Source organism: Scyliorhinus canicula, chromosome 1, assembly GCF_902713615.1.
Source record: "Scyliorhinus canicula chromosome 1, sScyCan1.1, whole genome shotgun sequence".
NCBI classification, from domain to species: Eukaryota; Metazoa; Chordata; class Chondrichthyes; order Carcharhiniformes; family Scyliorhinidae; genus Scyliorhinus; species Scyliorhinus canicula.
Genome location: NC_052146.1, coordinates 170,848,348 through 170,920,436, shown reverse-complemented (window position 1 = coordinate 170,920,436; position 72,089 = coordinate 170,848,348). Strand labels below are relative to the sequence as shown.

The 72,089-nt window shown below is 46.6% G+C and overlaps 2 protein-coding genes across 13 annotated transcripts in view; both read right to left on the bottom strand.

The window, feature by feature from the left end:
- snx14 (sorting nexin 14) overlaps positions 1–9,213 on the bottom strand; it is a 202,198-nt gene extending 192,985 nt beyond the window's left edge. For 4 of the 6 annotated variants that reach the window (XM_038802712.1, XM_038802722.1, XM_038802742.1 and 1 more), the window contains exon 1: positions 8,834–9,213. In XM_038802712.1, coding sequence (XP_038658640.1) covers positions 8,834–8,970 — 137 coding nt within the window. In that variant the 5' untranslated portion in view covers positions 8,971–9,213. The remainder of the gene's footprint in view (positions 1–8,833) is intronic. The other 2 variants (XM_038802733.1, XM_038802751.1) reach the window with 1 other exon arrangement.
- Positions 9,214–26,870: 17,657 nt separating this feature from the next.
- Positions 26,871–52,194, bottom strand: LOC119969266 (heterogeneous nuclear ribonucleoprotein Q). Of its 7 annotated transcripts, none has more exons than XM_038802652.1 (12): positions 52,047–52,194; positions 50,184–50,346; positions 45,915–46,033; positions 45,115–45,222; positions 40,941–41,054; positions 40,485–40,661; positions 40,268–40,403; positions 35,964–36,169; positions 34,984–35,133; positions 34,111–34,232; positions 31,681–32,201; positions 26,871–29,689 (listed from the first exon to the last, which is right to left on the bottom strand). In XM_038802652.1, the coding sequence occupies exons 2-12, from the start codon at positions 50,344–50,346 to the stop codon at positions 29,661–29,663; spliced, it is 1,845 nt and encodes a 614-aa protein (XP_038658580.1). In that variant the 5' UTR covers positions 52,047–52,194; the 3' UTR covers positions 26,871–29,660. The 7 variants fall into 7 exon arrangements, with proteins under 7 accessions (XP_038658580.1, XP_038658590.1, XP_038658600.1 ...); XM_038802662.1 differs by having other exon boundaries at positions 26,871–29,686; XM_038802672.1 differs by having other exon boundaries at positions 31,696–32,201.
- Between the last annotated feature and the right edge of the window lie 19,895 nt (positions 52,195–72,089).

The window sequence follows — 72,089 nt, the reverse complement described above, 5'->3', positions numbered from 1 at the left end:
AGAGGGTGGTGGTTGATGGCAAACGTTCATCCTGGAGTTCAGTTACTAGTGGTGTACCGCAAGGATCTGCTTTGGGGCCACTGCTGTTTGTCATTTTTATAAATGACCTGGAAGAGGTTGTAGAAGGATGGATTAGTAAATTTGCAGATGACACGAAGGTCGGTGGAATTGTGGATAGCGCTGAAGGATGTTACAGGATACAGAGGGACATAGATAAGCTGCAGAGCTGGGCTGAGAGGTGGCAGATGGAGTTTAATGCGGAAAAGTGTGAGGTGGTTCACTTTGGAAGGAGTAACAGGAATGCAGAGTACTGGGCTAATGGCAAGATTCTTGGTAGTGTAGATGAACAAAAAGATCTCGGCATCCAGGTACATAAATCCCTGAAAGTTGCCACCCAGGTTAATAGGGCTGTTAAGAAGGCATATGGGGTGCTAGCCTTTATCAGTAGGGGGATTGAGTTTCGGAGCCACAAGGTCATGCTGCAGCTGTACATAACTCTGGTACGGCCGCTCCTGGAGTACTGCGTGCAGTTCTGGTCACCACATTATAGGAAGGATGTGGAAGCTTTGGAAAGGGTTCAGAGGAGACTTACTAGGATGTTGCCTGGTATGGAGGGAAGGTCTTACAAGGAAAGGCTCAGGGACTTGAGGTTGTTTTCGTTAGAGAGGAGAAGGCTGAGAGGTGACTTAATAGAGACATATAAGATAGTCAGAGGGTTAGATAGGGTGGACAGTGAGAGTCTCTTTCCTCGGATGGTGATGACCAACACGAGGGGACATAGCTTTAAATTGAGGGGTGGTAGATATAGGACAGATGTCAGAGGCAGTTTCTTTACTCGGAGAGTAGTAGGGGTGTAGAACGCCCTGCCTGCAACAGTAGTAGACTCGCCAACTTTAAGGGCATTTAAGTGGTCACTGGATAGACATATGGATGAAAATGGAATAGTGTAGGTCATATAGGCTTCAGATGGTTTCACAGGTCAGCGCAACATCGAGGGCCGAAGGGCCCGTACTGCGTTGTAATGTTCTATGTTCTATGTGGATGTAAGCAGCATGTCATAATGGTTAATCTCTACAAACATTCAAATAAATTGCATTTGGGGTACAATAAGTAGTTAAAAGGACATGTATGGTATAGATCCATTCAGACACTGACAATGAAAAGCAAATAAAAGATTATGAAGTTATTGGACAAAGATGTTTAGCATTATGTAGGGATGGGAGAGTAGGTTAAAGCAAAGGAGCAGCACGGTTGCACAGTGGTTAGCACTGCTGCCTCACATTGCCAGGGACCCAGGTTCGATTCCAGTCTTGGATGACTGTCTGTGCGGAGTTTGCACTTTCTCCCCTTGTCTGCGTGGGTTTCCTCTAGGTGCTCCAGTTTCCTCCCACAGTCCAAAGATTTCTTTATAAATTCAGAGCACCCAGTTCTTTTTTTTCCCCAATTAAGGGACAATATGGTGTGGCTAATCCACCCACCCTGCACAACTTTGGGTTGTGGGGGTAAAACCCACGCAGACACGGGGAGAATGTGCAAACTCCACACGGGCAGTGACCCAGGACCGAACCCAGGTCCTCGGCACAATGAGGCAACAGTGCTAACCACATACTGCCCCCACAGTCCAAAGATGTACAGGTTAGATGGATTGGCCATGGTAAATTGCCCCTTAGTACCCAAAGATGTGCAGATGAGATGGGCTTGTGGGGGTGCTCTTTCAGAGGGTCAGTGCAGACTCAATGGGCTGACTGGCCTCTTTCTGTAATGTAGGGATTCTATCATTCTATGAATGCATACCCTGTGATTAATGGAACATGCACAAAAGATTTAGCATAAGAAATTTAGAAGAAATATCAGAAGAGTCTTTGGTTTTACAGAGGCTTGAGAAGTGTGGGATGCACTGCTGAAGTTTGTGATTGAAGAATAGATTAAACAAATAGTTAAAGGAAAAATAATAAATGATGTGAACATGGCAGGCGTGCGGGCTTAGGAAAACACGTAAAGAGATTAAACAGCAACGTGGACTGATCGGGTTAAAGGGATCATCTGACTTCTTTCCTCTCCTGAAAAACGGCTTCTGAAACTCCACCCACCCTCCCCCTCACCCTGTCCCCTCCACCAAACTTGCGCTAAAGATCCCAGCTGCCCTAGCCTTGAACAGGCATCTTTTTCGAGTTTCTTTTCTTTTTTTTAAAAATGGTTTTATTGGGAGTTTTTAAATTTATAAACAGGCAAGTCATATCATCATACAGTTCTAATATACAGTTGAGTCAGTCAAACAGAGGCTATAAATAATTTACAACTTTTTACTATACATCTGTAAATAGTGTTTATATAACAAAACTGAAGGCAAAAGAAAAAATACAACAGAGATGTGGTCTATTTACATTGCAGTGACCAGCGTGTGTAGGTATAGTCTGAGCTGCCCCTTTGTATTCTGAAGTGGCGGATACCCACCGTGTACCACACTGCAGGAAGGAGAGAAATAGGAGATAGCTCTAGCACTGCGGTTACACCCTTTGTATGGCAGCATTGCTCTGTTGCCATATGTGGGCACCCGCACCCCTCGATGTGTTGCGCAGATTTCACCTTCGCCTCATTGTGGCATGGCTGTTCCACATCCCCCTCCCTTCTCTGGTTGTTTCTCCTTCCACCCCGCAACATCCCCCCCCCCCCGCCCCACCCCCCGGCCAGCTGCTGGTGACAAACAGGTTTTCAAAGAGGTTGATTAATGTTTTCCACATGTAGTGGAACCCTTCCTCTGATCCTCTGATGCCGAATTTTATTTTGTTTTTTCTAGTCTTAGAAACTCCGTTAGCCAGAGAGCCAATTGTGGGTGGTGCTGCCAACCTTCATCCAAGCAGAGGTCTTAGCTGGGCAATAAGGGAGGCGATGGCCAGGGTATCAGCCCCTCTCCCCACAAAGAGCTCCAGATGCTCCGATACCCAGGAGACTGCCACTGAAGGGCATGGCTCCATCTTCACCCCGACCACCTTGAATATCGCCTCGAAGAAGGTGGTCCAGAACCCGATGAGGTTGGGGCAGAAGCAGAACATGTGGCGGCGTTCTGTATCCCCATGTACCTGAACTTGGTTTGGGTCAGTTTGAACGGCCGCATCCCCAGCCCTGTTTCTCTTCCTTAACTTAAAACCTTTAACTCTTCCGGAGTCAGTATTTTAAAACTCTGCGATCAGCCTGAACGAGTACTCCACCACAGTAACTGATTTCATTAGTTAGTGTGCAGAAGACTGTGTGCCAAAGAAGCAAATCTGCATGTTTGCGGAAACCCTGGATGAACAGGGATATCCACTGCTTGTCGAAGTCTAGGTCTGAGGCGTTCATATCAGGCGACCCTAACCTCTACAAGAAAGCCAGATATGATTTGAGATCCATTAAAGATGCCAAATGTCAGTAGCCGACCAAGCTCAAGTCCCAGGCTGCCACATGGATTCCCGCCAACGATAGCAGGGTCTGCAAGACATAACGGGCTACAAGATGAAGGCCTGTAAAATCGGCGGCTCCAACACACCCCTCCCTGATGAGCTCAATGCATTCTATGCCCGCTTGAGCAAAACGTCCGGGAGAGCAAGCTCTCCCCCCAGAAGCCGCGGGTGAACTTGTATCTGAGATCACCACTGCAGACGTCAGAGCAGCCTTCTCGAAGGTCAACTCACGGAAAGCCACTGGCCCAAATGGGGTACCCGGATGAGCACTCGGATCTTGCGCGGATCAGCTAGCGGGTGTATTCGCAGACATCTTCAACCTCTCTTTACAACAATCTGAGGTCCCTATCTGCTTCAAGAAGACGGCTATCATCCCTGTACCAAAAAAGGCCAAGCAGCATGCCTTAATGACTATCGTCCAGTCGCTCTGACATCCATCATCATGAAGTGGCACGAATCAACTCCAGCCTCCCGGATTGCTTTGATCCACTACAGTTCGCCTACCGCTGCAACAAGTCCACAGCAGACGCCATCTCCCTGGCCCTGCCCTCAACCCCGGAATACCTAGATAACAATGTAGTATTCATTGACTACAGCTCAGCCTTCAACATCATTATTCCTACGAAACTCATCTCCAAACTCCATGGCATGGACCTTGGCTCCTCCATCTGCGACTGGATCTTGTACTTTCTAACCCACAGGCCACAATCAGTAAGTATAGGCAACAACACCTCCTCCACGATCATTCTCAACACTGGTGCCCCACAAGCTGTGTCCTCAGCCCCCTACTATATTCCTTATACACCTATGACTGACTGTATGGCCAAATTCCCCTCCAACTCAATTTTCAAATTTGCTGATGACATCACCATAGTGGGTCGGATCCTAAACAATGACGAGACAGAGTACAGGAATGTAATAGAGAATCTGGTGAACTGGTGCAACGACAATAATCTTTCCCTCAATGTCAACAAAACAAAAGGAGATTATCATGGACTTCAGGAAATGTAGTGGAGAACATGCCGCTGTCTACATCAACAGAAACGAAGTAGAAAGGGTCAAGAGCTTCAGGTTTTTAGGTATCCAGATCACCAGACCACCAACAACCTATTCTGGTCCCCCCATGCTGACCCTATAGTTAAGAAAGCCCACCAACTTTCTCAGAAGACTAAGGAAATTTGGCATGTCAGCTACGACTCACCAACTTTTACAGATGCACCATAGAAAGCATTCCTTCTGGTTGTATTACAGATTGGTACGGATCCTGCTCTGCCCAAGACTGCAGGAATCTACAAACGGTTGTGAATGTAGTCCAATCCATCACGCAAACCAGCCTCCCATCCATTGGCTCTGTCTGCAATTCCCGCTGCCTCGGAAAGGCAGCCAGCATAAGTAAGGACCCCACGCACCCTGAACATACTCTCTTCCATCTTCTTCCGTCAGGAAAGATATAAAAAGGTTTGAGGTCACGTACCAACCAACTCAAGAACAGCTTCTTCCCTGCTGCCATCAAACTTTTGAATGGACTCACCTCGTATTAAGTTGATCTTTTCTCTACACCCTAACATTACATTCTGCAGACTCGCCTTCCTTCCCCATGTACGGTATGCATTGTCTGTACAGCATGCAGGAAACAATACTTTTCACCGTATACTAATGCATGTGACGATAGTCCGTACCCCTCTATTCATGTATTTGTCAAGACGCCCGTTAAACATCTCTCATCATACCTGCTTCCACCACCTACTCTCGCAACAGGTTCCAGGCATCCACTACCCTCTGTGTAAAAAAACTTCCCTCACAGATAAGTGGCAGAAGGAACACGAGGAAATACTTTTTTTTTACGCAAGAGGGTAGTGGGAGTCCGGAATTCGCTGTCCGATTTGGTGGTGGAGGCAGAGACCCTAAACTTAAAGGTACCTGGATCTGCACCTCAAGTGCTCGAAGCTACAGCGCCATGGACCTGGTGCAGAAAGATGGGATTAGAAAGGGCACCCGAATGTCCTCAGGCCGGCATGGACAGGATGGGCAGAATGGCCTCCGTCTGTGCTGTAACTTTTCTATGATTCTATATCCTCTAAACTTTGCTCCTCGCACCTTAACTTATGTCTTCTAGTAATTGACTCTTCCACCCTGAGAAAAAGCTTCTGCGTATCCACGCCTCTCATCATTTTGTAGACTTCTGTCAGGTTGCCCCTCAACCTCCGTCGTTCCAGTGAGAACAAACCGAGATCAACCAACATCTTCTCATAGCTAATGCCCTACATACCAGGCATTATCCTGGTAAACCTCTTCTGTGCCCTCTCTAAAGCCTCCAGATCCCTCTGGTAGTGTGGTGACCGGAATTTTTTTATTTTTTTTTTTAATATAAATTTAGATTACCCAATTATTTTTTCCAATTAAGGGGCAATTTAGCGTGGCCAATCCACCTACTCTGCACATTTTTGGGTTGTGGGGGCGAAACCCACGCAGACACGGGGAGAATATGCAAACTCCACACAGACAGTGACCCAGAGCCGGGATCGAACCAGGGACCTCAGCGCCATGAGGCGGTTGTGCTAACCACTAGGCCACCGTGCCTGTGGTGACCAGAATTGAACATTATACTCGCAAGTGTGACCCAAGGTTCGATACAGCTGCAGCATGATTTGCCAATTTGTAAACTCAATGCCCTGGCCGATGAAGGCAAGCATGGCATATGCCTTCTTGACCAACCGCTTCACCTGTGTTGCCACTTTCCTGTAAACCTGTACAACCAGATCCCTCTGCCTGTCAATATTCTTAAAGGTTCTGACACATACTGTATATTTCCCACCTGTATTAGACCTTCCAAAATGCATTACCTCACATTTATCCGGATTAAACTCAGTCTGCCATTTCTCCGCCCAAGTCTCTAACCGATCTAAATCCTGCTGTATCCTCTGACCGCTATCCGCAATTCTGCCTACCTTTGTGTCGTCCGCAAACTTACGAATCAGACCAGCAGTGGCGACCACGAGCACCCTGCCTCTGTGCAGCTGGAAATATTCAGAGCTGGTGCTGTTTGTCCGTACGCTCAACATGGTAGCGACTTCTTTCCTAATGCACTCTGACCTCATCTTGTCATGCAACTCAACTCCTGTTCCTTCAACACTACCCAGCAGCCCACTCCCCCAAAATCCTTAAATGGTCTCTATCTTCTGGTGCTGTTCCTCTTTCCATTATGTCTCCCATCATCAGGGCAGCACGGCGGCGTAGTGGTTAGCACTGCTGTCTCACAGCACCGAGTTCCCAGGTTTGATCCCGGCTTTGGGGGTCACTGTTTTGTCCTGGATAGTAATACTACCAATAATAATCACTTATTGTCACAAGTAGGCTTCAATGAAGTTACTGTGAGGATATTGTCGGGCCCATAGCTTTTGCAGTATCCAGTGCCTTTGGCCATTTCTTGATATCATGTGGAGTGAATTGTATTGGCTGAAAACTGACACCCGTGATGCTGTGGATCTCCGGAGCAGCATGAGGAGATAGATCATCCACTCAGCACTTCTGGTTGAAGATTGTTGCGAATGCCTCAGCCTTGTCTTTGGTACATGTGTTGGGCTCCTCCATCATAGAGGTGGGGATATTTGTAGAGCTTCCTCCTCCAGTGTGTTGTTTAATTGTCCACCACCATTCATGGCCGGATGAGGCAGGACTGCAGAGCTTAGATCTGATGTGTTTGTTGTGCAATCGCTTAGCTCTGCCTATTACTTGATGCTTATTCAAGTTGCACACAAGTTGTAGTTGGAGCTTCATCGGGTCGACACCTCATTTTTCAGTATGCCTGATGTTGCTCCCGGCATGTTCTCCTGCACTCTTCATTGAACCAGGGTTTGTGGCACGTCAGTTAGCACTGCTGCCCCACAACGCCAGGGACCCGGGTTCAATTCAGACAAGGTGACTGTGTAAAGTTTGCATTTTCTCCCTGTCAGCGTGGGTTTCCTCCCACAGTTCAAAGATGTGCAGGTTAGGTGGATTGGCTATGCTAAATTGCTCTTAGATGGGGTTCCGGGGATAGGGTCGGAGATTGGGTCTAGGTAGGTGCTCTCTCAGAGCTTGGATACTCAATGGGCCAAATGGCCTCCTTCTGAACTGTAGGGATTCTATGATTCTATGATGCCCTGGCTTGGTGGTAATGATCGAGTAATCATAGAATTTACAGTGCAGAAGGAGGCCATTCAGCCCATCGAGTCTGCACCGGCTCTTGACAAGAGCACCCTACCCAAGGTCAACACCTCCACCCTATCCCCATAACCCAGTAACCCTACCCAACACTAAGGGCAATTATGGACACTAAGGGCAATTTTATCATGGCCAATCCACCTAACCTGCACATCTTTGGACTGTGGGAGGAAACCAGAGCACCCGGAGGAAACCCACGCATTCACGGGGAGGATGTGCAGACTCCACACAGACAGTGACCCAAGCCAGAATCGAACCTGGGACTCTGGAGCTGTGAAGCAATTGTACTATCCACAATGCTATCCAGGCCATAGGTTACAGATTGTGGTTGAATACAATTCTGCTGATGGCCCACAGTGCCTCATGGATGCCCAATCTTGAGTTGCTAGACCTATTCAAACTCTGTCCCACGGTGGTAGTGCCGCACAACAGGATGCAGGTATTCTTTGTGTGAAGACGGGACTTTGTCTCCACAAGGTGGTCACTTCTACAAATACTGTCATGGCCAGATGCATCTGCAGCAGGCAGGTTATGAAATGAGATCAAGTATGTTTTTCTCTCTTGTTGGTTCCCTCACCACCTGCTGCAGTCCCAGTCTAGCAACAATGTCCTTTAGGGCCCAGCCTGTGGTGGTACTACCGAGCCACTCTTGGTGATGGACATTCAAGTCCCCCACCCAGAGCAAATTCTGCTCCCTTGCCAACCTCAGTGCTTCCTCAAAGTGTGTGTTCAACACTTCTTCGCTGCCTTTGGACTGAGCGCTTGCGGCTGCTTCCATTCTTATCTAATCATAGCCAGAATATCATTTGTAATGGTCTCTCTTCCTGTTCCTGCACCACTACATCTGACGTACCTCCTTCCCCCTGAGGATCAGTCCCTGGCCCTCCCATATCTAATTTATACAGTGCCTGAAAAACATCATGTGAAAACTAATCTTGTACTGCCTATGTAGAGTTGCTGAGTTGTCACACTGCTTATCCAATATTGGGCGAGCAGGTATTTCCTCCAATTAAATGCTGGAAAGAATTAAACCCTGGTTTTTGGTCTTCACTCCAAAACTCTATTCACCAGCTGGGACTCCAGCCTCACCTTGGCAATAGTCTGAAACCCAGAACAGTAAATTCGCAATCTTGTTGTCAGATAATGCAGGGCCTCCTCCGGGGCCCTCCAGGCCCGGGATATCTATTTACCTGTTGAACAGCAGCGTGGAAAGGGTGAGCAGCACAATTATGAAGCAGAAGACAGGATATTGACGACCGATGTCCCGGACCAGGTGAAACCTTAGCCTCAGCCCCAGCTCCTGGAGCGCCCTCCTCACCGACACCATTTTCACCTCCTCCCAGGCCTCGACTTATCAGCGCCGCCGCATCGCTTCCTCACTCGGCAACACCGGCCGCCTGAGCGGCGCAGCCGTCGCCCCTCCGTCAGGCCGCTGGCTCCAGCCAAAGGCCAGGCCCGCTCCCGGTTCCGCTCTCCTGCCGGCGATTTTTCACCCCTATCAGGTTCTCAATGGGACAACTTTCACTGAGCTGCTTCGACCGTCTGTTAAATCCCAGTAGGACTGGGCCCGCCCCCCTCCGCTCAGCCCCGCCCCCCCCCTCCGCTCAGCCCCGCCCCCCCCCTCCGCTCAGCCCCGCCCCCCCCCTCCGCTCAGCCCCGCCCCCCCCTCCGCTCAGCCCCGCCCCCCTCCGCTCAGCCCCGCCCCCCTCCGCTCAGCCCCGCCCCCGTCCGCCCCGCCCCGCACCCCTCCGCTCAGCCCCGCCCCGCCCCCCTCCGCTCAGCCCCGCCCCCCTCCGCTCAGCCACGCCCCACTCCGCTCAGCCACGCCCCACTCCGCTCAGCCCCTTCTGCTCAGCCCCGCCCCCCCCGCCACGCCCCCCTCCGCTCAGCCCCGCCCCGCCCCCTCCGCTCAGCCCCGCCCTGCCCCCTTTCGCTCATCCCCGCCCCGCCCCCCTCCACTCAGCCCCGCCCCCACCGCACCGCCCCCCCGCTCAGCCCCGCCCCCCCTCCGCTCAGCCCCGCCCTCTCCTCTCACCCCCGCCCCCTTCTCTCACCCCCGCCCGCTCAGCCCCGCCCCCCCTCAGCACAGCCCCGCCCTCCCTCAGCACAGCCCCGCCCTCACCCGCACAGCTCCACCCACATCAGCTCAGCCCCATCTCCACTCAGCTCAACCCTGCCCCCACACAGCTCAGCCCCGCCCTCACACAACTCAGCCCCGCCCCCACCCGCGCAGCTCCCCCCACATCAGCACAGCCCCGCCCTCACTCAGCACAGCCCCGCCCCCACACACCTTCGCCCCGCCCCATCAGCTAACACCCTCCCCACACAGCTCAGATCCGCCCCATCAGCTCAGCCCCGCCCTCACAAGCTCAGATCCGCCCCATCAGCTCAGACCCGCCCTCACACAGCTCAGATCCGCCCCATCAGCTCAGACCCGTCCCCAAACAGCTCAGACCAGCCCCCATCAGCCCAGCCCCACTTCCACACAGCTGAGTTCACCCCGCCCCCTTCTCTCACCCCCGCCCTCGCTCAGCCCCGCCCCCCTCAGCACAGCCCCGCCCTCCCTCAGCACAGCCCGCCCTCACCCGCACAGCTCCACCCACATCAGCTCAGCCCCATCTCCACTCAGCTCAACCCTGCCCCCACACAGCTCAGCCCCGCCCTCACACAACTCAGCCCCGCCCCCACCCGCGCAGCTCCCCCCACATCAGCACAGCCCCGCCCTCACTCAGCACAGCCCCGCCCCCACACACCTTCGCCCCGCCCCATCAGCTAACACCCTCCCCCACACAGCTCAGATCCGCCCCATCAGCTCAGCCCCGCCCTCACACAGCTCAGATCCGCCCCATCAGCTCAGACCCGCCCTCACACAGCTCAGATCCGCCCCATCAGCTCAGACCCGTCCCCAAACAGCTCAGACCAGCCCCCATCAGCCCAGCCCCACTTCCACACAGCTGAGTTTGGCCCCCACACAGCTCAGCTCTGCCCCCACACAGCTCCACCCCTGCCCCCACACAGCTCAGACCCGCCCGCACTCGAACACGCCCCAACACAGCCCCGCCCCCACACACCTTAGCCCCACCCCTACACACCTTAGTCTCGCCCCCACACACCTCAGCCAGCCCCCACACTCAGCCCCGCCCCTCTCCCTGCAACTGCTATTGCAGGTTGCTTCTCGGCCTCTCCTGCACCAAATGTTTTGGTTTATGCAGTTCATGCTCTATTATTTACACCATCGTGTGGTTTATTTATGTATTGTCTCACTCGGCCTGTGGTCTCTTTGCCCCTTCGGTGCTTTGTTAGGCATGTTCTAGATTTTTTTTTACCTCAGCGCTCTTCACAATTTGTAGGTTAAAAATGTTTTTCAAAGACATTTCATCTCTCAGCAAATGTGGTTGAGGATTCATCCTTGTTTTAGCATTGTGTCATCCAGAAATATACCAAACAAGTACAAAAATGTTTTAACTTTTAATACAGAACAATACCGAGCAGAAGAGGCCCTTCAGCCCATTGGGTCTGCACAAAAACATGAAGAACACCTGATCTGCTGATCCTAGTCCCATTTCCCACCACTTGGCCCATAGCCTTGAATGTTAAGATGTGCCAAGTGCTCATCCAGGTACTTTTTAAAGGATGTGGGGCAACTCGCTTCTCCCACCCTCCAGGCAGTGCAGTCCAGAATGTCACCACCCTCTGGATAAAAATGTTTTTCTTGACATACCCTCAAACCTCCTGCCCCTCAACTTGAACTTGTGTCCCCTCGTAACACACCCTTCAACTAAGGGGAAGTGGCCAGCATGGTGGCACAGTGGTTAGCATTGCTGCCTACGGTGCTGAGTTCGAATCCTGGCCCTGGGTCACTGTCCGTGTGGAGTTTCCACATTCTCCCCGTGTCTGCGTGGGTTTCACCCTCACAACCCAAAGATGTGCAAGATAGAGTGGATTGGCCACGCTAAATTGCCCCTTACTGCGAGATGCACGGTATAATGGTGGTTAGCATAAATGCTTCACAGCTCCAGGGTCCCAGGTTCGATTCCCGGCTGGGTCACTGTCTGTGCGGAGTCTGCACGTCCTCCCCGTGTGTGGGTGGGTTTCCTCCGGGTGCTCCGGTTTCCTCCCACAGTCCAAAGATGTGCGGGTTAGGTGGATTGGCCATGCTAAATTGCCCGTAGTGTCCTTAAAAAAAGTAAGGTTAAGGGGGGGGTTGTTGGGTTACGAGTATAGGGTGGATACGTGGGTTTGAGTAGGGTGATCATTGCTCGGCACAACATCGAGGGCCGAAGGGCCTGTTCTATGCTGTACTGTTCTATGTTCTATGTTCTATGCAGCGTCATCTGAAGGGTACAACTCGGGGGAGCTGGTGGCCACCGTCGCCACTCCATGGGATAGGTCCGGGTTGGCATCCAGTGCCCCTCTTCCCCTTCGGTGTCCATAGGGCCCTGGGGTTCACCTGGCTCTGCCAGCCCTGGCGGCTCCCCAATCTCTGCACCATGGTGTCAATGCCCTCAGCAATGCTCCTTAGTGACTGGGACATGCTCTGCAGTGCCTCTGCCATTCCCATCTGAGAGCAGGACATGTCCCACACAGCACCTCATCAAGGTCAGCCTGGTACTGGGTCACTTCCCGTATCGATTTGGACAGTCTACCGAGGCCCTCAACCATGGCCATCACCAGCTGTGCCGTACCTTGAACACCTCCATTCATGCTGCCGACATCGTGCACCAGGCTCTGCGCTGTGGTTGCCACCCTAGCATTGCCGGCAACATCTCCTGTACCTGTACCCTCTGGGACTCCTCCAATCAGCTATGAACCTGCCGGAGTATTGCTGACATCTCCCTCTGAATGTCTCGGCCGCACCCTAATGTCTCCATCAGCTCCAGATAAACCTGTTCCAGAGGGGGCAGCATGTGCCACAGAGGTTAGCACTGTGACTGCGGCGCTCAGGACCCAGGTTCAATCCCGGCCCTGGGTCACTGTCCGTGTGGAGTTTGCACATTCTCCTCGTGTCTGCGTGGGCCTCACCCTCACAACTCAAAGATGTGCAGGGTAGGTGGATTGGCCACGCTAAATTGCCCCTTAATTGGAAAAAAAGAATTGGGTACTCCAAATTTTTTTTTTTAAGATATTGGGCTGAATGGCATTTGAATTTGTACCTAGTTTTAAGATGCGCCTTGCAGTTTTTAATTTGCACAATGGATCGGCAAAGGTTCTTGTATCACCATTCTCATTGATGATGAAAGAAAGGGAAGAAGTATTTGAAGAGAAGGCAGTATTTACAATATCAGCTGACAGGAGCAGCACGGTGGTGGTAATTTTGGGTAGAAGCATTTCATTTTTTCCAATTAAGGGGCAATTTAGTGTGGCCAATCCACAACTTTTGGGTTGTGGGGGGCGAAACCCACGCAAACACTGGGAGAATGTGCAAACTCCATACGTACAATGACCCAGAGCTGGGATCAAACCTGGGACCTCAGCGCCGTGAGGCAACAGGGCTAACCCACTGCGCCCTCATATGGGACACACCTGAGGATTCTGATGGAAGTGAGGGTGAAAATTGCAGAGGTACTGGCCAGAATCCTTTGATCCTCTTTCAACACAGGTGTGGTGGCAGAGGACAGATTGTAAATGTTGTGCCCTTGTTCAGAAAAAGATGCAATGATAAACTCGTAAGTTGCAGACCAATCAGTTTAACATGTATTGTTGAAAAGCTTTTCGAAACAATAATCAGGGACAAATTGTTTTTTTATAGATTTAGAGTACCCGATTCATTTTTTCCAATTGAGGGGCAATTTAGCGTGGCCAACCCACCTACCCTGCACATCTTTGGGTTGTGGGGGCGAAACCCACGCAAACACGGGGAGAATGTGTAAACTCCGCACGAACAGTGGCCCAGAGCCAGGATCGAACCTGGGACCTTGATGCCGTGAGGCAGCCGTGCCAACCACTGGCTTGAACAGTCGCTTGAACAAGTGTAGACATATTCTGGAAAGACAGTACAAATTTGTTAACAGCAAATCATGAAGGGAATAGATAGGATAGATGCGGGCAGGTTGTTTCCACTGGCGGGTGAAAGCAGTTTTTTGAAGAATAAAGGGATTAAGGGTTATGGTGTTCGTGCCGGAAAGTGGAGCTGGGTCCACAAAAGATCAGCCATGAACTCATTGAATGGCGGAGCAGGCTCGAGGGGCCATATGGCCTAGTTCTTATGTTCTTATCACCGGTCTGCCAGAGGGGAATGAAGGGTCGGATGCTGGTGAGGAAGATGCTAGAGAAGCTGATAGGGGAAGCTGATGGGGGACCGTCCCACCGATGGTGGTCGGATGGGCGTGTTGCTCTGGGGAGGGGATTTGTTTGGTGGTGTAGGTTTGTCAAGGAGGGTGGAGGTTGGGTTGGCAGTGCAGAGTGGGGGGGTTATGTGACTGATAGTCAGTGGGGATGAGCATTGAGTAGTCAGTTGGGATGGGGGTCAGGAGGGTCCCGTGGAGAGTTTGGAGAAATCCTATGGGGGGGGGGGTCAAGGCTGTGCAAACTCCATACGGACAGTGACCCAGAGCCGGGATTGAACCTGAGACCTCGGCGCCGTAGGCAGCAGTGCTACTCACTGCGCCACCGTGCTGCCAGATTATAGCTTTTTAAGACTATAACTATTGCAGTGTATTTTAGATGCAGACAATTTGTGCTCTACCAACATATGCTACTGAGCAATGCAGTAGCAATTTATGGAATACAGTTTACAACGGCATTACTACTTTAAGGATGAATGAGTTGTTGCAAAAACAAATGTGAATGAGGTGATGATGCATTAGTTTCATTATGAAGTGCTGTATCTACTTTCATACTAAGCATGTGACAATTATTTCCTCCCTGCCCCACCATTTTGCTTATTGATGAAGAATATCGAATAAGATGATTGACACACAAGCAACAATAGTTCACCACTTCAAATAGCCTGGCCAACTGCAGCATGTTACTTAAAATGGTATGAAATATGTTTACTCTTCAGGAGGCAACAAGCACCAATTGTGTTCTTCCCCTTCCTGAGTTATACCAAACCACGTAACTTCAGTGCCTCTTTTTTCCTTGTTGTTGATTCTCATGCCTATTCTCAGAAGAGCATTTTGTCCTGACAGAGCACTTGGCCAATTTGTCTTCTCAGTTCAACAGTCTTAAACTTTTCATTGTTACTTATGCCACCGACCATCTGTTGCCTTTTTGTAGTTTAGATGGATGATTTAGACTCAAATGTAGGGTTACGAGTAAAGAGTTAGAATTGAAAAAAGGATGGATGTGTTGTTGAGGAGGAGGAGGAGGGAAACTTTTGACTGCAGGAAAATGTAAGTACTCTGCTCAATTGGGCGGAAATATGGAATTCAATCCGCAGAGGTGGAAACTATAGCATTTGTGGAGGTGTAATGAGGCAAGGGAGTACACAATAATGGAATGATAATGAATAGTGTGGAGGAACAGAGTGGCCTTGCATGTACGCAGATCGATTAAGTGGTTAAAAGACACATGGTATTCTTTCCGTTATTAGCCAAAGCACACAATATGCTGGAACTGTATACATATACAGCTCTAGTTGGGCCACAGCTTGAGTACTACATATAATTATAGTCATCACTTTTAACAGAAACAATATCTCTACACTGATGGGGATGCAGAGGAGTTTTACGACGATGTTACCAGGACTATAAAATATGAGTTATGAGAAAAGACTGGATAGACTGGGATACTTTTAGCCCTGTGGTTAGCACTATTGCTTCACAGAGGCAGGGACCCTGGTTCTATTTCCAGGTTGGGTCACTGCCTGTGCGGAGTCTGCACGTTCTCCCCCTGTTCGCACGGGTTTCCTCCCACCGTCCAAAGATGTGCAGGTTAGGTGAATTGGACATTCTGAATTCTCCCTCAGTGTACCCAAACAGGCGCCGTATTGTGGCAATGAGGGGATTTTCGCAGTAACCTCATTGCAGTGTTAATGTAAGCCTACTTGTGACACTAATAAAGATTATTATTATTATTAAATATAGGGGACTGTGGAGTGATCTAATTGAGTTGCGTAAAATTGAGAAGTCCCAATGTTTTCCTTAGCAGAGGGGTCAAAAAGTAGAGGGCAAAGATTTAAAGTAACTGGTAGAAGGATTAGAGCGGAACCGAGGAAGCATTTCTTCAGCCAGAGGTTGGTAGGAACTCAAGCACCATCTCAAAGGATGGCTGAAGCAAAAGCTCTTATTGTATTTTTAAAATATTTAGCTGTCTACTTGAAGAGCCATGACCTGCAGAACTATGGATCTAGTGGAGGAAAGTGGGGTTAGTCAAGGTAATTTTGTGTTAACTGATACAATGTTTGTCATTTTCTATATCGTACATTTTCTATGACTTGTATAATGTACAACTTAATAAACCTGCTTTTAAGTTTACTCAAATGGATGCAATTTCTTGGACTACTTACGTGTCTGACCAAACACATTTGGAACTTGTTCTCGACTAATTGAAGCACGCTTTCTAGATAATTGCTCCAACTTCCACATTGAACAGGATGGATCAGAAAAACATAAAACCTATGACAGTTCATTTTAAGGAAAATTTGTACAAGTGATTAGTTTTTCCTATTCTTATTAGAGGCAGCGCGGTAGCACAGTGGTTAGCACTGTGGCTTCACAGAACCAGGGTCCCAGATGCGATTCTCCGCTGGGTCACTGTCTGTGCAGCGTCTGCACATTCTCCCCGTGTCTGCGTGGGTTTCCACCGGGTGCTCCAGTTTCCTCCCACAGTCCAAAGATGTGCAGGTTAGGTGGATTGGCCATGCTAAATTGCCCTTCATGTCCAAAAAGGTTGGGAGGGGTTATTGGGTTATGGGGACAGGGTGGAAGTGAGGGCTTAAGTGGGTCGGTGCAGACTTGATGGGCCAAATGGCCTCCTTCTGCACTGTTAATCTAGGTCAAAAGTTCGGCACAACATCGTGGGCTGAAGGGCCTGTTCTGTGCTGTATTTTCTATGTTCTATTCTCTATGTATGTTCTATGTTATTTATTCATGGGAAGGCCAACATTTATTGCAAATCTCTAATTGTTCCATTAAGCAAAAATAAATAAAATTTAAAATGTAAAGAAAGCCTGTGTTCAAATGAATTGCTGGATGCAGCAAAAATAATTTAGGGAGACATTAGTAACACGAGTTACTTGATGCAGGTTACCCAGTCTCCAAACTGCTTTTGCAGCCATAGCATTTATTACTGATCCAATTAAGTTTCTGGTCAATGACAGGTAGGCCCCATGTTACGGTACAGGGTAAGAAAACCCAACAATTTTGCATTTGTAAACCGTGAGGAAGCAATACTTCATCCCAGGAATAATTCCACTGACAAACAGGGATTTAATAAAAATATTAAAACAAACTATATTCTCAACACAAGACCAACCACATCAACATCACAGAAAATAGCTTACAATTAACAATTGAACAATTAACAATAAAAGGAAACACTAACCTCCAACTTATACCATACCGATGTCCAATTAAGCAAAGCCCAATACAGATCAAAAGCCACTAAAGTTAGCAAACACCGAGATACTTCCTATCCTGTATCGAGAGTTGCTTTCAGCAAAGAAGAGACCCTTTCAGACAAAAGCTGCAAGTCCTTCCGTCCTTTTCAGACTAAAATCTAAACTGAGGGCAGCACGGTGGCGCAGTGGTTAGCATTGCTGCCTCACGGCGCCGAGGTCCCAGGTTTGATCCTGGCTCTGGGTCATTGTCCGTGCGGAGTTTGCACATTCTCCCCGTGTTTGTGTGGGTCTCACCCCCACAACCCAAAGATGTGCAGGATAGGTGGATTGGACACGCTAAATTGCCTTAATTGGGAAAAATTAAATTAATTGGGTACTCTAAATTTATTTTTTTTAAATCTAAACTGCTCACTACAAACGACCATCTCCAACAAGAGATTCTAGCCACTCTCTTGATATTTAACAACAATACAATCATCAAATCCTCCACCATCGATAGCATGGGGGTTTCGGAGCTGGCAGCAGGCAGGGATCGAGAGATTTGGGGATCTCTTTATTGCTGAGGGTTTTCTGAGCTTGGAGGAGCTGGAGGACGAGTTTGAGTTGCCAGGCGGGAACGGGTTCCAGGATCTGCAGGTGAGGGATTTTGTGCGGAGGCAGGATAATTGCATCATCTGTATCCCACTAACTGTCTTATAACCATCTTACTAAGACTAAACACAACTCCTCCTCTTCTTTCTATAACAAAAGTCAATTAGCCCTATATAGGTTAGCAATTAAATGGTTATAATTAATATTATCCCATTTTTACAACATCTTAATTGCATCTTTTGCAGATACACCACCTGTCTGCATGTTAAACCAGGATTATTTCTTTTTGAATATCACTGCAACGGATATATACATATACACCTTAACACAGTCTTTAAATAACATTACTGCAACAGGTATATAGGGGCCGATTCTCCAATATTGGGCCCAAGTGTTCGCGCCGTCGTGAACTGCGTCGTGTTTGACGACGATGCAAACCGGGCCCGGGTACGACAGATTCTGGCCCCCATGGGGGGACAGCACAGCACTGCAGCGGTTCACGCCGCTCCAGCCTCCTTATGCGGCGTCAAATGGGTGCCGCGCCTACTGCACATGCGCGGGGGACTTCTTTTGCGCGCCAGCCCCGACCAACATGGGGTCGGCGTTCAGGGGCTGGCCGCACCAGGAAGTAGGCCCGGGTGGGCAGAGGCCGGCCCGCCGATTGGTGGGCCCCGATCGTGGGCCAGACCCCATCGGAAGCCCGCCCCCGGTGAAGGAGCCCCCCTCCCCCCCCCCCCAGGCTGCCCCCCGACCGTTCCCGCAGAGTTCCCACTGGCAGCGACCAGGGGTGAATGGCGCCGGCGGGAACTCTGTTGTATCCGCGCGGCCGATCCAGGCTGGAGAATCGGCGGCCCCACCGATTCCAGCGGCTGGCGCCACGCCAAATGCACCGGCGCAAATGGCGCCGATTCTCCGCACCTCGGAGAATCGCGCACCGGCGTCGGGGGGGGGGGGGGAGAGTTGCGGCGATTCTCCGGCCCGGCGCGGGGCTTGGAGAATCGCCACCATATAGTCTAATCTATGTAAAACGTTTGTAAATTCATCACACCCAGGCTGTTGACGGTGGAGGATGTGATGATTGTATTGCTGTTGAATATCAGGAGAGTGGCTAGAATCTCTTGTTGGAGATGGCCATTTCTGTGGCAAGGATGTTACATTGCTCCACCTGATTCATCAAGGCGCAAGCTACTTCGAGGCTCAATGACCTGACAGCGAGGCAGAAGGGTAAGGAGAGGGAAGCCAACCCAGGGCTGTGAAATCCACTCCCCCACTGCAAGGAAACGTATGGCTCCAGAATTGGGGTCCTTAGTCATCTGAAGACTCTCCAAGTCTGACGGATGTCATCCTTGATTTGAGGAAACGCTACCAACTTGCCACAAATTAGCCCAAAGCTGAATGTTGTCCAGGTCTTTCTGCAGGCAGGGACAGGTTACTTCATTAATTGAATTGCAAATGGAACTGAACACTGGGAATCCACATTTCTTACTTTATAGAACATAGAACACTACAGCGCAGTACAGGCCCTTCGGCCCTCGATATTGCGCCGACCTGTGAAACCATCTGAAGCCTATCTGACCTACACTATTCCATTTTCATCCATATGTCTATCCAGTGACCACTTAAATGCCCTTAAAGTTGGCGAGTCTACTACTGTTGCAGGCAGGGCGTTCCACACCCCTACTACTACTTATGATGGAGGAAAGGTCATTGAGGAAGCAGTTGGAGAATGTTAGGTAGAGGACACTACCCTGAGTAACTCCTGCAGTAATGTCCTAGGGTTGAGATGATTGGCCTCCAGCATTATCATCTTCCTTTGCACTGAATGATTCCACCCAGTGGAGAGTTTCCCCAATTACCACCAACTTAAATGGTGCTATAGCTCCTTGGAGCCAGATTCAGTCAAATGTTGATATTAAGAACAGTCACTCTCAGCTCGCCTCTTTAGTCCATGTTTGGATCAAGTTCCAGAGCAGAGTATTCCTGGTGGAAACCAAACTGAGCATCATTGGACAGTTGATTATTCTGCCAAGTGCTGCTTGATAGCATTGTCAACACTTTCCATCACTTGTCTGATGACTGAGAGTCACATGACGAGGCAGGAATTGGCCAGATTGGATTAGCGGAAGGACGAACCTGAGAAATGTTCCGTATCATCAGGCAAATGCCAGTGTTGTAGATATATGAAAAGAGGTTGGATAACCTTCAGCCAGGATGTTGACAGGGCTTTTAGCCTTTATTTAATCTGATGTCTTTAGTCATTTCTTGGTATCACATGGAATTAATTCAGACTGGTGCCTAATACTGAGAATTTCAGGAGAACGAGATAGATCATCCGCATGGCACTTCTGGCTAAAGGTGTTAGAAACACTTCAGTTTTGTTTTTCACACTCAGCTGTTCATGGCATGCTGCTTCCATGTTCAGCACTTGTATAGTCTTGAGCTGTTTCCTTATCAATGTTGTGCATGGCATTTAGATATAGCTGATGCTGCTCCCAACATTCTCTTCTCCACTCCTTTGTTTAGAAAATATTTTATTGAGGCATTTGTAATTTTAAACATAAAATTTCAACAAAAACAAAAACCACAACAATATAACCAACAAACCCCCCCCCCCCCCAAGCACAAACCCCAGCCAACATAGCTTAAACAAACAGTGCCACCTTCCCCAACCACCCCACTGTTGGTTCTCCTGCCCTTACACGTCTCTCCCATGCCTCCCCTTCCCCCCCTGCTAACAGCTTAATTTTTCTCAAAGAATTCGATGAACGGCTGCCATCTCCAAGCAAACCCCTTCAGCGATCCCCTCAAGGCAAATTTAATTTTTACGAGTCTGTGAAACCCCGCCATGTCACTAACCCACACCCCCGACTTTGGGGGCTCTGAGTCCCTCCAACCTAGTAAGATCCGTCTACGGGCCACCAGGGAGGCAAAGGCCAGGACGTTGGTCTCTCTCACCCCCTGGGCTCCCGGGTCTTCCGACACACCAAAGATCGCCACCTCTGGACTCACCTTGACATGACATCAGCAAACCCCTGCCAGAAACCCCTCAGCCTGGGACATGCCCAAAACATACGGACATGGTTCGCAGGACACCCCGCACAGTGCCCACATCTATCCTCCACCCACTCAGAGAACCTGCTCATCCAGGCCACTATCATGTGCGCCCTGTGGACCACCTTTAGCTGTATCAGGCTGAGCCTGGTGCATGACGAGGATGCCTTAACATTCTTCCGGGCCTCCTCCCATAACCCGGCCTCCGATTCCCCATCCAGCTATCTATAGAGACCTATATCTATAGATAGATAGTTAGATAGATAGTTTCATAGACAGATCAACAGATCGTTAGCTTAATAGATAGACAGACAGATAGATACATATATAGATGGACAGACAGACAGACACAGACAGATAGATAGATAGCTAGTTTGATAGATAGATGGACAGACAGATAGTCAAATAGATAGATAAATAGATTCATAGGTAGCTAGATTGATAGATAGATAGGTCGATAGATAGATAATTCGATAGAGAGATAGAATAATCGATAGATAGATAGAGAGATAGATTTATACATAGATGGTTCCTTGGTTCCTTCCACAGCACCTTCCAAAACCGCAAGTCTATCACCTACACGTACAAGGACAGAAGACTCATGGAACACCACCATCTTCAAGTTCCCCTCTAGGCCACATTCCATCCTGACTTGGGAATATATCACCATTCCTTCACTGCCACTGGGTCAAAATCCTACAACTTCCTCCTTAAGAGCACTGTGGGTGTAACTACACCACATGGACTGTAGGGTTTTGAGGCAGGTAAGGATGTGCAATAAATGTTGGCCGACACATCATGCGAAAGAATAAAATTACAATTCTGATGCTGCTGGGCTAAAGCAGCTCACGTGTCCAATGTTGTAGTGCCAGATCGGGTCTTAAATCTATGTTATTTAGCATAGTGATAGTGCTGTATGGATGGCATCTTCTAAGTAAATGTTTGACTTCATCTCTACATGGGCTGTACAGTGGTCACTCCTATCAATGCGGCCATCTCCACAAGGGCTGTACAGTGGTCACTCCTATCAATGTGGTCATCTCCACAAGGGCTGTACAGTGGTCACTCCTATCAATGCGGCCATCTCAACAAGGGCTGCACAGTGGTCACTCCTATCAGTGTGGTCATCTCCACAAGGGCTCGAAGGGCAGCACGGTGGTGCAGTGGTTAGTGCTGCTGCCTCACGGCGCCGAGGTCCCAGGTTCTGGGTCAGTGTGTGTGGAGTTTGCACATTCTCCCCCTGTCTGTGTGGGTATCGCCCCCACAACCCAAAAGATGTGCATAGAAGATGAATTGCATATGCAAAATTGCCCCATAATTGGAAAAAATGAATTGGGTACTCTAAATTTATTTTTTAAAATATCCACAAGGGCTTTTAGCCTTTATTTAATCTGATGTCTCTAGTCATTTCTTGGTATCACATGGAATTAATGTCACTCCTATCAATGCGGTCATCTCCACAAGGGCTGCACAGTGGTCATCCCGATCAATGTGGTCATCTCCACAAGGGCTGCACAGTGGTCATCCCGATCAATGTGGTCATCTCCACAAGGGCTGCACAGTGGTCATCCCGATCAATGTGGTCATCTCCACAAGGGCTGCACAGTGGTCACTTGTATCAATGCAGCCATCTCCACAAGGGCTGCACAGTGGTCACTTGTATCAATGCAGCCATCTCCACAAGGGCTGCACAGTGGTCACTTGTATCAATGCAGCCATCTCCACAAGGGCTGCACAATGGTCATCCCGATCAATGCAGTCATGGATAATAAAGAGAGAAAATGCTGGAAAAACCCAGGTGGCCAGGCAGCATCTGTTAATATTTCTGGTCATTGGCCTTGCATCAGATGGTGAGGACGAGATCAAGTAGATTATTTTTAACAAATATTGACTCTCACCGCCTGCCCCAGTTCCAGGGCTCTGCCAGCTTGGTCTGTAGTGCAGTGAGTGACAGACCTTGAAGTCTCTTATCCAAGTGCAAACTATGCCCTTGCCACCCTGTTTCCTTCATGTGGTGGGTAAAACCATTACAGAAACTAGAAGGGGTGAAAAACATACCTTTGAGCTGCTTTGTTCTCAGATACCACCATAGGATCCAAAATGAAGGGGGCAGCATGGTGATGCAATGGTTAGAATTGCAGCCTCACGGCGCCGAGGACCCGGGTTCCATCCCAGCCCTGGGTCACTGTGCGCGTGGAGTTTGCACATTCTTCCACAACGCAAAACGATGTGAAGGGTAGGTGAATTGGCACGTTAAATTGCCCCTTAATTGAAAAAAAAGAGAATTGGGTACTCAAAATGAAAGCTTGCAAAATTACCACGGGTCAATGGTCTGAGTCTAATGTTAATGACAAGCTTTTCAGGAGAATAACATGTATTGAATGTATAACAGGTAGTTGAAAAATGTGAGATGACCTATTTGTATAAGAAATATCCTTATTATGACTTTGCCAAGACATAACAGTAGTTAGGCACAAGCATTCTCCCCGCCATGGGTTTCCTCCCACAAGACGTGCTTGTTAGGTGAATTGGGCATTCTGAATTCAGTGTACCCGAACAGGAGGGGCAGCACAATGACGGTAGCACAATGGGTAGGCACTGCTGCTTACAATGCTGAAGATCCAGGTTTGATCACGGCCCCAAGTCACTGTCCATGTGGAATTTGCATTCTCCCCTTGTCTGCCTGGGTCTCACCCCAACAAACCAAATATGCGCAGTTCAGGTGGCTTGGCCACGCTACATTGCCCCTTAATTGGGTAAAAAATAATTGGGTCCACCAAATTTTAAGGGGGGGGGGGGGGGGGCAATTCTGCAGCCATGCATCTGGTCTTATGTCCAAAAATTCTGTGCCGCACCCGCACCGATGCTATGTCCGGTGAGGGGCTAGCAGCTATGCCACGTATAGCCCCCGACTTTCCCCACTGTTACAGACGCAGAAAGGCCGGGTCCGTGGCTGCGTATGCACAGGCCATGAGAGGACCTGCCTTGCCCAATAGTGCCCCACTCGCCACCAGTGCCCACCAAAGTCCCCCCCCCCCCCCCCCCCGCCTCCCCCCACCAAACTGGTGGCGCTGGACACAGTCCACAGCCCCCACGCTAGTATTACTAAAGTTGAGGGGACAAGCGACTGATGCAGTTGGGAAGTCGGCCCATTTGGGGGGGGGGGGCCTCAGGTGAAGTCCTGAGGCCATCCCAATGGTGTGCCGTTTGAAGGGGGTGGAGCACCGGACAAACAGCACCCCCGATTTTGCCGTCAGCCAATCGCGATTCTGGCGTCGGCAATCAAGAGAATTCCACCCAAAATACCTAACAGGCACCATAGTGTGGCAACTAGGGGATTTTTACAGTAACTTCAATGCAGTGCTTATGTAAGCCTACTTGTGACACTAATAAAGATTTGATGCCTTCTAGAAGTGCTAAAACAGATCTCTGAAGGTAATAGAAAGTAGTAAAAAGATAAGAAAGCACTGACTTGTTTGTTGAATATCCACATATGAAGTACACCAAAAGTGATGGACGTAGCTGGGTAAGAGAGTGAGTAGCTAAGGCACATAAAGCGGTGGTAAAGCGAAAAGTGCAGAGGATACTGGAAGTCTGCAGAGGGATTTGGATAGGTTAAGTGAATGGGCTCGGGTCTGGCAGATGGAATACAATGTTGACAAATGTGAGGTTATCCATTTTGGTAGGAATAACAGCAAACGGGATTATTATTTAAACGATAAAATATTAAAGCATGCCGCTGTTCAGAGAGACTTGGGTGTGCTAGTGCATGAGTCACAAAAGGTTGGTTTACAAGTGCAACAGGTGATTAAGAAGGCAAATGGAATTTTGTCCTTCATTGCTAGAGGGATGGAGTTTAAGACTAGGGAGGTTATGTTGCAATTGTATACGGTGTTAGTGCGGCCACACCTGGAGTATTGTGTTCAGTTTTGGTCTCCTTACTTGAGAAAGGATGTACTGGCGCTGGAGGGTGTGCAGAGGAGATTCACTAGGTTAATCCCAGAGCTGATGGGGTTGGATTATGAGGAGAGGTTGAGTAGACTGGGACTGTACTCGTTGGAATTTAGAAGGATGAGGGGGGGATCTTATCGAAACATTTAAAATGATGAAGGGAATAGATAGGATAGATGCGGGCAGGTTGTTTCCACTGGCAGGTGACAGCAGAACTGGGAGGCATAGCCTCAAAATAAGGGGAAGTAGATTTAGGACTGAGTTTAGGAGGAACTTCTTCACCCAAAGGGTTGTGAATCTATGGAATTCCTTGCCCAGTGAAGCAGTTGAGGCTCCTTCATTACATGTTTTTAAGGTAAAGATAGATAGTTTTTTGAAGAATAAAGGGATTAAGGGTTATGGTGTTCGGGCCGGAAAGTGGAGCTGAGTCCACAAAAGATCAGCCATGATCTAATTGAATGGCAGAGCAGGCTCGAGGGGCCAGATGGCCTACTCCTGCTCCTAGTTCTTATACAGAAAACTGGCCTCAAACTGGATTTCCTAGCTGTAGTAGATTAGCTAATCTTAGCCACAGAAGCAATAAACTTGGCATTTATGATCACACCTTCAGAAGATAGGAGGGAACCAGATGAGAAAAAAGTTTTTTTTATTCAAGTGGGATTTTACCCTAACTTTATTTAACAATGCTAAATGAACTAGATTAGTTTTAATTCAGATTAATAAAAAATGAGTCAAATTACCTTCTCATCCCACCAGTAAATTCTGTTACAGAATCACCCACAAACAACTTTTTGGGCATAAAGCAGAATGAATGCCGCAATGAACAGCTCGTGGAAGAGGGAATGGCACAATATATATCAAATCTACTTTTTGGGGCATCAAATTCTGTACTGGATTAATCTTGTGTATAAAAATTAATTTCAAAGCTTAATGGTTACCTAATCATGCTCTCTGTGCAGCACCGACACAATTTCCCGTTCAAAAAATATCAGGAATTCTTCTGACATTATATACTATATACAAGCTCTTGAATATTGTTTTTAAAATCCTTTATGCACCAGGCATCCAAGGGAAGATTACAAACCTAGGAATCCAGCCCTTCACCCAATAAGTCTCTGAATTGACATTTTACCATGCACCCGCTCCATGATTTCTGAAGCACCTACTTATGCTGGGGTAGTTCATCATGCACTTAAATTGCCAATGTTTCATGCATAAACATAGAACAGAGACCAGCCCCGTTGATTCCAATCCGCATGATTGGAAACTACATCTAGTCACTGAATAACAAACACTGAACAAGCTTCCCCCTTCATAACCAGAGAACCTGGTTATTGAGAAAATCCAGGGGGCTTTATGGACAATTCATAAAATCCATGTTCAATTGCATTAGCCAGAGCATCTCAATATTTTTCGACAATGGTTCTGGGTGGGGTGGAGACATTGCGGAGATAAAAAGGCCAAGTCCTTCCTTAGTCAGGATGCATGTGCACAAGTTTGGTCTGGCAAATACAGAATGTGTTCACAGAATCTGGTGATGCCCATTCTCCAGCCCGTCACCCAGAACCAATGTAGGAACGTTAATACTGGCTATGGTATGTTTTAACAGGCCTTAGTTCCAAATAGATTAAAAGGCAATTTCATAAACCCAGTTGCTGATCCAGTGATGCAAAAGGTAAATTTCCAAATTTAATCCTAAGTCCTGATTAGCTTTCAGGTCAGGAAGAAAAAAGTTAAACCTGATTACTGGGAACTTGATGAACACATGCAGAAGAAATTGAGAACAGCAGACAATACCTGCAGCCTTTCAAGAATCACAAAATAATAGCCACTTGAAAATCCAGAGTTACTTCTGGCAACTTCTGGAAATAAAAAAAAGCTATCCATCAGACCTGCAACAATTGTAATATTTTCTTGCATTTGAAAATAACATTCCAAAGCAAAGGACAATACCAGAGAAGCCAACATAATTCTATGTTGCCTTTTTGTTACTGCATTGTGTCAGAGGACCTCAGTTTTGCTGAAGCTTTACAAGCCAGAAGTACAATCAGTTTAATTTTCAGACATTGTACATCTTTTGAGCACTTGAACTGTGCATCCTCAAAAGAAAATCTCCATTTGTAAAGACGTAGTTAAAAATCAAAATCTTTATTACAAAAATAAGTTACACTCACCTCCAGCTTACAGTATAAAACAATGTTTATCTGCAGGAATGAAACAATGATGGTCAATGCCAATGAAATCTTGTTGTTTAGCAGTAAGGTCCTTAAAGGACGAGTAACATCTCCAGTTTCCATGGGTGGATAAAAGCAATGATTGATCAGGTAGTTTTAAAATGAAATCAGACTATACAGAAAACCAAGCAACTTTTTCTCAAGTTTTATTGAGTCGCATCCAGATTTTAACCTTTCATCTACTTTGGAAGCAAAAACTACAATATCCCTTTTAAACAGAAGAGATTTAAATTTTAAAAAGAAACCTTCACATATCTGAGTCTTCTATTGCTCAATTTTTACCTAGACTTTTTTGTTCAATTTTCTTGGCCCCTACTCATCTATTCAGGCCAAATCTACACTAAGTTTCTAGGAACCTTGGTGAAACATTCAAGGTAGGAAATCATGCAGGTACTGACACACCCGTGCAGGTGCATAGTAAAAACAATGACACCGGCATTAAACCCACAATTTCCATCGTTTATACACTGTGCATTGTTTATACACTGTGACAGTGTAACATGATTATAGTAACAGTTTCATTTACAGGGAATACAGCATTTGATTTTGAAACAGAATCGAACGAAGAGTATTGTTCTAGATGAAATGCAACAGTAAAAAAGGCCAATTTTACAGATATGGGAGGACCAATGTGAAATAGCCATTCACAAAATCTGATGCCTCAGTAATTAGGATGTTTTTGAGCAATAAGTATTTTTTTTTTAAACAATAAGTATTTTTTCAAATATGTACGGCAACTTTTTCCCATCCTCTTCCAAATGTTCAGCCCTTGGTGTGCAGCTGTGCAACCTCTTATCATCTGACAACACAAATCTGATATAATGCTAACATGCTATTTAATGGTAGGAACTGTGTGCACTTACAGCAAAGAATTCTGGAGTGACAACAGGAGCATTGACAATCCCTAACCTAGGCACGGGCAATTGCAGGCCCAATTGAAATCAGCTGGTTCAGAACAGAACAGATTAAGCTGGAACCTTTTACACAGTCCAGCAGCTCAGCGGATAAACTCTCATGTCGGTACAATCTATAATGAGAAATAATAATAAAGTATCAACTGTTAAGCAGTCAATTCAGAAATCAGAAAAGGGCACTAGAAAGCTGGAGTACTCCTTAGGTATTCAAAACCACATCCTTTATTTTAACCTGGATTTTATCCGTTGCTCACCCCAAAAGCCTTAACATTTGCATGTTGTCAACCCAGCCATCCAATCTAAAACATCCTATGGTGCAATCTTTTGCATATTTTTTTTAAAACAAATGGGTTAAGAAAATTATTTACAAGGTGTAGCACCATGAGAATTATGAACTCAGATTTATCAATTCTAAAGCATTATATTGCAATACCCTCAAGTCTTTCAAGTTGGTGAACCCCTTTAATATGCAAACACTCCCAACTTAACCCTAGATAACCTTCCATGACTAGTAAAACTTTCTAATTTGGTTTTCAAATTCAATTGTAGTTTGCAGCTGGTCACTGAAAACAGCAAGATTCTATGCTATTGACAACACATGGTGGCACTCTACAACTTTAGGGACCAAGGAATATGAATTGAAAAATCTCTAGGTAAAAAAAAAATCAGACATTTTGAAAGACATTTACAAAGGCAGAAATTTGCCACTGAGTCAGCAGGGCAACTTCTGAACAAAGTGTGCTTAGTTCAGAGTTTACATCAAATCCAAACTAACTGGATTGAGAATGTGATTTATATCAACTTCATTAGAACACAAAGATATGTGCAATTTTATACATTGGTAGGTAACCTATACAAAACCATCAAAAGGGATATTGTACTTTATTTCAGAATGTATGGTTTGCAGTCAAATTGAGTTTTCAATTTCCAACATTTCAGTACTTACAAAAGTAACATCTCCTTCAACTATCATACAATCTAAGGCTAACTATAATATCTGAAAAAGCAAGACAGCAATTTCAGTTTAGTAGAGACAAAAGCAAGACTTGTTTCTGATCATTTGTAAAAATTATAGGGACACACTATAACCTTATATATCCCACTTTAGCCAGAACTAATTTGAGGGACTGAATGAAAGAAAATCCAGACTAGCCGTAAAATACAATAGGTGTCCTTTGTGGGCAAATCAAACAAAACAAGCTTCGCTCTTGTCTTACAGTTCTCTATTTACAGTACACACAGGGCAGTTTAATCCTCGGTGACTGAGGTAGTTAACCAACCCTTTTTACAAAAAAAAAGACGGGTTCAGAAAAGAACCATTTTTCTGGAATGCTCGACTACCTGAAATTTTGGCGATTACACTTCGATCTGCAAGCAGTTCTCTTCAGGAATAATGACTTACAGAACTGTTGTGTGAGGTAGTGATGAGCAATAACAATAGTACTATATCAATCAGTTGAACTTGAATGTGATTGTGCACAGTTTTAAGTCTTCCGAGCGGTCTAGCATTATATGAATCGTGTGAACATTATGAAATCTCTTGACAAACTTCAAGATCATCACCCACCACTACCTCTGTACATTACAAAAAAGGTACATTTTGTTATACAAAGTTTAAAAATTATAGTCCATATATGTTTAAATCTGAAGCTCTTCATTTCCTTGGCTGTTCCCGGTCTCCATTTGGCAGCATGGTCTGGAATTTTACCCATCATCTCCATTAGCAGCTTCAAGTGTAACCTCCACATAGCAAGTCAGTCGTCATCAAAACAGGTCAGGACCGGCCTCGACCTCGTTTTCCTGCTAGCCAGGCAACAAAAGGAAGCCATTAAATTAGAATCCAAAACTAAACGAGTTTTAGAAAAAATGGTTAATAAAAGGTACTGCTTTCAAAACACCTGAGCCCATTAATACAAAATTACTGCTTGAATATTCCTGTATTTCAGGATCAAAATTTAATATGGCAAATCAAGCAATCATTACACTTAACTGAGCGCAACTTAAAACTAAGGAGTGTATCATTTAACTTAATTCGTTTCCAAATTTTTCAAAACACCTCTTAAGAAATCGGTGTTCACTTTTCAGTAGAATTCACTTACAGCAATGCACATATACAGCAAGCAGAAGATCCACAACATTTAATTTATTCAATGTAATTGTTAGTTTAAAGTAACAAAAACAATTAAGCAGAGCTCCATTTAAAGCAATTCCAAAGTACAAAAATTCATCGAGATTGCAGAACTTCATTTAGTATTGATCTAAGAAATGGTACACTCCTATTTAAGAATTTAGAATCAAAACTTTAAATTATAGTGACAATACATTTGAGCAGCTCAGTTAAACAAATTTCAATTATTTCATTATGCAAATATTAAGCATCTTTAGTGATTAAGCAAAGAACATACACTGAGCATTTAATGCCGAAAATTATGAGCAGTTAATTTGTGATTTGAGTTTTAGAAATGCATTTTTAGAGCAGTTTCTTCATAAATACATCCTTATGAAGAAACGTTTAATTTCACTGGAAAACTAGTTAAATCAGTGAAATGGTACTAATTCTATTTGCAGATAACAAACCACAAAGAACATCTTTATTTTACTCTGATATTATTTGTTGTCACCCCAGAGTATTTTCATGGCACAACAGAGCGGTGCATATTAGATTCACGTTAAAGGACTCAACACAGCAATGAAGCAGGTGAGACAGAAATAACTAAACTTCAAAAATTCACTCATTGATTTACACGTCATTACTAATCATTCTGAGCTACACTGCAAGGAAATTGGACACCTTGCAGAATAAAGACTGCCTTAGAAAAGTATCACTTTTGCATTTTTAAAAAGCTAATGGTCTTTAAATCTCAAATAAGCAATCTATATCATTAACTAAATTGTGCAGACATTAACACGTTCCTAGTTTTTCTTTCAGTAATTGAACCACTCTGTTTCCACTATAAATTCTTTGGAGAATTTGGATGAGTTTTTGTAAGGTTGGAAAAAATTTGTCAAAAGGAAAATTTATGCAACAAAACGGAATTTTGTTAAAATTCATGCGGCTTGGTAGAATTTTGAAATTTTATTGAAATAGACATTGACAGTAGATAGAGAATACAAGAATGAACTTGACAAAATGTCACTTCTGGAATAGCCAAACCAAATAACTGGTAGTAATTTGAAATATCAGTCAACAACAAACAAATTTATTTAGGTCAACTTGCCTACTCCTGGTAATGCAAGTTAGTAACATACAGCTTCTTCAGTTACTGCAATACAAGAAATTCAGGAAAAAAAAGCAACAAGCTAATTTTGTAAATTACGCATTTAACTTTAAAAGCCACGGAAACAGAACTACCAGTAATGTACATACATGAAAGCCAAATATTAGATTATGTTTAGTGAGCCAGATTTCTAAAAACTTTTTTGTGGCAAAATCATGATGAATTGTGTCCATCCTCTGCTAAATTAGATGGAATGCCTTTATCCAAACAGCCAAATTTCAAAAACAAAAGAAAGCCTTTCCCACAGTCAAGTGGAATCATTGCAGACTATGCAGTAAAGTCCAAGTGATTTTTTTTTTGTAAAAATATATATACACATCTGCAAACAGGGATTCTTGCCAGATGTCACCAATTAGCAAGCGGCAGCCAATCAGATTAAAGGCCAATCTGCATTTCAGTCAGTTCGGATAACCTATCAGTCATATTTTACTGAACCCCTAATGGTCTATTTCCACTGTTGCCCATAAGTATCCTGATAAAACTCCTGGTTGTTCTCAGATTTGTAACCATAGTTACCAGAATAATCACCACCTTGGAGCGGTTGCTGAGCAATAGGTTGGGAGCCCCAGTTCTGATTATTGGTCTGGCGCCGCTTCGAATCTGGCTGGTTGTACCCATCAGCTTTTCGTTTGCCTCCTACATTTCCACCGCGGCCACCCCTCACACCACGTACCCCGCGGCCTCTTTGCTGCGCCTGGGGACCCCCTCTTGCACCACGAGCACCTCTCCCTGCCATTTGACCACGCAGTGTGAATCCAGATCTTCCACGTGGTTGGGGAACTCCACGACCTCGAGAAAGAGGGGCACCTCTTCCACTTCTGCCACCTCTTCCTCTAGTAGTTGTCTGATAATCATCATAGCCATAGTATGGGTCTTCATATCCTCCACGATAATCATGGTAATCATAGCCATAATAATCATAATCTTCATAACTATAATAATCTAAAGGGTAGCTGTAACCTCCTCTGGCTCCACGTCCTCTGCCTCGTGTTGGAGGGGGCATGCGGGGAGGAGGGTAGTAATAATAATCCTCATACCTGGAATTTAAAAAAGATTATATTTTGAACCATCAAAAATATAAGCTCATTAATTCAGTTACACTGTTAAGCAAACTTTGTTAATTAAAACCACCAGAAGCGTGTTTCTCCTCAAAATAAGTGAAAGCCAAGCAAGAACTGGAATTTGAGTCAAACGTTTCAGCGGCATATTCACTTTTTTGTGCTCAGTTCTTGAAAAATGTCAATTTTTCTACTTGGCTTAGTAAGAACAAAATGAATCCGGAGCGGTTTTCAAAATCTAAGAACTCTTTTTTAAAAAGGCATATGCAATTAAGAAAATCAAATTATGCAGAAAGCCCGCAGTAAGAAGTTACGAAGGGGCCACACAAGTGTGCAAAAGTCTGACAGATGGAGCTCAAGTATAACACATTTTCTTAATAGAGACCAATAGATGTGGAGCAGCAACAAAATAAAAGTGGATACAAAAAACCTAATGTAATGCTTTATCTCAACAGGGTTGAAATACAGAATAAAGCAATGCTCAAGTCACATCTGGAGCCTTGCACAGACCCCGCTTTGGTATTGCATTGTTTTGACAACCATACCTGAATTAAGACATACAGGTCTCAGTAGGCAGTATGTAGTAGACTATTCAACCCATCGAGCTTGCCCCGCCATTCACTAAGATCACGGCTGATCGGCCTGTAACCTCAGAGCCACTTTTCTGCCTACAGACTCCCCTGTTAGTCAAGAATGTACCTCGGTCTTAAGAAAAATATTCAATGCCCTGGCTCTACTGCTTTCCGACTTCCAATTACATAGGATATACAGTGAAGGAGACCATTCGGCCCATCGAGTCTGCACCGACCCACTTAAGCCCTCACTTACACCCTACCCTGTAACCCAATAACCCCATCTAACCTTTTTGGTCACTAACGGCAATTTATCATGGTCAATCCACCTAACCTGCACGTCTTTGGACTGTGGGAGGAAACCCACGCAGACACAGGGAGAACGTGCAGACTCTGCACAGACAGTGACCCAGCAGGGAATCGAACCCGGGACCCTGTGAAGCCACAGTGCTATCCACTTCTGCTACCGTGCGACCCTCAAAAAAACTCATCTGAACCATGAACTGGAGACCCTTTATTTTAAATTGAGACCCCTTATTTTAAGAGACTCCTCCACACAAAAAAGCACCCCATCAATATCCACCTGTCACGTCCCCTCAGGAACTTGCATCTTTGATCACCTCTCGTTCTTCTAAACTCCAATGGATATAGGGCCTACATTTCTAGCCTTTCCTCAAGATGGCACCCTATCCCAGGATCAGTCAAGTAAACCTTTGAACTGCTTCTAATGCATATATGCCCCTTAGGGGAGACCAAAACTGTACACAGTATTCTAGATAAGGTCTCACTAACACAGTATACAATTCCAGACTTCTATATTACATTTCCCTTGCAACAAACATTCCTTTACCTTCCTAATCACTTACTGTATTTCAGTGAACCTTTTTGATTAATGTACAAGACCCAGATCCCATTGTATCTCAAAAGTACTGCAGTCTCTCTCTACATAAATAATATGCTGTTTCTCTTCCTGCCTAAATAGGCAATTTAACACGTTCCAACAAAATGTGACAAATGTTTGCCCATTCACTGAAGCTATAGCCCTTGCAGGCTCCTTGTGTCCTCTTCAGAACTTACACCAGTCCCAGTACTCATCCTTGTGGCACTATTACAACACGTCTTGATGTCCGAGGTGACAGTATGACTAGCAACCACAGATCACTACCTAACTGAAGTTTCGTCCAGATTCCCTGCACACTGAATGCACTTTAAAAAAAAAAATTGAACAATTTCTTGAAGGGGCCGTTTGCCATATCTTGGCGACCAGATTGCAAATTAAGATTTAAACCACAAACTAAAAAGTCAGATATACTCACGGCTGAGATCTGGCAGCTTGTCTCTGAGCCTGCCGTTCCTTTTTCTTCTTGTCTGGTGGCTTAGCAAGAACAATTTCAATATTTTCGCCTTCTAAATATTTCCCATTCATTTCATCCATAGCCTGCCAAATAAACAAGCAGATAAGTAATGACGGAGATATAAAAGTCATGTTAAAAGATAAAAGTCAGTTAGAAAGTCTCTCGGATGCTCGTGTGTCACATTTTCTTTTACCAGTTCAATTGAATTTCAACAGAAACTTTTAAAAATAAATAAGAGTACCCAATTTTTTTTTTCCAAATTAAGGGACAATTTAGCATGGCCAATCCACCTACCCGGCACATCTTTGGGTTGTGGGGGTGCGACCCAAGCAGGCACTGGGAGAATGTGCAAACCACACACGGACAGTGACCCGGGCCCTCTGCGCCGTGAGGCAGCTGTGCTAACCATTGTGCCATCCCCCTGAACCGAAGACTTTTAATAGGTACGCTAAATTAATTATCAAATAGGCAAATGATGGAACATCCAACAACTAAGCCGGAAGCGCAACATGTGATTGTTGAAGGAGAATTAGGATGGATGTCTTAAAGGTTTCACAAGTAGACACTTCAAATTAACCAATAAATATTGGCACATGAATTAAAAATATAGAGCTGCACTGACAGATTGTTACTGCAAGATTACATTACATAATATAACAGAAGCGGAGTGATCTCAGCAAGTCAATTAGCCGTCACTTTTTTAATCAGCCGAAAGATGGTAAAAAAACAATTTACATCACAGCAGACTCCCTATTAGAAACTTCATGTGAAGTTGCATATGTAATACTATACCCCATTTCTAAACCGCAACCAGAATACTTCAGCAGCCTTTACCTTTACTGCGCCATCTCGTTCATCAAAGTGAATGAAAGCATAATCTTTCAACTTCTTCACCCGCTCCAACTTGCCAAATTGGCTAAAAGTCTTTTCTAGTAATTCCTCTGTTACTGTACTAGCCAAGTTACGAACAAACAGTACCTTCACCTGCAAGTGAGAAAATATATTCAAGTGTTATGCCCAACTAATGACATTCTAAATATCAGCCTCAGTATTAAAGTTGTTAGAAGCTGTCTACAGCTCAATGGGAAAGTGTGACGCTCAGTGTAGAATTATGCCATAGGACACCCAATTTCCAAATTCAATTCTGGCAGCTGTGCAAGTACGATTTTTAAAAAATTATTCATGCCATACATAACCGAATTGATCACCATTGGGAGGTGCTGGCAACCACCCACTGAACGTTCTTTTATTCTTTCATGGGATTTGGACATCGCTGCTTAGGCCAGAATTTTTATTGGCCACCCCCAATTGTGCTCAGGACACTGGCGAGCTTTATAATCACCTTTATAATCTTTACAGTGCAGGGTGGCAATTCGGCCCATCAAGTCTGCACCGACCCTCTGAAGGAGCATCCCATCTAGGCCCATTCCCCTGCCTTATCCATGTAACTCCATATAACCTGCACACTAAGGGGCACGTTTCTATCATGGCCAATCCACCTAACCTGCACGTCTTTGGACTGTGGGGGGAAACCGGAGTACCCGGAGGAAACCCACGCAGACAAGTGCATAAAGTGCAAACCCCAGTCACCCAAGGCTGGAATTGAACCCAGGTCCCTGGTACTGTGACACAGCAGTGCTCACCATTGTGCACCCTTTGAATTGCTGCAGTTTGTGTAGTGCTTTTAGGGGAGTTCCAGGATTTTTCTAAGCAACATTGTAGCTAGAATGAAAAAGTGCATTTCCAGACTTGACATTGACCTAACAAATTGTAACATACTTATCACATTTAAAATAATGTTCAAGGATTCATACCTTTGACATGACTTCTGGATCTGGATCCTCTATAGGATCTGCCCATTCCACTGTAACAACATTGCCCCAAACCTTCACTTTTCCACTCATAAGCCTGCGTCTGGCCTGGGCAGCAGATTTATGATCTTCAAACTCCAAGAAACAGAAACCTCTATTCTTCTTCTTGTCATCTGGTTGGTGGTAAAGGATCACGTCTGTGAGTCCCTCTGCCGAAATAAATAAACAAATTAGGATACAACAATCACTACAAAAACCTCCACTAGCTTCTCTTGCTACATTTAACTAGTTTCTGGCCAAGTAGTTCTTATCCTTCTGTAAAGTACTTATACCTATAAAAAATGTTTATGCAGAAAAAAGGTTTTCCAACACGAAAAACCACAAGTCACAAAATCTTGCGCTCCCTCACTCAAAAAAATGAATAAAGTAATTTTCCTACAATTTGACTGGTGGTAGGGAGATGAAGGAGAAGTGGATCGGATAGAGAGGATTGTTGAATCTTGGTATTTCTCAATAGGAAACAAATTTCATTCAAATTCAACTGCATATCCCACAGGGTCTCTAGTGGACTGTCTATGGAAGGAGACCATTTTCTCCAAAGATAGGTGCAGTGAGTCGATGAGCTAAATTCCCACTGGAGGAAAACGGAGACCATTTTAGCAAGACCATCCAAATAACTGTGGGTCTTCATCTTTTGACATGCTCAACCTGGATGATCTTTTGTGATGAGTGGTAAAGAGAAAAGCCACTGAGAATAAGTTCTCAAAATCTTATGGTACAATATGGTTAACAGATCTGAACAGATAAAGCAAACACCGGGAAGCAATTTTAACAATGCCTCCAAGTTTTTGGATCAACGTCTCCAAACGTTAGAGAAGCAAAGACTGAAACTGAAGGTGTAGAAATGCCAGGGTTCTGGTTACACTACAATTCATGTAGGCTGGGGCTTGAGACGAGTTTCTAAATGGTATCAACCAGGACAGGACAGGTTTTAAGACTGGCATCCCTGTGCTTCAGGGGAAACATGGGCTGGGTTTTCATATTAAGAGGATGGAAAATGACCACTGGGCACACCACAATGTCACCCATCCATATCACAAGAGAAATTAGGAGTAGTTTGGGAGAGGCTGGGGAAAGAGTAAGAAACTCCTGTAACTGAACACTTCATATGACCTGGGAAAATTGAACAAAATATTAACTCGGACTCTTTTAAAAAGGCGGAAAATCAAAATCTTCAATCTGGGCAAGAAATAGCACATTACCAATCTGGGCAGGAAACAGCACATTACCAATCTGGGCAGGAAACAGCACATTACCAGAGTACAGATATGATGAGCGTGTAAAGGAATTCGACATGGAAATTTCAATGGTGTGGGGCAAGGTGCCACTGCTTGATATATAAAATATAAATATGGTTAAATTAGGACTGCAGACTAAGTTACAGTAGCGACCCAAAGCACATAACTAAATGTAATAAATTTAAACGGTTCCTAACAAGGTTAAAAGCTAATATTTCAAGACTTGAAAACCTGATTAGTTAAATGGAAGGGAAGATAAGATGTTGCAGGTGATGTACATCAATAACTTGGTAGATATGGGGATCCAGAAGGCAGCACAAGAGGAGTCTCAGACCTACTTGTCCAACTAGTTTGAGGTTTTGCAGCCTATGCTGTCAAGAACAGAGTGCAGAGATAATAAGCCAACCGATTGTACCACTGAGCACCATGGTACAGGGGGTGCCTTCAAATGGGCGGAGTAAAAAGGAATGCAGTGGTAGAGGACGGTAGTTAAATTTTGCTATGGGAAGGGGAACATAGGAGTAGGTCAGACAGCCATTGTGCCTGCAGTCATTCAATACGACCACGGACGATCATCCACTTCAATAGATTTTTCCAACATTATCCTCATATCCCTTTCATTGGTATTTAGAAATCTGTCGTTCTGCTTTAAACACACACATTGACTGAGCTTACACACCTCGCAGGGGGAAAGAGAATTTCAAAAATTCACAAACCTCCAACATGAGGTAAAATCTTTATTCAGCTCCCCCCTTATTTTGAAGTTGTGTCCCTTTGTTCTAGACTCACCAACAAGAGAAACACCTTCCCTGCACCTAGTATTTTGTAGGTTTCAAGATCGCCTCTCAAACTTTAAAACGCTAGAAAATACAGACCCAGCTTATCTAATATCTCTTCATAGGACAGACCCACCATCCCAGGAACAAGTCTGGTGAACCTTCATTGCACTCCTTCTATGGCAACAGGATCCTTCCTACGGTATAGGGGCCAAAACTGCACACTACTCCTGGTGCCGTCTAATGAAGGTTCTATACAATTGAAGCAAGGCTTCACTACTCCTGTATTCAAATCCTCTTGCGATAAAAGCCTACATACCATTAGCCTTCCTAATAGCACACCACACCTGCATATTAGCTTCTAGTGACTTAGTGGCAAAGACACCCTGGTCCGTTTCTAATCTCTTACCATTTAACATCTGTTTCTCATACTGTGGATAACCTCACGTTTTATCCCACCTGCTACATTCTTGCCCACTCACCAAGCCTGCCCAAAACCCCTTGAAGCTACTTTGCATCTTCATCATAACACATTCCCACCTAGTTTAGTGTCATCCACGAACTTGGAACCATTACATTCAGTCTCCAAATCACTGATATATATTGTGAACACTAGGGCACAAGTGCTGATCTTTGCCATAGTCCACTAATCAGCCTGCCGGTGTGAGAATTTATTCCTTCTGTTTTCTGCCTGTTAACCAATCCTTAATCGATGCCAATACATGACCTCCTAAACTACCTCCTGGCACCAATGCTGGAGAAAGAGGAATGGGTTCCACTCCGATGCGCTTCACTCGAAGTGATTGAATAACTGGAGCCATAAAATATTCAAGAAAGGACAAATCTATCATTGGGAAAATGAAGGGATCCATTATAAGTAGGAGCAGGATATTTAGAAAATCAGAGAACAATCTGCTTGAATGGACAAAAGGAAAGCATGTCTGACAAATGGATTAGTTTTCTGGTGATGTACTTTATCCACCCAGCTTGTTACAAGTAATGCATTTGGATTTCCAAAAGATATTCAGTGAGGTGTCAACCTGAAAAACTATTGTACAAGACAGGAGCTCATGATGTTGGGAGGAGGGGCTGTTTAGCACACTGGGCTAAATCGCTGGCTTTGAAAGCAGACCAAGGCAGGCCAGCAGCATGGTTCGATTCCCGTAACAGCCTCCCATAACAGGCGCCGGAATGTGGCGACTAGGGGCTTTTCACAGTAACTTCATTGACGCCTACTCGTGACAATAAGCGCCTTTCATTTCATATATTAACATGAATAGGGATTGGCTAGTTAACAGAAAAGAGCCAGGATTAAAAAAAAATTTCAGGTGCCAAATTAACTACTAAGGATGCTCTGAGGGCCTCATCCATTTACAATCTTAAAGAGAGAGACATTACAAGTGAGGTCAATCGGGACCATGAACCTTTGCCTCCACAAACAGCCAGCTGGCATTTAGCACCGAGGTTTGCACATCAAGTTCACAGGATCTTGTACCAAAGGGAGTCAAAATCCACCCCAGGGTGGAAAGGGAGAAAGAATCAGGAAAATCCTTCACCAAATTCATGTTTGCGGGTTCTCGCAACATCTAATGACAAGCATGCATAATTAGGCTATTCTATAAAAAGGTGACAGAATTAGTTACAAGCCCAAATCAAATTACAGGATATTTTATATTTCTGGAACAAAGCAGTGAAACATCAATTATATTGTTAAGGGAAAGAGTTAACCCCAAACTTTGTGTCTTAGGTTTTGTGGGAATTTGATTAGTCACAGCTTATTTTCTGCTATAACCCAAAAGTAGATATTTATCAAAACCAGAGAGAACATATTTTGCCACAGTGCAACCACACTTTAGATTCTTCAGTCCACAGTACAAATTGAAGATTTTGGAAACACGCTGTAATTTGCAACAGTAGATTTCAAATTTATCCCATTGATATGAAATGAAAATCGCTTATTGGCACGAGTAGGCTTCAATTAAGTTACTGTGAAAAGCCCCTAGTCGCCACATTCCGGTGCCTGTCCGGGGAGGCTGGTACGGGAATCGAACCGTGCTGCTGGCCTGCTTTAAAAGCCAGCGATTTAGCTGAGTGAGCTAAACCAGCCCCTTGATATAAGGTTTGGGCTAGCTGTCTGCTGATAACTACTTTTTTTGCTCCTATTCATGTGGCTATCAAATAATTAGTGTGCATAGATTGTGATAATGCGACGAGGGAAGTGATGCAACTTTACCTGTAACTTTACTAAATTCTTCCATAATCTGTTCCTTTGTCTTGCTTTTTGGAATGGATCCAACGAAAAGTCTGTTATTCGCCACAGAAATGCAAACACCAATGTGTTTACCAGGCCGAATTTCATGGTTATCACACTGACAAAATTGATAACAGAGTTAGTTTATGAATCCTAATTAAAAGAATAGATATACTGTGCATACACATCATAATCTTACCAATTTGACTGCTTCCTGTGCTGCTTCTTTGGAGCAAAAGGTGACAAAAGCATACCCTCGATTTAAGCCAGTCAGAGGATCCATCATCAGGCGCAAATCCCATATTGGCCCAGCTTTTTCAAACAAAGGGACAAGTTCATCTTCAAAGAGATCCCTTGGTATTTTACCTACAAATATCTGACGAAATTGGACCAATGTTAATAAGATAGTCATAAGACTTGACTTTCATCGATTAAAGAAAGCGGATTTTTAAAAATGATTTCATATTTACCAACGTGTTCTGTCATAGGTTTAACATTTCAAATGTCTGATTGCACAGACATCAACTTTCAAATGCTGGCATGTTAATCAATTTTCAGTTCAAATTTCAAAACATCCCCATAATTGAGTGCAACAACACTTTAAATGCTCTCATCTGGCTATCCTAACAAAATAATCCCCAATCGTGTTACTCACCTCAGTACCAATGTTAGGTTGAGGACCCGAATGTATCGTAGGTGGAGGAGGACCACCATACTTCCTTTGTCCTGTAGTGACGTCAAGTGTATATCCTGTTCTTTCTAAGAGGGCCTAAGAAAGTAGAAACAAAGTTTAACCACCTGAAACCAGCATTCAATTTTCTCAGTTGATGCGGATGGTTCACAAGGCTGATTCCTGCGATGAAGCAGATCTCTTAAGAGGAAGGTCAAACAGGTTGGGTTTATACACATTTGAATTCAGAATGAGAGGTGACTTATTGAATCACTAGATCCTGATGGGGTTCGACAGGGTACATGCTGAGAGGATGTTTCTCCTTGTGGGGGAATCTGGAACCAAGAGACAGTTTAAAATGAGAGGTCTCCCATTTAAGACTAAGAGGAGGAATTTATCTCAATGGGTAGTGAGATTTTGGTATTCTCTTCCAGAGAGCAGTGGAGGTTGGGTCATTGGACCTATTAAAGGCTGAGGTAGACAGATTTGAGATTTGTAAGTTAACTAAGGGTTATGAGGGACAGGCAGGAAAGTGGAATTGAGACCATAATCAGGTCAGCCATAATCTCATTGAATGACAGAATAGGCTCAATGGGTCAAATGGAAGACTCCTTCTTATAACCTTAAACAGCATGCTGACAACTTGCCATCTAGGTTGTGTGAATGGAGCAACATAAAGTAACAGATGCCCATAGAACCCAATCCCATTTGATGGTGTATTGATTGGTTTGTGACAGCCAAAATTTAACTCTGGATAAAAGTAAGTGATACAAACTAAAGTGGTTTAAAAGGTATACAGGTCATGAGCTTTAGAAATAGAGGTATAGAGCATAAAAGAAAGTTAGTGAGCCATTGAAGAACACTGGTTTGGCCTCAACCAGAAAGTGTCCAATTTTGGCCACCACACTTCAGGAAGGAACTGAAGACTTGAGGGGTGCAGGGAAGAATAACAAGAAACAGCTCCACGAGTGAGTGACTTTAATTATGTGGATAGTTTGGAGAAGCTTGGATTGTTCTCGTCTAGAAGAAAATGGAGGACACATTGACACAGGTATAATGAGAGAGCTGGACGGGGTAAATTGAGAAATTACCCCACTTTACAGAAGGACCAAGAGCTCGACGACACCAAATTCTTAAATATTTTTATTCAAACATTACCCCAAAATAACCCCAACACAACAATTTTATACCAAAACTACCCCTTCCCCACACAAACATGACCGCATTGGATTGACCCATTCCCACTCCCAACAGCAATGAGTTCCCTGAAATACGCAATGAACAGCATCCAGTGATCACCTCATTTCATACCTGATCATTTCCAATACAGAAATTACACAGGTCCCCCAACCAGGCCGAAGCCTTAGATGGCACCGGCGGCCTCCACCACAGCAAGGCTTGCCTCTGGGCTATTAGCGAGGCAAGGGCAGATACCCCGCCTGCAGCACCAGCGAGTCCGACATCACAAAAAAGGCCACCAATGGGTATGACTCCAGCTTAACTCTCAGACTCCCTGACATAGTTTTGAAAAATGAGATCCAAAACTGAACAAGCTCGGGACAGGTCAAGAAAATGTGTAGGGTTTGCCAGCCCCCAGAGCAGCACTCACACCTGTCCTCCACCTCCAAACACCCACTCAATTCCCTTTTCTTCCATGTACTGAATGATCTGTTGAGCTGCTTGCAGAAAAATACTTTTCACTGTACCTCGGTACACGTGACAATAAACAAATCCAATCCAATCATACAATTCAAGGTGGTGACCAGGGAGTGCATCAGACTTAACCATGCACACAAGTGGGGCAGCAAGGTGGCGCAGTGGTAGCACTGCAGTTTCACGGCGCCAAAGTCCCAGGTTCGATCCCAGCTCTGGGTCACTGCTGTGTGAAGTTTGTAGATTCACCCAGTGTTTGCGTGGGCTTTGCCCTGACGAGCCAAAAATGTGCACGGTAGGTGGATTGAAAACGCTAAATTGCCCCTTAATTGGAAAAAATGAATCGGGTATTCCAAATTTATTTTAAAAAACCTTGCGCACAATTCAATTCCATGAAGTGCCTCATGCCAGCCTTCACCTCACCCACCAGACTGGCCAAGTTGTATTTATTGAGCGTGGCCCAATTATGGGCCACCGGAAACTAGTCCTGGTTGGATGAAACGGTAGTCTCCCTAGATCGGCACCCCTCCCACTTTTACACAAGTTTAGCTTAAACCCTGAAAAAGGAGCCAGACTCCCTGAAGCTCCATTATCTCCCCCGCATTGGAGAGTGGGTCCATGATGTACAACAGCAAATCGTCCACATACAAGGACACCCTACGTCCCCTCCGACTGGGAGATGACTTCAGCGAAATAGCTTGGGGCTCAACGTAAAGGCAAACAACATCGGAGATAATTAGAACCCCTGCCGTGTAGTCTGTTCAGTCAAAAGTACCCAGAGTAGAAACATTGAATCCAAGGTATAAATTTTGGCCCAAAGCAAAAGCCCCCCACCCCAATATCTCACAGAGGTGCCCACACTCAAGTGCAGAGGCGCAAGACTATTTAAATTGCTCTTGGAGAGCCAACACTGATTTGACAGGTGAATTGTGCAGTAATCATTCGATCATACTGTAATGTCAATGTTTTACATGCCTCAGAAAAACAATAAATGATAACATTTAAAGAGGCCGTCCTCCCCGAATCCCACCAACAAATTTGGAAATTCTATTATGACTTTAATATTTCCAGACCAGCCCACATGATGGTTGGAAGCCTCGAGTTAAAATTAGAAATATTTAAAAGTGCAAAGCAATTTAATTAACATTCTGAGAAATATTTGCCACAGATACACCAAGCAGCATGATCCTGGGCCACAAAAAAGGGCCCTCTCTTAATCTGTCAATTTCTCCACGGGCAGAGGCCTGCAACCTGAATAGGGGCTCCTACCCTTGATCGATCAAAACAGATTTTGATGACAATTAAATGGCTTACTTTCTTTAAATTTGAAAATGAAATGAAAATTGCTTGTCACAAGTAGGCATCAAATGAGGTTACTGTGAAAAGCCCCTAGTCGCCACATTCCGGCACCTGTTTGGGAGGCTGATACGGGAATTGAACCTACGCTGCTGGCCTGCCTGGGTCTGCTTTAAAAGCCAGCTATTTAACCCACTGTGCTAAATAAACTTTAACATTTCACTCGAGAAGATATGTTTTTTGTAAAGGAAACAAAAATGTAAATTGCCCGATTTTTCATTATTATTGGCATTTGAGTAACAGCATTAAAATTTTAACTAAATTTTAAAAAGGCTCCTCCCATTAAGATTGCCAACCCTTAATCAAGGACATTAGCTTGGGCATTACCATGTCCCTGAGCACTCCTAAGAGTTGGTGGTGTGGTGGTATTGTCACTGGACTGGTAATCAAGAAACCCATGGGGACCTAGGTTCAAATCCCATTACAACAGATGGTGTCATCCCAGATTTTTTCCCAATCCGGAATTGCCATTGTAGATTGTCAGAAAAACCCATCTGGTTCACTAGGCCTGATCTATAGCAATGTAGTTGCCTCTTTAATGCCCTCTGAAATGGCCAAGCAACTCAGTTGCATCAAACTGTCAGAAAGTCTCTAAGGAACGAAGAACAGAAAATGCTGGCAAAACTCAGGGTTGGCAGCATCTTTGGGGAGAGAAACAAGTTAATGTTACAGATCTCTGAAGAGTCACATGACTCAAAGTTAACTCTGCTTCTTTCAGATTTCCAATATTTTGCTTTTACTAAGATGGAGCACACGGCATCAACCTAGGCACCGGTATCAACAATGGCAAACTCAACCCAGTCGCACTTAGGGCATACCCTCACCACATGGAATGCAGTCAATTGGGGATGTGCAATAAATGCTGGCTGAGCCAACAGTGCCCACGTTCATGAATGAATAAAAAAGGAAAAATCCTTTCCCAGTTGCTATCCCTGCTGCAAGCATCACATGGATTAACTGAGCTTCAAAAGGTCAACCCTGGCGAGCGAAGAACTGTATCTATAAATCCATAATCCACTTTTTCTAAGCATGCAGGCAAAATAAGTTTGCAATAGTTTTCTCAGTTAAAGAAAGAAGCACCAAGGCAGAAATATTTGCTACAAAATGTCAGATAACAAGCGAGCCTATTACATGAATGCAAGTATTGCACCTTAATTTTTGTCTCATCTGGACCTTTATTAGCATCTGTCACTTTAGATCCTTGCTTTTCCCTCTGTCTGTAAGTCTTCATTACTCCACATAGAAAGGCACTTTTATTCTGTACATAAAAGAAATTATCAATGGATTAAATCAATGCCTTTAAAACAAGTCTCAATAACTACTAAGAATGGAACTAATTATTTTTCCCTGTTCCTGCTCATGAAGTGCAAGATTTACCTTTACATGAAAGCATTCAAGAGTTTCATTGGATTGGAAAGACTTGTTTTCTCTCATGGCAAAGGATTTAACAAGCAATGGAACATGAAATTCCATCGCTGTTAATCATATCACAGCACAAATATCAGCAGTAATCAGCAATATATCATAAAGAGGATTCACAAAAGATAAAGTACATCCAACCATTGTGATCTTGATATTAAACATATATTGCACTATGCACAACAAATCCTACACTACATGAGGAACAAAATTCCCATTTATTTTAGCATTAAAAACAAATGTGTCACTTTAGCCAGAAAAACTGGCATTTGCTAGTTCCAAGAGTGGCACTCATACCCCAGTCAGTATCCCAAAGCTATCCAAGATAAATGAAAGCAATTGTAAAATGTGAAATATGATCATTAAAAATTATGAGGCACCACACAAAAATTGCACGAACTTAAGATCAATTTTAGGGTTTAAATGTTTATGGTAGGTTTCATTCACAATGGCATCAAAAGTGATTTTTATTTAGATTTCTCATAACCTTCATACAATTTGTTTAATTATAATGAATAGAACAATCCTTACCTGAACATGGGAAAGATCACTTTCCTTAAATTGTTGTAGTACTGACAATGCACCTTCTTCATTGAATTCCCTCAAGGCATCAATTGCTCTCTCGTCTAAATCACTATGAGAAACCAAACCTAAAGAAAAATCCAGGACATAAATAACAGCAGAAATCTGGTAGTACAACTCAAAATATGCAATAAAATCTGATTTTTCTCTTTAATAACTCAAATTAAATATATATACTAGCTAAAATGTGATTCCTTTTCAGAATCCCCGTGCCAACAATCTGTCCTACTAGCACTGTACCAAACGTGCAAGGTGAAAATAGGCCCAACTCTCCTGGTATAATTGGCATGGTAAGCTCGAGCCCCCAAAAATCAAGGCTCTCCATTCTCCAAGTACCAGTTAACACATAACCTTGGTGCCATCCATGACATTAGGATTTTTGTTTGTTTGAACGAACTTGCTAGGCTTGGGCTCAGTTCCACTCCATCAGTGACAAATGTCAGAATAACTTTCCCAATACCTGCTCAAAAAGGTGCAGTGAGCTTTGATCCACTCAATCCAATTTAGATCATGGCAAGTGACTTAAAATGCCTTGCTGCCAAGTCCAGATTCTGAATCACAACCAAATGTTGATATTTTACACACCTGCACTTTTCTGCAGTCACTATTTGTCCCCATGATTTCAGGAAAGGAAATAAAGCAGGAAGAATGAATACATCTGCACTCAATATACGGTACTAGAAGGAACATTTATATAGCATTTTAACAGCAAAACATTTCCAGTTGCTTCACAGGAATGTTCAAATTTGAAATCAAGTTACTAAGGAGTGGGCGGCCAAATGCTTGGTCAGATATAGATTTTAAGGAAAGGCTTAAGCTAGAAGAGGAAAGTAGAGGTTTAGAGCTCGAGGCCTATGCTGAAGTCTCAATGCAACAGCGGAGGAATGAAAATCAGGAAATTGCCAGGAAGAGTTGGAAGATCAGGTTAGAGATAGGGATGAGTGGGGAACAGGGATGAGAAAACCAGGATATAGAATTTCAGCTCTCAATGGAGCAGGAGTGAATGCAAGCCAGCAGTGTTTCTATAAATTCAGGTTTATACAAATTGCAAGGCAAGCTGCCCAGCCAATAAACAACTGGATTAGAAAAGCAAAATTTTATTAAATGAAAAGGCGATATAAAATGCAGTAGAGATCTGCGTGCCCTCATAGATGAATCACAAGAGGTTAGTATGCATGTATTTAGAAAGGCAAATGGAACGTTGGCCTTCATTGCAAGAGAGGTGGAGGATAAGAATATGGCAGGCTTGCGACAGCCGTAAAGGGCATTGGTGAGACAGCACCTGAAGTACTGTGAACAGTTATGGTCTCGTCATTTAAGGATGGATATACTTGCATTGGAGGTGGTTCACAAGGCAAATTCCTGGGGTGAAAGGTTCTCGCAGCAGGTTGCGCCCAAATTGAAGTTTAGACAGATGATGGGTGAAATATATCATATCCTGAGGAGGCTTGACTGGGTGGAAGCTGTGGGAATATTTAACCTCCCACTCCCAGTAGAATCTAGAAGTTGGTCATTGCTCCAGAATAAGTGATTCTAAAGTAAAGGGCCCAACGTGCTACACAGGAACATTATAAAACAAGGTATGATACCAATAATCAAATAAGGAGATATTAGTTAGCTGACCAGAAACCTGGGACGGGAACCCCAGAGCTTTGGACATGAGGCAGAGTAATTATAATTGGCAGTGCACAAGAATGCCAGAATGGAGGACTGCAGATATCTTGGGGTTGTGGAGTTGGAGGTGATTTCAGAGACGGGGAAGGCATAACTGCAGAGTTATTTGCAAACAAATGAGAATTTTAAGTCATGTAATTGTGGAGCAGCACAGTAGAATAGTGGTTAGCACAGTTGCTTCACGGCTCCAGGGTCAATTCCCGGCTTGGGTCACTGTCTGTGTGGACTTTGCGCGTTCACCCCGTGACCACATGGCTTTCCTCCCACAGTCCAAAGACGTGTTGGTTAGGTGGATTGGCCATGATAAATTCCCCGCAGTGTCCAAAAATGGTTAGCTGCGGTTACGGGGATAGGGTGGAAGTAGGGTGCTTTTTCCAAGAGCCGGTGCAGATTCGATGAGCCGAATTACCTACTTTGGCACTGTAAATTCTATGAAATCATGACTTGATCATGAGCCAATGAACCTCGGTGATAAGACACAGGCAGCAGAGTTTTGGATGACCTCAAGTTTACAGATGGTGGGAGATCAGCCAGTAGTGCTTTGGAATAGTCAAGTATAAAGGCGAGAAAGGCATGGATAAGGCCTGACGTCAAGTCGGATGCAAGGAGGCCAAAGCTAAGTGGGTAAGATTTTTGGAGAATATCCCATTGTTATCGTTTTCTGGCTAACTACTGCTGTATTGATTTAAGCCAATTTCAGGAACCCCCCCCCCCCCCCCCCCTACACTGCCCTGAAGCTCAGTATATTATTGAAGGAAGTTTCTGTTCATCCAGTACTGGATGCCAGATAAGCTGTCTGGTAATTTTGAAACAGTGGAGGAGTGAAGAGGTGGTACTGAGGTGGAGCTGGGTGCCATCATGCTGATGTGAAAAACAACCATGTGTCTTTGGATGATGTTGCCCAGGGACAGCATGTACAAGGAGAAATAGGAGGTCACGAAGGTTAGATCCTTGTGGGGCACTAGAGATTATGATGCAGGGAGGTACAAGAGAAGCCACTGGAAGCAATTCTCCGGGTTACTTTTCGGAACAAAACAACGGAACCACATGAACGCAGTCCCACTCAACAAAATGATAGTGGGGAGGTATTGACAGGAGAATGAAGGAAAATTTTCTTTTGTCACAAGAATGTAAATTGTGACTTTGATAGATCCATTTTGGCTGTGGCTGGAGCAGAAACCCGATTGAAGGGATTCAAACACAACTTCATGGAAAATAGGAACAGATTTGGGACAACACATTCCTCAAGAGGAAAAAGACGCTAGAGGTGGGGCACGCTTGCAAGGATGGTGGGATCAAGGGTTGACCTTTTTGGGGAGAGGGGCAACATCTGAAGGCACAATACCTGGTTACAATATTGGCAAATATGTGGCCTGGGTGGGTGCGTTTGCTGATCAGCAGTGATGAGCTGAGACAGGGTCAGAGATGGATAAAACAAAGTACTCAGAGTTATACCCACAGGGAATACCAATTTTTAATGAGCAGCTGAAGCAGATTCTCACAAAAGGGGTGGGGAGAACATTTCCTAGCATTACCAGAACACCTTACCTCCAAAGGTCATTCCTTTGCTTTCTACTGTTTGCATTCTGGTGTAAAGAGTCCCAAGCAGGTAGGACAATAGGCCTACAACATTCACAATAATGCTAAAAGGTTTTGCAACTTATTGTATACACAAAATTGTGCCAACACGATGACAAAAACACTTAAATTCTCACCATTTTCCACCTCCAGGTGTCAAAAAGCAGTGTGAACATTTTCAAAGAATTGAGCATCAGATCCAGCCTGTATCTCAGTGTTAAGTCAGAAATGCCTCTTCTCAGGTGTGCATTACAAATCCCATGGCACTATTTTAACAGGCCGCTTTTCATGTCCAATATTAATTTCAAATGACAAGAGAAGTCTTCCTACACTGTCGGAGTGACTACACCACAGAAGTATTTCACTCTCAATGGAGCACCTTGGATTGTCCAAAGATAGTGAACCAATCCGTATAAATGCAGATTCCCTCCAAATGTATTTTGACCAAGTGACAAATGTCAGAAGTTTAATTGACAAGAGCAATAGGGATAGGAGTCTTGTTTGTTTTTGAGAATAACTGTTATGACTCACTACTGCTCTGGCTGACTAACCAACTTTAGACTGGGATCAAAACGATCCGGCTGGTCTGCATGGCTGAACAATGTTATTGGCCCTATAATATGCCAAACAGGGAATTTCAATCTTTTCCCAAGTATCAATGTTTTCCTCTCGGTGATAACTGATCCTGAATGAGATTAACCCTGCAGATACACACAACTGATCTAGCTATTGAATACATATTTTGTGTCTATAAATAGGTGCACATCACTTGTAGGATGAGCCAATCCAAGTCACACTCTGCAATCAATGCAAAAACTATATTTAACGTCAGATTTTGATTACACTGAGATTGGACAACCAGTACAGAATGAAGATAGGGTAAGGGACGTTGCAATAGGTAAAGATTCAGTGCCTTGAACTGATAAATTTAGCTTTGGTAGAGTGAACGTAGTTTACAATCCATACCTGCTAAATAAATTTCATCTAGCTTGTCTGCTACTTTTTTTGGTAAACCAGCGCTTAATAAAGTTTTATAGTGTTCTGATCGAACAACGGCAGTGGTAGTCTCCATCTGTTCTTCTGTACCATTCCCATTCATATGTTCGGTAGCCATTTCATCAGTGGACATCTGTACACGTGTACAATTGGAAGCAAAAACATGTGCGGTAATGTCTTCAATTAGAAATGGATAGTAATAAATTGAGAGCAGTACAATTATTAAAAGACAAAGAGTAGAAAGTGATCATAGGCTGGCTAGGAAATCATATTGCCAGATCGGTGATCTCAGCTTTAGTAGTCATCGTCCACATCCCATGAGACAGCGTTGTGTTTAGATCAGTTAACATGCTGAAGTTAAAAAATGAATAGGTAGGCGATAAAATGAAGCCTTCCCGCCCTTTTCAACACTCCTCGGGTGGTGCACGCCAGCAACCACCGGCATTTTCATACATGTCTGGGCTGTCGCCCCTCCCGCCTGGACTGCAAGTCGGAGCTTAAACCGTCCCCACCCCAACCAGCCATACCGCAGGGCCGATCACCAATGGGGACGGAAGAGGTCAGGTCGGCATCTATATTGGGGAAGGGTTCCCTCCCCCCATCTCTATTCATCCTGCCCGAGCTCTCTCCCTGATACCACCCCCTTCCCCGGGCTCTACCTCTTCCCCAGCTCTTTCTCGCACCCCCCAGGCTCTATCCCTCTGAGCGTCTCCCTTCCCCCTTCCAGGTCCCTGCCGCCTCTCCCGCTCGCCACCCACCCCTCTCCCGGCTTTCCCCCCACCCACCCCTCTCCCGGCTTTCCCCCCACCCACCCCTCTCCCGGCTCCCCCCCCCCACCCCCCCCCACCCACCCCTCTCCCGGCTTTCCCCCCCACCCACCCACCCCTCTCCCGGCTTTCCCCCCCACCCACCCACCCCTCTCCCGGCTTTCCCCCCCACCCACCCACCCCTCTCCCGGCTTTCCCCCCCACCCACCCACCCCTCTCCCGGCTTTCCCCCCCACCCACCCACCCCTCTCCCGGCTTTCCCCCCCACCCACCCACCCCTCTCCCGGCTTTCCCCCCCACCCACCCACCCCTCTCCCGGCTTTCCCCCCCACCCACCCACCCCTCTCCCGGCTTTCCCCCCCACCCACCCACCCCTCTCCCGGCTTTCCCCCCCACCCACCCACCCCTCTCCCGGCTTTCCCCCCCACCCACCCACCCCTCTCCCGGCTTTCCCCCCCACCCACCCACCCCTCTCCCGGCTTTCCCCCCCACCCACCCACCCCTCTCCCGGCTTTCCCCCCACCCACCCACCCCTCTCCCGGCCAGCTCCCTTCCGTCTCTCCCCCACCCCTCTCCCATCTCTCCCCCACCCCTCTCCCGTCTCTCCCCCACCCCTCTCCCGCTCCCTCCTGAATCTCCCCCACCCCTCTCCCGCTCCCTCCTGAATCTCCCCCACCCCTCCCCCGGCTCCTCCAGCGCTTTCTTCCCTCCACGCCGCCGCCATGTGACACAGACAAAGGCCGCATTCCAGCTTCTCAGCCGCCATTTATCCCCAAGCCGCTGGATCCTCCTCCCGGCCTGCGGCGAGCAGGCTCTGCTTCCTCCCTCCGCCCCCTCCCCAGGTCAATGCCGAGTAGGGAACCGGCTCCGGCACTGCTTGCGGCCCAGGGCCCCGCTCGATTTTCGGGCACGGCACCGGCGCTCCCGCCCCCATCTAATCCCATCCCCCATCCATCCATCCGCGAGTCACCGGCAGGCAGATTAGCAACGCCGAGGCTGCTGCGAGCAGAGCCAGCCGGCAGCGGGGTGTCAATGCGGCTGCTGCCCTCTCGCTCAGCTCTCTTACCTTGCCCTCCGCTCTCTCACACACTCGGCTTTACAAAATGGCGGCTGAGCTGAGCACGGCGCGCGGCTCTCCAAGCCCCCGAGCTGCACTCACGCGCTCGCATGGCGGGGTCTCCCGCCCTGCCCCGCAAGGACACCGGCGACGCTGGGCGGGGCCTCGGCCCGGACCCCGCCCCTTCCGCCTCCCCATTGGGCAGAAGCGGCCGGGGACCGCCCATTATGCTGGCCCGGATTGAAGGCCGGCTCGCTCCGTTATCTGGAAAGCCTTCAGCCTGGCGGTCTGCACTGTTCCAATGCAACCTTGTGGCCACACAGCCAACCTGCGCTGCGCCCCCTCCAACACCATTCGGCAGATGGTTGCGGCGCAGAGGGAAGCCATTCGGCCCGTCATCTCCATGCCGGCCCTCCGCCCATTCCCCAGCCCTTTCCCCGTTTATCTCTTCAGATAATTATCCAATTCCCCTTTGAGTGTCGCAACTGAATCTACCGCCTCCATACTTGCCACATAAAACGTTTCCTTCATGTCATCGTTGGATCCTTTGCCATTCGCATCAAATCCTCTGCTTTTCAACCCTTCCCCAATTGAGAAAAGGTTTCTTCCTACCAACATCTGCATCAAATCTCTGCTCAGCCTTGTAAGAAGTCTTACAACACCAGGTTAAAGTCCAATAGGTTTGTTTCAAACATGAGCTTTCGGAGCACTGCTCCTTCCTCAGGTGAATCTCCACATCAGTGCTCAGCCTTCTCCAAGGGGAACAACGCCAGTGTTCTCCAATCTCTGCATATCAGCCACAAGATCGGCCCCCTTCCCCTCCTGCAGCTCCGGCATTTCCGCTACTCCAAAGATCACCACCATTGGGTCCGGCCTGACCTCCAACCCCACAATTTTAGATAAACATCCCGAACATCGCTTCCCAGTAACTCTCCAGCTTCTCGCAATCCCCGAGCCTGTGTGCATGAGTCGCTGGACCTCGCCCACACTTATCGGCCACCCCTTGGAGGAACCCACTCATCCTTGCCTGGGACGCACGGTGGCCTAGTGGTTAGCACAACCGCCTCACGGCGCTGAGGTCCCAGGTTCGATCCCGGCTCTGGGTCACTGTCCATGTGGAGTTTGCACGTTCTCCCCGTGTCTGCGTGGGTTTCGCCCCCACAACCCAAAAATGTGCAGAGTAGGTGGATTGGCCACACTAAATTGCCCCTTAATTGGAAAAAATAATTGGCTAATCTAAATTAAAAAAAAAAAAAAATCCTTGCCTGGGACATATGTACCCTCTGCACCACCTTAAACTGAATCCTGCACGAGGATGAGTTTGAATTCATCCTATGCATCGTCTCGCACCACAGTCCCCAGCCTACTTCCCTGCCGAACTCCTCCTCCCATTTGTTCTTGATCCTCATTACTTGTTCCACACACCCCCGCTCCCCCAACCACCCATATATATCCCCGATCCTACCGTCTCCTGACTTATCCGGAAGCGGCAGTTGCTCTAATAGGGTGTACTCTGACAGCCTGGGAAATGTCCTCCACTCCTTTCGTGCAAAGTCTTTCACCTGCATGTATCTAAATTCACTCTCTTCGGCAACTCAAACGTCTCCCGCAACACATCTGGACTTGCAAACTTCCCTTCCAAATACAAGTCCCTCACCAGTCCCGCCTCCCTGCACGTACCATACATCCCATTCATCTCCCTCGGCTTAAACCTGCGGATCCCGCACAGTGTTGCCAACACCGACATCCTCTCTAACTTAAAGTGTGTTCGCAGCTGACTCCACAACCTACCGTTGACTGTCCAACCGCGTTCCCTGTATACTTCCCCGGAGCCAGTAGCAGTGGAGGCGTCACCAAAGCCCTCAGACTGGATCCCCAACAGGATATCTCCGTCATCTTGGCCCACTCTGTCCCCCCACCACCACCATCGCTTCACCTTCTCCACATTGACTGCCCAATAATAGTGCAGCAGGTTTGGGAATGCCAACTCCCCTTTCTGCCTCTGTAGCAGGGCCCTCTTTACACTCGGCACCTTTCTCACCATATAAACTCTGAAATCACTATCTCCAATTTTTGGAAGAAGGCCTCGGGGGGAAAGATTGGGACGGTCTGGAAAACGAACAAGAACCTTGGCAGCACATTCATTTTTACCACCTGCACCATCCTGTCAGTGTCAGGTGTAATGTATCCAACCTCTTAAAATCCCCCCATATCTCATCCACCAATGTCAAATTCCACCTGTGCATCGTAGCCCATTCCCTCATCATCTGACTCCCCAAGTACCTGAACTTTTCCCTTGCTACCTTAAATGGAAACATCCCCCGCCCCGTCGCATTCACTGGAAATACCTCGCTCTTCCTGACATTTAACTTCTACCCAGAGAAGGCCCCAAACCTCTCCATATTCCCAAGATCCTACTCATAATCTCTAGCGGGTCCGACACGAACAACAGGTCATCCACGTACAGTGACACCTGGTGCTCCCTGCTCCTCCTCACAAACCCCTGCCACTCCATAGGCCCCCGAAAGGCCATTGCCAGGGGCTCAATCGCTAGCGTGAACAACAACAGCGACAGCAGACCCCTGTCTCATTCCCCTATGCAGCCCAAAACTCAAGAACAAAGTACAGCACAGGAACTGGCCCTTCGGCCCTCCAAGCCCGTGCCGACCATGCTGCCCGTCTAAACTAAAATCTTCTACACTTCCTGGGTCCGTATCCCTCTATTCCCATCCTACTCATGTATTTGTCAAGATGCCCCTTAAATGTCACTATCGTCCCTGCTTCTACCACCTCCTCCGGCAGCGAGTTCCAGGCACCCACTACCCTCTGTGTAAAAAACCTGCCTCGTACATCTCATCTAAACCTTTTTTAAGAATAAATTTAGAGTACCCAATTAATTTTTTCCAATTAAGGGGCAATCTAGCGTGGCCAATCCACCTACCATGCACATCATTGGGTTGTGGGGGTGAAACCCACGCAAACACGGGGAGAATGTACAAACTCAACACGGACAGTGACCCAGGGCCAGGATCGAACCTGGGACCTCGGCGCTGTGAGGCAGCGGGGCTAACCCACTACGCCACCGTGCTGCCCTATCTCATCTAAACCTTGCCCCTCGCACCTTAAACCTGTGCCCCCTAGTAATTGACCCCTCTACCCTGGGAAAAAGTCTCTGACTATCCACTCTGTCTATGCCCCTCATAATTTTGTAGACTTCTATCAGGTCGCCCCTCAACCTTCTTCATTCCAGTGAGAATAAACCGAGTTTATTCAACTGCTCTTCATAGCTAATGCCCTCCATAGCAGGCAACATCCTGGTAAATCTCTTCTGCACCCTCTCTAAATCCTTCTGGTAGTGTGGTGACCAGAATTGAACACTATACTCCATGTCTGGCCTAACTAAGGTTCTGTACAGCTGCAACATGATTTGCCAATTCTTATACTCAATGCCCCGGCCAATGAAGGCAAGCATGCCGTATGCTTTCTTGACTACCTTCTCCACCTGTGTTGCCCCTTTCAGTGATCTGTGGACCAGTACACCTAGATCTCTCTGACTTTCAATACTCTTGAGGGTTCTACCATTCACTGTATATTCCCTACCTGCATTAGACCTTCCAAAATACATTACCTCGCATTTGTCCGGATTAAACGCCATCTGCCATCTCTCCGCCCAAGACTCCAAACGATCTACATCCTGCTGTATCCTCTGACAGTCCTCATCGCTATCCGCAATTCCACCTACCTTTGTGTCGTCTGCAAACTTACTAATCAAACCAGTTACATTTTCCTCCAAATCATTTATATATATTACGAACAGCAAAGGTCCCAGCACTGATCCCTGCGGAACACCACTAGTCACAGCCCTCCAATTAGAAAAGCACCCTTCCATTGCTACTCTCTGCCTTCTATGACATAGCCAGTTTTGTATCCGCCTTGCCAACTCACCCCTGATCCCGTGTGACTTCACCTTTTGTACCAGTCCACCATGAGGGACCTTGTCAAAGGCCTTACTGAAGTCCATATAGACAACATTCACTGCCCTACCTGCATCAATCATCTTTGTGACCTCTTCGAAAAACTCTATCAAGTTAGTGAGACACGACCTCCACTTCACAAAACCATGCTACCTCTCACTAATATGTCCATTTGCTTCCAAATAGGAGTAGATCCTGTCTCGAAGAATTCTCTTCAGTAATTTCCCTACCACTGGCGTAAGGCTCACCGGCCTGTAGTTCCCTGGATTATCCTTGCTACCCTTCTTAAACAAAGGAACAACATTGGCTATTCTCCAGTCCTCCGGGACATCACCTGAAGACAGTGAGGATTGAAAGATTTCTGTCATGCCCTCAGCAATTTCCTCTCTAGCCTCCTTCAGTATTCTGGGGTAGATCCCATCCGGCCCTGGGGACATATCTACCTTAATATTTTTAAAGACGCCCAACACCTCGTCTTTTTGGATCTCAATGTGACCCAGGCTATCTACACACGCTTCTCCAGACTCAACATCCACCAATTCCTTCTCTTTGGTGAATACTGATGCAAAGTAACTCCATGAGCTCGTCCCATTCGTAACCACACCTGCCATCGGAGCTACATACAACAAGCGCACCCACGCCACATCCACGCCACAAACCTCGGTCCAAACCAAAACCTACCCAAGATCTCAAATAAATACCTCTACTTCACCCGATCAAAAGCCTTCTCTGCATCCATAGAAGCAATGACCTCCGGCACCCGCCCCACTGATGGAGTCATAACCACATTTAGCAGACTCCTGATATTAGTGGATAGCTGCCTGCCCTTTACAAAACCCGTTTGATCCTCAGAGACCACCTCTGACACACATCTCTCCATCCTCCCTGCCAATATCTTAGCCAGCACTTTCACGTCTTTGTTTAACAATAAAGAGGCCTATATGACACACACTCCAAAGGATCCTTCCCCTTCTTTGGGATTAGCCTGTGTCAGTATCTCTGGCAGCTCCTATGCCTCACTAAACATCCCCAACAAAAGCGGTGCCAACTCTGTCGTAAATGCCTTATAAAACTCTGCTGGAAAGCCGTCCTGCCCTGGAGCCTTCCTCAGTTTCATCCCCTAATTTTGTAAATCACCTCCCTCAGTCCCAACGGTTCCTCCAATACCTGCCTCCTCTTTTCATCCAACCTTGGAAACTCCAACCCACCAAGAAATTGTCCCATATCCCCTTCCTCTCTACCCGGCTCGGCCCTATACAGCTTCTCACAGTACCCCCTGAACAACTCATTTATCCTCCCCGGCTCTGATATTATCTTCCCCTTCTCTGTTTGCACCCATGAAATTTCACTAGATGCAGCCTGCCTCTGCCTCCCATTAACCCCATATTCATATTGCAGCCCCCTCGCCTTCCGTAGCTGCCCCACTGCCCTTCCCTTCGTAAACCTATTGAACTGTCCCTGCAACCTCTTCCTCTCCGCCAACAGCTCTTTAGTGGGGACCCCGTGTATCTCCTGTCCACCTCGACTATCTCGTTCTACAACTGTCCATGCTCCTCCCTCCTCCTCCAATCCCTGTGCGGCTTGAATGAGATAATCTCCCCTTGGACCGCCGCCTTCAATGTCTCCCAGAATGTAGCCACCGACACCTCCCTGTTCTGGTTAGTCTCCATGTAATCCCCAATCGCCGACCTCACCTTTTCACAAAACCCCTTATCCGCCAAAAGACCCAAATCCAGCCTCCATCCCGGCCTCTGCACCTGCCCCGCCTCACCTCCAGCCAATGCGGTGCATGATCAGATATCACATTTCCACATACTCCGCCCCAACCATCCCATCAACACCTGATTCACCACAAAGAAATCAATTCTTGAGTACACCTTATACAAGTGTGAGAAGAATGAGTACCCCGCTCCCCCCTCCGGTTTCTTAAATCGCCACAGACCAACCATTTCCATATGCTCCATAAACCCTCCCAGCTCCTTTGCCATCCTCACCCTTCCCATTGACTTTGGCTTGACCTCAGATCCATCACACAATTAAAATCTCCACCCATAATCAACTGGTGACTATGCACATCCGGGATCGCTCCCAGTAAACCCTTACAAACCCCACATCATCCCAATTTGATGCATATATGTTAACTAGCACCACTGGTGTCCCCTCCAGCACCCCATTCACTGTCACACACTTCCACCCCCAGGTTCTGCACTTCCATGGCCTCCACAAACCCCATTCTTTTGTTCAGCAAAATGCCTTCGAGTCAAAATCCCAGTGAAACACTTGGCCCACCCGTCCCTTCCTCAACCTAACCTGATCCTTCATCCAGAGATACATCTCCTGAAAAAGATCACCTCTAATTTCAAACTTCTCAGGTGCAAGAAAACCCGAGACCTGTTAATCAGCCCGTTCAATCCACAGACATTCCACCTTACAATTCTTTTTTTTTAAAACCTTTTTTAAAATTTAGAGTACCCAATATTTTTTTCCAATTAAGGGGCAACTAAGCGTGACCAATCCACCTACCCTGCACATCTTTGGGTTGTGGGGGTGAGACCCACGCAGAGATTGGGAGAATGTGCAAACTCCACATGGACAGTGACCTGGACCCGGGATCGAACCTGGGTCCTTGGCGCTGTGAGGCAGCAGTGCTAACCACTGCACCACCAGGTCACCCCTCCACATTACAATTCTTACTCCCGGAGGCTTGCACCTGCACTACCCTCTACTTTCCGCCATCATCCCTCTCCGACTCTGCCTCCACTAATACCACCCTAAATCGGGCCCATCAAAGATGGACGTCTCTCATCCATGACAATGCTCAGTCTCCAACTCTGCCACGTCGCAATCCCCCATCCACACCCCTCCCCCCTCCCATCACCCCCCCCATCAGTCCCTTCTTAGCCTGTGCAAAAGGCCTCCCTATCCACCTGAATGCCCCTCAGCCAGCAACCCCATCCAGCGGGCCCCACTATACACACCCCTTACCCGTAAAGAATAAACACTCAAAAGCACGAATCGCTCTCTCCAAAAATAAAAACGCTAAAGACAGTGGGAGTGGGGAGGTGGGGGGTGGGGGTGATTACCCCCTTACAAACCTTTACCTCCCCAAATAAAAAAATACCCACAATCCACCAACACCCAATAGCAATAACCTCCAACCTTTGCAGATAATGCTCCTCCATCTCGCACCAACCCACAGTTCTCCCCCAGTTTATGGTCCATTATAAAGTCATTGGCCTCTTTTGGCGTTTCAAAATAATACTCCCAGCCTTCAAAAGTGACCCACAATTTTGCCGGGTCCAGCACCCCAAACCAAATCTTCCTTTGTTACAACACCGCCTTGGCCCTGTTAAATCCTGCGTACCTCTTCGCCAGCTCCGTACCAATATCTTGATATATTCGGACACGATTCCCCTCCCATTCACAGTCCCGCTTCTCCCTGGCCCATCCTAGAATCTTCTCCTTCTCAACAGATTTGTGCAATGGCACAATCACCTCCCGTGGCGGCTCCCCCGCTCTCGCCTCTGCCTTAAAGACCTCCTCCACCAGCCCGTCCTGCATCCTTGACACATATTTTGTGGCGCTCATTCCTTACACACCCTCTGGAAAACCCACCTGGACCTGTTTTCCTGCTTCTCTATCTTCAGCCTCAACGACTTCATTTGATTCTCCAGGACCCCCACTTCCACCTCCAAGGACATGATCCGATCACTCTCGTCAGCCACCACCTTCTCCACCTTACATATTGTCGTCCCTTATGCCTCAAGGCACTTCTCTACATGGTCCTTTGATCCTCGCAGAGGTGCTACTGCTCCCTCAATGGCCTTCGACCAGGCACCATGCATCTCCTTCCTTTGCTGGCAAAATTCGTCTTTGATGAAGGACATCAACTGTTCCATTTGGGGCTTCCCCACTGGCGAAGACCCTTCGCCTCCGCCATTCTCGCAATTGTTGCTGCATCACAGGTCCCCTCCAATTCCTTAGCCAGGTCTTTAATTGTTTTTTGCCGGGTCTGGTAGCCAGTAGACATGCCTATCTTGGGGAGAACCTCTCCCTCTACACCTGCACCACTTTCTTGTTGGAGCTACCCCACTAATGGCTATAAAGTGCCCAAACTAAGGCCTTCGAGCTGGAATTGCCCTGTGTGCAACACTCAATCCATGGCCGCCATTGGAAGTCTTTCATCAAGGAAGTCTTTTGTTACTTGAACCATTCTTAGTCTTGTTTGCACTCTCTCTGATGCCTTTACATCTTTCCTAAAATGTGGTCCTCAAAATTAAATACAATATTCCAGTTGAGGCCAAACTAGCATTTTATAAAGATTCACCCTGACGACTTTTTATTCTTCCATGAGATGTGGCTGTCACTGGCTAGGCCAGCAATTATTTCTCATCCCTAGTTGGTGGTGGTGAGCTGCCTTCAGCAATTCATGCTTTTGTATTGTTTTGTACTATACTGTTTCTGTATAGTTTAAGGACCCCTCCTGTTGAATCCCTTATTTTCCTATTCTTTTACTTTATCGTTATCATTCTTGATCCATGGATATTTAACGGACATACACCTTTAAGTTGAGTAAAGGAAGTGGGGATCTCAAAAGTTGCAAAGTACTACTGTGCTATGACATATTAGATTTTGAACAGAAGAACTCAGACTTTCTGGCACCTGAGAGATCGGAGAGATTGAGTAAGATTGGTTAGCTCAGTGTTCTTCAAAGTCAGGGGTGCGACCCATGGGTGGGTTGCGGCCAGGTGTCGGGAGGGTCGCGGAGCCGTTGTCCGCGGCGCTCCCGATCGTGCAAATCCCCGCGGAGCAGCCGGCTTTTCATAATGCCGGCTGCAAGCAGCCGTGAACATTAAAAAAAAAAAATTCAGCCGCATTGCGCATGCGCGCCCGATGATCGGGCAAGCATGCGGCTATTTTTTTAAACGGTTGCAGCTTTTTGTTTTACAAGTTCTGTAGTGGTTTTTATTCATTTATTCATTTATTTTATTCATTTTATTGTTTTTACAAGTTCAGGGGGGTTTTATTCATTTTTTTCATCTATTTTATTCATTTTATTTATTGTTTAACAAGTTTGGGGAGGTTTTATTCATTTTTTTCATTTATTTTACTCATTTTGTTTTTACTCTTTTTTTTTACAAGTTCAGAGGGGGGTTTTATTTGATAAAATATTACAGGAAAAAAATTCAGAACTTTGGACAGATGGAGACTCCATACTTTCTGACACCGACACCTTCATCGAACAGGCTCCATTGGAGGATCGTGTGGGACCCAAAACCATTTCCTCCAGTTTTGTCAGCAGCAAACAAGGTAAGAGAAAATGGTGGGTCGCGCAGGTCGGCTGGCGTGGGTCGCAATGGTCGGCCGGGTTGAGTCCCGAAGGTTGGCCGGATGGTTAAAAATGGGTCCCCGGAAAAAAAGTTTGAAGAACACTGGGTTAACTGATGGCCAATTAATTGACCAAGGACCATATTTTGCCCAACAACAGACAGTGATTGGCTTCAGTCAGGTGGGAGATTTTCAGAGGAGACAGGTGGAAGAAAACAGAACATTCCTGGATGCCGAGAGAAGACGCTGTTAGTTGCTCTCTTTCTCCAAAAATGTTTCTTGCCTGCTGTTTCAGAAACTGCAGAGTTGTTTTGAGATCCTGATGAATCTACAGTGAAAACCATTACAGACTGAAAGTAAAGACTTCACCCAACTCAAGGCCGAGATAAATGATAATCAAACTGGAAGACGTCCATCTGAAACAAAGACTTTTATCCTTTTAGTCTTTATAAAACAGAAATTTTTTTCCACCCCTCTGTGTTGGTTTCTCTTGTGTACGTGTAGAGGGGGTGCCCATTAAAGAGGTGTGTTAGGAATTAGATAAAAGTTTTTTTTTAATTTTAAATTTAGAGTACCCAATTCATTTTTTCCAATTAAGGGGCAATTTAGCATGGCCAATCCACCTAGCGTGCACATCTTTGGGTTGTGGGGGCGAAATCACGCAAACACGGGAGAATATGCAAACTCCACACGGACAGTGACCCAGAGCCGGGATCGAACCTGGGACCTCGGCGCCGTGAGGCAGCAATGCTAACCACTGCGCCACCGTGCTGCCCGGAATTAGATAATAGTTAACCAGTTGTATTTGCTGCCTTTAAGAAAATAAAGATGTGGGGCGGCATGTGGCCCAGTGGTTAGCACTGGGACTGCGGCGCTGAGGACCTGGGTTTGAATCCTAGCCTTGGGTCACTGTCCATGTGGAGTTTGCTCATTCTCCCATGTCTGCGTGGTTTTCAACCCCACAACCCAAAGATGTGCTGGTTAGGTGGATTTGTCACACTAAATTGTCCCTTAATAGGAAAAGAAAAATAATTGGCTACTCTAAATTTATTTTAAAAAAAGAAAATAGGATGCAAAGCCCTTGTGTGTTATATGCAGGGAAGTACTGGCAAATGAGAGGAGAAGTTTCAGATTTTGAAAGAGAAGTGGTGGGTGAAAAATTATTTTTGGCATTGAGACCTCAGAGTTGGTTATTAACTTACAGCTGACTCCATATTAAAAGACTAAGCTGCTGTACCTGACCTGCAATACCACATTAAAAATACGGCAAAGGTCCATTAGCACTCTGGTGTAGCATCTCCCAGGAGTATCCGGTGCTCAATAAAACACACATTTTGTTGCTATTGCCCTTCATGATGACCTACATGTGCGAGGTTGGATTTTCCGGTTTAATTTTGTTGAAATAAATTTAGAGTACCAAGTTCTATTTTTCCAATGAAGGGACAATTTAGCGTGGTCAATTCACCTACCCCACACATCGTTTTGGGCTGTGGGGTGAGACCCACGCAGACACAGGGACACTGTGCAAACTCCACACGGACTGTGACCCGGGGCCGAGATCGGGGGCGAGTCCTCAGTGCCGTGAGGCAGCAGTGCTAACCACTGTGATGCCGTACCACCTAATTTTCCATTTTCATAAAGGTGAAGTTGGCACAAAGGAACCCGCTGCACTCTGCACCTGATATGCGCATCGTTCTCTCCTCCTGTGAACCTGATTGGAGTGAGATTGCATGAAAGGTCAGCAAACCTGTGTGTGTCACAAAGGTTGGTTGGCATATGTCATGAAGGTCGGCCGGCGTGGGTTGCTAAGGTCAGCCGGCTGGGGCCCCAAAGGGCTGGTTGGGTCCCGGGAAAAAAGTTTAAAAACACTGCAATACAAGGGGAATTCCTGGAGTGTATACATGATGAATTCTGCACCAGTGCATTGAGGAACCAACAGGACAGGCCATCTTAGACTGGATGTAATGAGAAAAGAATAATTGTTGCAGAATAATTGACAATCTAGTTGTGTGAGGCCTCTTGGGGATGAGCGACCATAATATGATAGAATACTTCATCAAGGAGAGTGAAGTAGTTGATTCAGAGACTGAGGTCCTGAATCTAAATAAAGGAAACTGCGATGATATGAGGCATGAGTTGACAATGTTGGATTGGAAACCGTTACTTAAAGGGATCACGGTGAATAGGCAATGGCAAACATTCAAAGACTGCAAGAGTGAACTGCAACAATTGTTCACTCCTGAATGGCGCAAAATTAAAACAGGAAAGGTGGCCAAATTATGGCTTACAAGGAAAATTAGACATGGTATTAGATCCAAGGAAGAGGCATACAAATTGGCCAGAAAAAAAACAGCACTCCTGAGGATTGGGAGCAGATTAGAATTCAGCAAAGGAGGATAAAGGGATTGATTAAAAAGGGGAAAATAGACTATGAGAGTAAGCTTACAGGAAACTTAAAAATTGACTGCAAAAGCTTCGATAGGTATGTGAAGAGAAAAAGATTGGTGAAGACAAATGTGGCTCCCTGACAATCAGAAACAGGGGAGTTTATAATGGAGAGTAAATAAATGACTGACCAAGGGCAGCACAGTGGCGCAGTGGTCGCACTGCAGTCTCACGGCGCCGAGGCCCCTGACATGATATGCTGACATGCAGATAATGATATACAGACAGGCAGCTAATGAACACAGAGAACAGGACATGACCAATGGGCAGGCAGGACACTCAGGGGTGGTATCTCACTATAAAATGCATGAGGCACTCACACTCCACCTCTTTCCACTGATGAACATCTACAGAGTGAGTCAGGGTGTATGTACAGTATCACACCTCCAGCACGTAGCTAAGAGCTAGTCTGGTTCAGTCAGACAGAGTAACCACACTTAGGTTAGCAGAGAGTCGGACTCATGGAGAACTGTGCTAACTGTGCTACTGGTTCAATAAATCAGCTTGAACTAACTTCAAGGTCTGGAGTATCTTTTGGTAAAAGTTGCACCCAGTTACAACCTGTGTTATCCCAGAGTATATAACACAACATGCTATCAGGAGACTGCTTAATCTAGGTGGTTTACCTCAGTCTATTCCGTGACGACCAGAGAATGTATCCCGGCACCATGGAGAAGATTCAGACTCCTCAGCAGCTCAGGACCTCCAGCAATCTCAGTGCCAACTGGCGGACATTCAAGCAAAAGTTTCTGCTGTACATCGAAGGCTCAAACCTTGTGGGTGCGTCTGATGCAACAAAGATCGCGCTTCTCCTCTCAACAGCGGGTGATCAAGCCATCAAACACTTCAACTCTTTTCACTTCACCGAAGGCCAGGACAAGACAAAGTTTCAGACTATCCTGGACAAGTTTGACAGTCACTGTGAAGTGGACACCAAAGAAATCTTCGAGCGCTACATATTCAGACAGCGTCTACAAGTTAAAGATGAATCTTTCAACTCCTTCTTAACTAACCTCCGCCTGCTAGCGCTGTCCTGCAACTTTGGTGATATTGCTGACTCCATGATAAGAGACCAGATCGTTTTTGGAGTTCACTCTGATCCTCTGAGAGAGCAGCTACTGAAAAACAAGCATATGACCCTGCCAGTCGTGATTGAAACATGCACAGTGCATGAGCACGCCAAAAATCGTTATGCCCAGTACAAATCGGCTGAAAATGAAAAACTTGCCTCTCACGAGGCAGAGAGCATGTAGGCCATCTACCGGATGCAGCGCCTCAGCAATGATGAAAGCGGCCATTTCGTGTGCTTTTCCCTGGGTCCCACGCATGTGCAATGCGAACGGGATAACGAAGCAGCTGACACTCGCACTGCGCATGCGCGACGACGCGCGGAGTGTCAGGACACCGACGTCATGATGTCCTCGAACTGCGGCAATGGCCACTTAAAGAAACACTGCCCTGTAAGAGGCAGGTGATGTTTAAACTGCGGGAAGCCTGGACACTATGCAGCCTTGTGCAGGTGTACACCACCAGTCAGGGGCCAGCGCTCCCAATTCCGAAGACGGCGCGTTCAGAGTATGCAACAATGATGACAGGATTCTGATCCTGGCAGCACAACGGATCCAGAGGGAGAATGTCTGGACTCCGCCTACTGTTTGGGCATCATTACCAAATGTGAATACGCCACATCCAACTCATCACAAATTCAATCCATCCTTGCTGTGGATTCTGCGGACGAATGGCGTGCGGTGATGCAGGTCAATCACTGCTCCATCCAGTTTAAGCTGGATATAGGTGCTTCTGCCAACCTCCTCTCAAACACATTTAAAATATTTCAAACGCATCAAGAAGCCCCACAAGGTCTTTCCAGCAGCCTGAAGACTCCTGGACTACAATGGAAATGCCATCACGGCACTGAGATCCTGCCATCTACTCGTCTCCAACTGGAGCACCCATGCACGATTACGTTTTGAAATTGTCAAGCCAGACAGGGCATCCTTACTTGGCGCGCAGGCCTGCAAGCAGCTGAACCTCGTGCAGCAGGTTTACACAATGACATCCTCCAATATGGATCTTCAGGTCGGCATTGACGACATCCTCGCTCAGTATCCGGATGTGTTCGACGGGATGGGCACGCTGCCATATCGATACAAGATTCTGCTGCCACCTGATGCCAAGCCAGTGGTCCATGCACCACGCTGGGTCCCGGCTCCGCTGAGGGAGCGTCTGAAGGCACAGCTGAAGGATCTTCAGCAACAGGGCATCATTTCCAAGGTAACCGAACCGACTGACTGGGTCAGCTCGATGATATGTGTTAGAAAGCTTTCGGGAGACCTGCGCATCTGCATTGATCCCAAGGATCTCAATAAGAATATAATGTGTGAACACTACCCCATCCCGAAGCGGGAGGAACTCACCAGTGAGATGGCACACGCACATTTTTTTAACCAAGTTAGATGTGTCACATGGATTTTGGCAAATCCAGCTGGATGAGTCCAGCAGAAGGCTCTGCACCTTTAACACACCGTTTGGCAGGTACTGCTATAACCGTATGCCGTTTGGCATTGTCTCGGCATCAGAGATCTTCCATCGCATCATGGAGCAGCTGATGGAGGGCATTGAAGGGGTTCGTGTGTACGTGGACGACAACATCGTATGGTCCATGACCCCTGAAAAGCATGTTTCCCGTCTCCAGCAGGTATTCCGCCGTGTCCATGTCAATGGCCTGAAGCTGAACAGGTCCAAATGTTGCTTTGGCATGTCGACACTCAAGTTCCTAGGTGACCAGATCTCTCAGCAGGGCGTGCGCCCAGACACAGACAAGGTCAAGGCCATTGAAGCCTGAAGACAAGAAGGCGGTGCTGCGCTTCCTGGGCATGGTCAATTTTCTGGGCAAATTCATCCCAAACCTGGTCTCAAACACCATGGCCCTACGAAACCTGGTAAAAAAGCCCACTGCCTTTGAGTGGAAGGCAGCACATCAGGCAGAGTGGTTGGAGCTGAAAGCCAAGCTCACCACTGCACCCGTCTTGGCATTTTCCGACCCAGACAGGGAGACAAAGAACTCGACAGATGCGAGCCAGGATGGCATCGGTGCGGTACTGGTCCACATTATCCACAAGGACCAGAACGACATGACGCCTTGGTTGCAGCACATTCTCCTCAAACTCAGAAGGTACGACTTTGACTTAGTGTACTCGCCTGGCAAGGAGCTCATCATCACTGATGCATTGTCCTGCTCCATCGCATTGCCTAGTGAACCGCTGGAAATCATCCGACAGATTGAATCACAGGTGCGGCTGTGTGCTAGCACCCTCCTGGCGTCTGATGAGAAGATGGTTCGTATCCGCGAGGAGATAGCCAAAGACCCGCTCTTGCAGTGTGTCATGCACCACCTCGCCAATGGCTGGCAGAAAGGGCAGTGCCCTCAATTTTACAATGTAAAGGACGACCTGATGATGATTGATGGTATCCTCCTCAAGCTGGACCGGATTGTCATCCCACTCAGTCTCCAGAGCTTGGTGCTCAGGCAAATCCATGAGGGACACCTGGGCGCCGAGAAGTGCAGACGCAGAGCCAGGCAGGCTGTCTACTGGCCCAGTATTAGCCAGGACATCTCAAACATGGTCATCAACTGTGTGACCTGTCCGGGGCAGCACGGTGGCACAGTGGTTAGCATTGCTGCCTACGGCACTGAGGACCCGGGTTCAAATCCCGGCCCTGGGTCACTGTCTGTGTGGAGTTTGCACATTCTCCCCGTGTCTGCGTGGGTTTCACCCGCACAACCCAAAGATGTGCAGGATAGGTAAATTGGCCATTTTAAATTGCCCCTTCATTTGAAAAAATAATTGGGTACTCTAAATGTAGAAATTTTTTTTTTTTTTTAAACAAAAAACTGTGTGACCTGTCAGCGCTTCCAGCCAGCGCAGAGTAAGGAGACGTTCCAGCAGCATGAAATCGAGACCTCCTCATGGTCCAAGTTTGGCATCTACCTCTTTCGTGCGAATGGTCGTGACTAAGTGTTGATTATTGACTATTTCTCCAATTACCCTGAAGTCATGAAGCTCTCAGACATCGCATCTCGGACCATCATCAAGGCCTGTAAGGAGACCTTCTCCAGGCATGGTATCCCAGTCACTGTCATGAGTGACATGGCCCGTACTTCAACAGCCACGAGTGGCCTATGTTTGCTAAGTCATACTCACATTTCAAACATGTCACTTCCAGCCCACACTATCCGCAGTCCAATGGGAAGGTTGAAAAAGTGGTGCACATTGTGAAACAGCTCATCTGCAAGGCCGTGGATTCTGCTTTTGACATCTACCTCGTGATGCTTGCATACAGAGCGACACCACTGTCCACTGGCATGTTCCCGGCTCAACTCTTGATGACCAGGGACCTGCGGACGACACTTCCAGCCATACACTTGCCCAACCTGGATCACCTCCCAGTGCTGCAGAAGGTGCAGCAGCTCCGAAACCAGCAAAAACAGGGCTATTATGCTCATGCCGCCGATTTGCCCGTGGCTGGTAGAAGTGCGGTTTGCACTCCGCGCAGACTTGGCAGTCCCTGGTCATGGCCTTGACCTCCTCGGTGGAGAAGGGCAGATTGCGGGCCTTAATGAAGTTGGTAAGTCGGGTGACCCCCGGGTAGCAGAGGTCATTGTGGATAGCCCGAAGTCGGTCACCTTGCGCGCTGGCGCATGTGCCGCGGGACAGGGCATCTGGGGGTTTGTTGAGCTTCCCAGGACGATACTTGGTATCGTAATTGTAGGTGGAGAGTTTGATCCTCCACCTCAAGATTTTATCATTTTTTATTTTGCCCCGTTGGCTAGGTAGTGCCTCCAGTGCCGCACGGCTTCCACTATGGCTTGTGCTTCCTTCTTGACCGATGGGTGTCGAATTTCGGAAGCGTGGAGGGTCCTGGAGATGAATGCTACTGTCCAGCCAGCCTGGTTGAGTGTGGCGGCCAGTGCGACGTCTGACGCGTCCTGAAAAGGGATGGACTCATTCACTGCATGCATTGCGGCCTTGGTGATGTCGGCCTTGATGCGGCTGAAGGCAATGCGGGCCTCATCTGTCAGGGGAAAAGTGGTTGTTTGTATAAGTGGGCGGGCTTTGTCCGCTTAGTTGGGGACCCACTGGGCGTAGTAGGATAACAGCCCCAGGCATCGTTTTAGGGCCTTGAGGCTGTGGGGAGGGGGAGTTCTGTGAGGGGGCGCATACGGTCGGAGTCGGGCCCTAGGACTCCGTTCTCTACGACATAGCCGAGGTTGGCTAGTGGGGTAGTACGGAAGATGCATTTTTCTCTGTTGTATGTGAGATTGAGGGATTGGGCGGCCTGGAGGAACCTGTGGAGGTTGGCGTCATGGTCCTGCTGGTCATAGCTGCAGATGGTCACATTGTCCAAGTACGGTTATGTAGCCCACAAATCGTACTGGTCCAACATTCGGTCCATTGTTCTCTGAAAGACTGAGACTCCGTTAGTGACACCGAAGGGGACTCTGATGAAGTGGAAGAGGCAGCCGGCTGCCTCAAAAGCAGTGTAGTGGCGCTCTTCCTGGCGGATCGTGAGCTGATGGTAGGCAGACTTCAGATCGACCGTGGAGAACACCCGGTACTGCCGATCTGGTTGACCATCTCTGATATGCAGGGGAGGGGGTACGTATCGAGTTGCGTGAATCGGTTAATTGCCTGGCTGTAGTCCACACCATCCAATTCTTTTCCCCGGTCTGGACGACCACCACTTGCGCTCTCCAGGGGCTGTTGCTGACCTCGATGATCCCTTCACTCAACAGTCGCTGGACCTCCAACTTGATAAACGTCATGTCGAGTGAACTGTACCGTCTGCTCCTGGTGGCGATGGGCTTACAGTCAGGGGTGAGATGTGCAAAGAGTGAAGGGAGGGGGAGATCTTGAGGGTCGCGAGGCTGCACACCGTGAGGGGGGTCACCGAATTGTAGGGTCAGGCTTCGGTGGTTACATTGAAAGTCCAATCCGAGCAGTAGGGGGGCGCAGGGGTGGGGAGGATGTAGAGCTTAAAATGAGTGTACTCTGACCCCTGCATCGTGAGACTGGCGATACAGTACCCCTCGGTCTGAACCGAATGGGACCCGGAGGCAAGGGAGATTGTTTGGGAGACTGGGTGGGTAGGTGTGGAGGGAGTAGCGCCTTACTGTGTCGGGGTGGACAAAGCTCTCCGTGCTCCCGGAGTCGAAAAGACAGGGGCTCTCGTGCCCGTTGACCCTGACGACCACCATGGAGTTCTTCAGCTGTTTTGGCTGCGACTGGTTGAGGGTGAATGCGCCCAGCTGCCGGTAGTCTGTGTGGTCGGTGGAGTACAAGATGGCCGACCCGACCGTCGCACGTGTTGGTCGGTGCCGGGGCTGGCGGCCAAGATGGTGGCCCCCAAGAGTCGCACAATGCCGATGACGCATCTGACGGGGACATTCCGAGCAGGCATGCAGCCGCATTGCGGGGTCTATGGGGCTGCGAGTCCATGGGTCGGGCCTGGTGCGGCGTTTTCAATTTCTGGGCCTTAGGCCGACCCAGACAGACTTCAGCGAAGTGCCCCTTTTTCCCACAATCGCTACACGTCGCTGCGGGCTGGGCAGCGCTGCCGGGGGTGTTGACCCTGGCCGCAGAAGTAGCACTGCGGTTCCCTGGGCTGGGCTGGCAGACGCGCGGCACAGGCCTGCGACGTAGTCACGTCCGACGGGGGCCACGGCGAGGGTGTCCACAAGGGGTTCAACAGGCCTGCGGGGAACGCGCTGAGGTTCTGATAGGCCTCCTCTAGTGAGGTCGCTAGCTTTACCGTATCCCACAGGTCGGAGGTCCCATTTTCCAGCAGGCCCTGCCTGATATAGTTCGAGCGGACCCCCGCCACGTAGGTGTCCCAGATCTGTGAGTTCATGTGATCCAGCAGAGGGCAGCAGAGCAGAGCTACTGATCAGCTGTTCTGGGGAAATTTGCATACGTGCAGTGCGGTCAGCCTAAGTTGAAGGTGAATCTGCGAAGAAGACCCGAGGAGTTTGAGTGAAGGCAATCATCCAGCAGAGGGCAGCAGAGCAGAGCTACTGATCAGCTGTTCTGGGGAAATTTGCATACGTGCAGTGCGGTCAGCCTAAGTTGAAGGTGGTTTGTGGAGAGGCTGTTGGCAAGTGACAGTTTACATTAGTGATGGAAAGGGATAAGTATACCCCGCAGGGCAAGAGTTATAGCTGGGGGAAGGGCAATTATGATGCCATTAGACATGACTTAGGATGTGTTGGTTGGAGAAGTAGGCTGCAAGGGTTGGGCACACTGGATATGTGGAGCTTGTTCAAGGAACAGCTATTGCATGTTCTTGATAAGTACGTACCAGTCAGGCAGGGAGGAAGGGGTCGAGCGAGGGAACCGTAGTTTACCAAAGAAGTGGAATCTCTTGTTAAGAGGAAGAAGGAGGCCTATGTGAAGATGGTAAGAAGTCTTACAACACCAGGTTAAAGTCCAACAGGTTTGTTTCAAACACGAGCTTTCGGAGCACGGCTCCTTCTTCAGGTGAAGATGAGGCATGAAGTTTCAGTTGGGGCGCTTGATAGTTACAAGGAAGCGAGGAAGGATCTAAAGAGAGAGCTGAGACGAGCAAGGAGGGGACATGAGAAGTCTTTAGCAGGTAGGATCAAGGAAAACCCAAAAGCTTTCTATAGGTATGTCAGGAATAAAAGAATGACTAGGGTAAGAGTAGGGCCAGTCAAGGACAGTGGTGGGAAGTTGTGTGTGGAGGCTGAGGAGATAAGCGAGATACTAAATGAATACTTTTCGTCAGTATTCACTCAAGAAAAAGATAATATTGTGGAGGAGAATGCTGAGACCCAGGCTATTAGAATAGATGGCATTGAGGTGCGTAGGGAAGAAGTGTTGGCAATTCTGGACAAGGTGAAAATAGATAAGTCCCCGGGGCCAGATGGGATTTATCCTAGGATTCTCTGGGAAGCCAGGGAAGAGATTGCGGAGCCTTTGGCTTTGATTTTTAGGTCATCATTGGCTACAGGAATAGTGCCAGAGGACTGGAGGAAAGCAAATGTGGTCCCTTTGTTCAAGAAGGGGAGTAGAGATAACCCCGGTAACTATAGGCCGGTGAGCCTAACGTCTGTGGTGGGTAAAGTCTTGGAGAGGATTATAAAAGATATGATTTATAATCATCTAGATAGGAATAATATGATTAGGGACAGTCAGCATGGTTTTGTGAAGGGTAGGTCATGCCTCACAAACCTTATCGAGTTCTTTGAGAAGGTGACTGAACAGGTAGACGAGGGTAGAGCAGT

Bases quoted from the DNA above. Each gene is read 5' to 3' on its own strand.
- LOC119969266 (XM_038802643.1), bottom strand. From the start codon at position 50,346: ATGTCCACTGATGAAATGGCTACCGAACATATGAATGGGAATGGTACA. The intron at 41,055-45,114 runs GTGCAATACTTG...CTACTTTCTTAG, and splicing joins CAGATGAGACAAAAATTAAG to GCCCTCTTAGAAAGAACAGG. The intron at 35,134-35,963 runs GTATGAATCCTT...TCTCACTTGCAG, and splicing joins ATCCAGAAGTCATGTCAAAG to GTGAAGGTACTGTTTGTTCG.